The sequence below is a fragment of the Pelecanus crispus genome, chromosome 3 (genome assembly GCF_030463565.1).
Source record: "Pelecanus crispus isolate bPelCri1 chromosome 3, bPelCri1.pri, whole genome shotgun sequence".
In the NCBI taxonomy this organism is placed as follows: Eukaryota; Metazoa; Chordata; class Aves; order Pelecaniformes; family Pelecanidae; genus Pelecanus; species Pelecanus crispus.
Window position 1 is genome coordinate 76,663,559 of NC_134645.1, and position 60,948 is coordinate 76,724,506.

Consider the following 60,948-nt stretch of genomic DNA (forward strand, 5'->3'; position numbering starts at 1 on the left):
AAAATCCAGAATAAGGGTGACAATGACAACCTTGAATCGATTCTCAAAAAAACCTACAAAATAAGTGGAGAGCTCGAGTCCTAGGGTTGAAAAGGTTTTAGAGTCAATGTTAAATGTATTTAAGCATCAAACCTGAACTAACAAAGGCATAAAACCTATCTACCTTCAGGAATCCTGGCCCTTTCCTGTAGAACTCCTTACAGCTGAGTAAAGAGCTCCTAACAGCTTACCTTCTCTACGAACTGAAGGAGATTTAAGTTCCCAAAAAACAAGGTCCCCCCAAGACTGGCTGGCTGACCTCAGGACTGCCTACAGTAGCCAGTACTGAGAGGACCCTCAAATGCTACTCAGATCTTCTACACTTTGGCACCTATGGACACCAGCCCTTCCCACAAAACACCACTGGAAGGAGTGTTATCACAGAATCACGCAATAACTGAGGTTAGAAGGGACCTCTGGAGAACATCTAGACCAACCCCAAATTATCTTTATCTGTGTGCAATAACTAAGTGTTCAGGGAGAAGGTGAACACATATGTAGTTGTTCAGATATGTGGTTTTAAGACAGTAACAAGACAGGGACTCATATGAAATCAGGGCAAGTGCAAACCAGCCTTTTCCCTGGTGTCCCATTCTAGATCCTGTCAGCCAGCACATTTGGGACACATGGACTCGACCTTCTCTTCTATCTGAAGAGGTTTAAACCCATGTTTTCCAAAAGTGTTCTTGACCAAGTATACTGAGAAAGGGAAGCAAATGAGTTCTCATTCTTTCTTATGCTATTTGCAGAGAGTAATTGAAGACTTGGGTCAGAGAGAAACCAAGCATTTCTATGATATCTTTTAGTGATGAAGGCATTCCCTTAAAAGTAGGGTCTACCTGACTTTCAGTCCCTGCTCCCAAAACTGAACCTTTTTTCATTTCTTTTATTCTAATTATTTTTTAATATTATCACTTCTGTTTCACCTCCAAAATGACTGAAGCAAAGTGCTCATATTTTTAAAGGAGTTTATGTGGGACAAGTACTGTAAGAGTTAAAAAATCACTAAGTACTATTTGCAAAAGCGATTCAATGAGAATAAGCACAAGGTCACCAAGATGACTATTTGGATTTAGGTAGCTAGCTGTCCCTTTAACAGTCCATATCGAAAACTAAGACCCTTAGATCTCCCCACAGTCAATTGGAGATTTCTAAAAACTGTAACCACTTATATTTTTAAACTCAAAATCCCTGTAAGACTAATTCTATTTTAAGGTGTGTTCAGTATTAATAATGCTGAGAGGTTTGGCACCAACTTCATACCTGCTTGCCATCAATATTTTCTTGTAAGATGATCTCCAGCCTGACTTTCTTGCACATAGGCATTTCCAGAATGTGCCAAATATACAAGGCAATATACCCCTGGCAGTTTCTGAATATACTGACTCTCTGAGGAGGTTTCCGAATGCTCAGGCTAGAAGGACTTTCTCAAACAAATTGTCAATGACATTCCAATGAGTAGAGAGCACTTGGAGCAGAGAGACTTAAGTCCCCTCCTTTATGTAGCAATGATCTCACTATAGGATTGCAAGCCGTCACTGGCAGAAGGGCTGGACCCCCAGCATCCAGCCTGTCAGGAGAAAGCCAAAATATCTAGGCTAGAGGTTTTCTTTCCCTCTGGGTGGCCCTTTTACTACAGGTTGGGCCCAAATATTTGCATAGTCAATAGATTAATGACATTTTTGCTCACTTGTTTTCCAATTAAGAGAACAGGAGATAGAACAAAGGAGAGAAATAAAACCTGATGAAGAATTCTGAAATAGCATCTCGATCTACTGGGTCAAGCCTGCCATGCTGGCTTTTATGAAAAATTGTCCTTCATCCATCCTGACTTCACCCTGATAGCTGACTATCTTCTTGGCTGCATGGGATAGAAGCAGCCTTGCTAAATTATTTGGAAAAAAACCCAAACCCCAAACTGTTCATTTTTAGAGAAATTCAATTTTGGAATGGCTAAAAATACTTGTCCTCAACATCAGAAAGGTCAAATCCATTTAATCTTTCATTTCAAAATTATATTTGACTTGAAGTTTAATCTAGGTTTATTAAAATATTAGAGAAGATAAATTAAACAAAAATCTCTGTTGTGAACTCAAAAAAAAAAGTAGAAATTAACTGTATTCCCCCCTTCACCACTCTGCTTTAATTTCTTATACCTCTATTGTAGCATAAACAGCAGAGGTGCACTGACCATGCACAACACTGACTGCTGACTAAAACACTTTCTGAGAAAGAAATTACTATGGGGCTGCCCAGGACTGCCCTGACAGACCAAGCAGGAGGCTGAAGACACTGTCACAGCCCTCCTCTAGGCTGATGTTCCAGAATCTCAGTTTTCTACCAGAAGTACTCCAACAAGGCCATTTGCATCGGGGAAAATTCAGCTTTCAGAGAACATCAAGAGATTGTGACCTGAGAGAGAAAAACAGGACTCGTCCTCCCCATCATGTAGCTCAGCTGACATGCTCTAGAGGGCAAACCCAATGAACTTGAAAATTGAGTTAGTTTGTTTCTCAGAAATTAATGTGACCGCTTGGCTCCCATTCAAATTACATTTCACTGTTGATGTGTTTTGAATTTTTAAGGTTTTCTTTTTATAACAGACCACAAATCAGAATAATGGGTATTCTCCTTCCCATTCTTTAATTTTAATATTTAATATTAAGCTATGTAGGGTCCCAGTAAATAGAAGAATTTTTTAAAAGATAATTAAATTTAAGTAATGCAATATCTGCTTCTTTTTTTTTTTTTTCTCCATTGTTTAAACTTTCTTAAAGGAAACTGAGTAATCCAAAATCACTGGGTTAAAAACAATGGTTCTATTGGTCTAGAAAGCTGGCAATACTAACCAATATTTACTCTTCTTAATATTTTTACCTCAGCACTATTTACTGTCTTTATTAGTGTAGATGCAGTCTATCTTACTGAGAGGAAATGGCTCCATAAACTGATTGCATGGAAAATAAAATGATTTCACAAGGGACAATCCCTTCTTACTGGCCTGGAAGACATTAGCCTACTCATTCCCTGCTGGAAACAAAGGCTGCTTCCAATTGCACAGGGTTTTTTAGTGGTGATTTTAGAGAGCAGTTCTGCACGTTTCCTCGGTATTTCTGGTTTTTGAAACATTCCCAAACACTGCTCATAGCCAATATATACTGAGCTTCACACTTTGACTCTCTGGTTTTCTTTTCAGTATATTATCCTTCAGCTGGCCTTTCAGCCTTGGTTGTGAGGCACAGCAGCTCCCATGGACTTCAGCAAGACCATGAGGGAGCAGCTGGGCTACCTGGCAGCCTTTCAAGCATGCTGGTTACTGCCCCAAAACAAAGACAAACTGAGAGGTGGCTTGCTGGCCAAAGCAATGGGATACTCTGTCTGCTCCTGAGCAGAAAGAAGATAGCAGCAGACACAGGCATTTCTACTGAACAGCTTCCTGGTGGGTTAGGGCTTCTGCAACCACAGCATTTTACAGTACCGCTAAGCTGTCATGTGAAAAGTAATACTTTTTAAAATAGACACCTCATACAAGGCAAAACATGAAGGCTGATGGGAAAACGCACAGCTTCTTTACAGTAAAACATGAATAAGGCATGTTCCTCTCTTGCAGCACTGATTTATACTTGGACTTGGCTTAGTTTAGCTTGTTTTCTTCTACCTTGTTGCTGTTACGTTATTTATTATTTGTATCAAAATACCCTATGCAATCTGGGGACTCACCATGAATGGACAGTAGCTATTCTAAAGAGTTTATGATCTGGATGGAAAAGCAATATTATTCTCTATTTTGCAGATATTGTATGAATCAGAAGAAGGTCACACCTGGAGTTTGAAAGTGTTTTGGCACTACTTCTTTTTGACAGAGAGAAGGAGCCTTTCAGAAACCTGCCTATGAACAGCTGACTAGGGTTGGGAATTCATGGCAGAATTCTGTGCAGATCAGGCACAAGAAGTCAGTGCTAGAACTAGGAACAAACCACTCAGTCCAGGGCTTTAAAATTATGGCTCCTCTTCCTTTCTTTGTGGTTCATGTCTTCCCCAGGAACAATCTGAGAAAGGGTGGTCACTCTTAACTTACACAAGCATCAGCTTCCCTACAAATGACAGAATTTTATTTGAATGTTGCTGCGCTCTCCAAGCAGGGCAGTCCCCCTTGTGTCAGGTTAGGTCCTGTCCTGAGTGAGGAGGGGTCATCCCACTCTTTTGAATAACAGTGAGAATATCCAGAGTCCCCTTGGCTTCTTTCACACATTTTGGATTGTGGAGCCTTTCCATAGGTGTGGCACTGTTGCCAAGAATTTATTAACTGTAAATTTACAAGAAGTCACCTGCAGGATTAGTGCTGAGCTTGACAGGGCTGTCTTCCAAAACCCACCTATTCTGGTCCTTCTCAAAGTGAAGCTGAAGCCCAGGTGGAAGAAGTAGCCATTTTGGCACGGCAGCAGGAAACTTTGGGGCATGCAGAGATACTACCAGAGTATCTCTGTCTCCCACTAGATTCTCCAAAGGCTCTTAGAATTCATCTGTGGCTCTCTGAGTAGCTCTGGGTTTGGTAGGTCCTGTTTTCTGCCTTTGTCCATTAAAGCAGTCCATTAAAGGCTGCTTTCTAGACGTGATGGTACTTCAAGACTTCCCCTGAATCTTATGCTTGATTCTACCTGCCAGGAAATACTCCTATGCAGACAACTGTGAAAGTCCAGCAATGCTACAATAATACGTCACTAAACTTTAAGCAAAGAACATTTTGTACTATACACTTATTTCTATTGGTACTTAAGTGTCAGTGAAAAAAGGTGTTTGCAAACACTTCCAGTTAATTCTCCAGTACTAGATTAGGCTGAGCTATCTGAGTAACGCTTCTAAGTACTTCTAATCACTAGCAGTAATTATGAGACATAGGTCTTTGAAACACACAATAACAACAAAAACCTTTCCCTGTGAAAATACTCTATGCTGTGATATAAACTCAACGTAGTTGAATTTGAAGCACACCTTATTTCATGGTGTTTTTATAAATAACATGAAATTATGTACCAATTATACGTGATGTTTATTCTGTCAACTTCCACTTTCCAAAGTGACCAAGTAAGGATTTTTGTTTGCAGGTAAAATCCTCTTCTATAGAAATTAATAGTTTTTTAGAGACTGGCCAAAGTAGAGTTTCTTTTCTGTTTCTAATCATAATTTATAACAAATTTACAATTTCAAATTATCAGTACTGTATTTCCATTGAATCTCTAATGCAATACTTAGTGTTAGGTCCTTAAAAGTTACATTTAGTACTAGAAGTATATGGCTGAATATTCTTGGGGCTTGCTTAAGGAAATGACTAGCTCCAACCTCTTGCTTTAACGACATAAAGTGTCATTTGGCCAGAAGTTTATATGCAAAGTTACATGCAAAGTCAGGGAAAATGAAACACCAGAGTCCATGGAGCCAGGCTTTAAGGTGCGTTACTTGGATGGAAAGGAATGGATACATGAATATTTGCAAGTAAATGTCTCATAACTCAGGGACAGAGTCTGACTACCCTTACATTGCTATAAGTCAAGAGGATAACCTTTGGAATAACTGGAAATTTTGCAAGTCAGTACAGAAGCAGAATAAACTGGTGTCATCATTTGCCCATAAATGTATGTGATCAGATGTGTTAAAGAAAATGCAGGCAGCTATTTACTATATGCCCTGACCCAGCAGTGAGAAAACCACATGGAAAGAAAGGCAGCAGGTGAAAGAAACACAAGCTGTTATATTATAACAAAGAAAAGGCTGAATGGTGACTTAACTGGGGATTAACATTTACATTTGCAAGTAATATGTCTGTCGCATTTGCATTTGTAAGAAATATCTCTGTTGTAAATGGATACTCTAACTATGAAGAGACTAATGAGAAAAAAAAGCAAAGTATAATCATTCAAATAATTTATATCACATCCATTATGCTTATCAGAAACAATATGTAACAGACATCTCATTTCTCTCTTTTGCTTGCCAGAAAACAATCCTTGATTCAAAATTTCAGTTTAAAACCCAGCTTTTTTTATAGTACAATCATAGACAATAAACACTGTGACTGACCCCATTCTTCTGAGAGTGCTTTGGCATACTACCAAAAGAAGAAAAATGTGAAGAGGCCATTATAAGAAAATAGAGAAATAAGCCAAGAACAGAAAGGGATTATTGTAAAATCTGTGTCTCTTATGTGAATTGGTATTGTTTAGTATCATCTGTCACGTTTCTGTCCTGAAGAGGTTCACTTTGGTGTTTATGGTTGGGGTTTATGAAAGCTGAGAGTCCAGCCTCTGCTCCTCTTTTCCCCCAGTTCCCTTCTGGCACACACATCTGAGGGGGATGGTGGCACCAAGAACAGCTACTTCCCGGTCCTCCCAGAGCACAGGAGCTGCTGGTTGTGTGCTGGTGTCCTCTGTCGGAGGGGGAAGAGAGCGGGCTTCCCTCCCGTCAAAAACCTGGGACTAGTATTATGTTTTCCCACTGTTCTCTGTTTATCAGATTAACCAGCAGCAGACATGGCCGGGCTTGTAAATACAGAACCTGATCCAAAGCCCACTGAAGTCACTAGGAGCTGTGTGTGCATCAGAACCATGAATATTAGCTTATCCAAACCATTTTTATACAAAGATTTTAAAAATTATAAGAAAAGGGTTGAGAGAAAAGCAGTCTTTTGAATAGTTTTGGGGTGGGGTTTTTTGGACCAGAGTCTGATCTAAGGCACACTGTGGCAAGGGGGTCTTTTCAGTACTCTTTGGACCAGATCCTTAAAATATGGTTGCAGCAATATCACTGCCATATTACATGATTTCTTCTTCTCAACCTGCACTCAGTTGGAAGGTATTCAAGACAAGCCCAAATTTATACCAAAATATTTGCCATGTGTTTCAGATAAGGTACAATAAACTTTGAACACAGCAGAACAGATTTCATGTCCAACATTTCCTTTTAAACTTATCTTTTGCCCTCCCTCTTCACTCTCACACCCTTTCACCCTCACATTTTATGTGTCAGCATTGCTTTAGTACCTTCAATATAATAGCCTCAGCCAGTGAAGCAAACACAAGCACCTTATGAGGTGTGACTAACTTCTGAGCGCAGCCCTTTTCCTTTGCTGCTGTTTATAGATGACATAGGAGCCCTTCTTGGCCCTGCAGCTCGCTTAATTGACTTAAAGCTGGTAGTGAGCAAGTGAAACAGAAACATGGCATTCGTTAGCTTTTTGATCCCCTACTTTGTGATCGGCACTGGTATGGCTTTCTCTTGCCAGAATACTGATGACTTCGTGGGCGCCAGTTCTCCGGGGGACATTGTTATTGGAGGCTTGTTTGCAGTTCATAGTGAAATGCTGCATCCAGAAGAATATCCCATCAAGCCAGTAATTCAGAATTGCGCTGGGTGAGTAATACTGGAAATTACATGTATAGCAAAGGGGACATCACTGACACTGGGCATGGACTTCTTATATTAAGATCAACAAAACCTGGTTCTCTTACATTTCTTAGTCTTTAAAAAGACCTTGGACGTCACATAAATTGTGCATAAATTAATACAGGGTGACAAAGTATGGCAAAGTCACAGTAAAAAATACTGTGGCTGCCTGAAGAAGGGAATGAGCATTTGATCCTATTTCATTCCTCACATATAATCAAATAGCCCTGGAGGTTTGTGCTGAACAGTCATTTAATTTCCATGTAAATGCTGATTTGTTGCTATATGTCTGAAGTACTCTGCTGTGCAGTTGTTCGTTATTTGTTACGAAGCTGCACCTACGTGATTTGAACACTGGCAGACTATTCCATTTTACCTAAGCACATATTAAAACATGTCCCCTACCTCACAGGGCAGCTCAGTTGTAATCTATGTTAGTACCTTGCTGACTAGATTGCAATTATTGTTATCATTACTGTAATTATTACACTTTGTATTATGATTGTGGCATTATGTTACAGGATAGACTATATATAAACACCATGTCATGTATGCGTGCAGGTTCAGACTGAGCATCAGAATATTTATTTTGTTGGCTCCTGCTGTGCTTGAAACACCCATTTTTCTGGAAAGAATGCAAAGGAAACCTGGTGAAGAACTTCATTTTAAGTATATAATAAAGCTTTCCTAAGCCCAGGAATTAAAAATATTCTTTACTTTTAATACAGGTGCAAATCCTCAAATTTTATTTGAATTTTACATGCAACTTAATCCCACATCTGAATCCAATAATTAGCTGGACATGCAGATATCCATCTGGATTTATTTCAAAATGATGACGAAGTTGACAATTTTGTCAGTCTTCCACTATTTTTCTACAGAGTCATAAATTGTCTCAGGTCCATTTGAAATTTAATTTATTTTGCAAGATTTGTAAACTATAGAGAAGCTTGCCTGAGAGGAGGGTTGATTGTACTACAGACATTTTGTGCTAATACAGTTCTGATTGATCATCTGTTATAATGTCCACTGGAGATAAGGGGAATAACTGTATTAACTTCATCAGGTTTAGAGAGGATTTTAGCAACATCGATGCAACCACTAGAAGACCTCAACCTCTGAGATATTTTCTTTTTTTCTGAAATATTTAGTCCTTTCTTTTCTTTGTTTCATGCTTTTGGTGAAAGTAAATACACTTTTAAAAATGCTTACTGGGCAGATGAAGTAAATTGGAACAGCTTCACTAACTTTGACAGATGCTTCCTGAAGATATCACTTGCAAATTTTCATGTAACATGAAAGTTAATTTTTTTAAAAAAACCCCTTTATTCAGGTATATCTTAAGTTTTGTGTTTATTTTGCTTTATCTCCCATTTAGGTGAGACAAAAATATAGAGTTTCTAATCTTTTGCACATTTAAACCCAAGCAAATCACACAAAACATACTATCCATCACTTCTTTTCAGTAGTCATCAAATTCTAATGGATATGCTCAAAATGGACTTTGCTTCAGCCTTGTTCCCAGCAATGTTTTTCTAAAGTGAAACTCCTGTGTTTCCTGACAGCTTCGAAATTCAAATTTTTCTTCAGACACTTGCAATGATACATGCTATTGAAATGATCAACAATTCAACACTGTTATCTGGAGTTACTCTGGGCTATGAAATCTATGACACATGTGCAGAAGTTACAAAAGCCATGGCGTCTGCTCTGAGGTTCCTGGCTAAATTCAATTCTTCGAAGGATGTTGTAGAGTTCAAGTGTAACTACTCAGACTACATCCCGAGAATTAAGGCAGTCACTGGAGCCAGCTACTCAGAGGTGTCAATGGCAGTTTCAAGGCTGTTGGCTTTGCAACTAATCCCACAGGTAGGTTTGAGGGATCTATGTCATTTTGGACAGAGGGTCAAATTTTCCATGCTTATAATAAAGGTGCGGCTCTAATCACAGGGACTGCAAAAGCCACATGTTTGCTACAGGGCAGGATTTGACTCTACCTAAGGAAATCAGGAGGGGTGGGATTCAACTCCAAACGGCGAGCTTGATTCACTTGCCTAAACAAAGGCAGTAAGGGCTATTTTAAATGCCCGAGGCACATGCCTCGGAGTGCTATTTCAGGATGATGCTGGGCTCTTGTCAGCCTGGCGGCACCATTAGTCAGTCCTGCATGGCTGTGCCAGTTACGCTAGTGTAACTCGGATGCCAGTCAAGGACTTTGTTCAGGCAACCAAGGTACACCTTGCCGTGTCTAGTCTGGCTGGTGGTAAATATGACAATACCCAATCTCAAGCTGAAAAAAAACCCAGTTACTGCTTTTCTGGGAGGTTCTTCTAACAGACTTAATGATCCTTTTAAAATATAGTAATTAAATCTTGGAGAGAAAATATATATGTGGGTGAACCATATTAACATACTCAGTGATAGAAAAATACTGCAAAAGGTAAGGGTGCTGGCAATTTGAATAATAATGCAAACAATACTTAATGCTTCCAATGTTTTAAATATTGATTAATAGCATGTTGATGGTATCTGAACAGAGTAAAACAAAATCCTTATACCAGCATAAATGTCATATCCATTTTGAAAGCTTTTATTCTCTGCCTTTACAGAAGTATGTAATTCTGTGCATGAGGATGAAAATAGTGGAAGCGGTACAGGGCATGAGTTTGCATCCGAATAGCAGGGTGAGGGAACCTGCCCCATTTGGCTGCACCTTGTTGATGTTCAGTCACAGGAGGAGGGAGCCCTGGGTCAGGCTGGATGAAAAAGCAGTTGTGGCAGTTTTGGATCTCTTTGCACCCTTGGCAGGAGACCTCTTCTGTAACTGAATTGTTCGCTCTTCCTAGGTCAGTCCTGCATCATCAGCTGAAATCCTCAGTGACAAAATCCGGTTTCCTTCTTTCTTCAGGACTATCCCCAGTGATTTCCATCAGACAAGAGCAATGGCCCACTTGATCTGTGAGTCTGGGTGGAACTGGATTGGAGTAATAGCCACTGATGATGACAATGGGCGCTTTGCTCTGGAGAGCTTTGGGGTCCAGGCCATGGCAAACAATGTTTGCATAGCTTTTAAAGAAATGCTGCCTGCCTATCTCTCTGACAACACCTTTCACACCAAAGTTGATCACGCAATCGAGAAGATTGTCAAAGAAACCAGAGTAAATGTCATTGTTGTCTTTATGAGACAGTTCCATGTGCTCAAACTGTTTAAGAAGGCAATTGAGAGGAATGTAAATAAAATCTGGATTGCAAGTGATAATTGGTCGGCGGCAGTCAAAATCAGTACAATTCCCAATATCAGACAGCTGGGGACCATTGTGGGATTTGGATTTAAAAGTGGAGACATCTCCACATTCCAAGACTTTCTGAGAAACCTTCATGAAAAGCCCACCGACAACAACAAGTTTTTACATGAATATATTATGCTTTTGTCAGTCTGTGCACACCTGGAATACCACGATTTTCAAACGTGCATTTCAAACCAGTCTCAGGATGATCTATTGCAAAATGTTGAAAATAAACATCAGATCTGGAGAGATGATTTTTTGAATGCTAACATTGAACCAGGATTTATCCATAGTACTATACTTGCAGTCTATGCCATTGCTCATGCCATTAAAGGACAATGCAAAGACAGAAACTGCAAGGATCCCTCTGCCTTCACTCCCTGGGAGGTATGATGTTAATTCTTTCAGGCTCATTCTCTCTGCAAAACTTTCATCACATTTTTGCTGCCACATTCCTGGATTTACTAGCTTGGTCCTTTTACTAAATGACTTTTTATTCCTGTTCCTGCCTTTTTTCACCAACTGAAATCACAGACTATGTGCTAGAGCAGCAGTATCTAACTGCTGCAGAGCTGAGAACTAGAATCCAGTTTTGTCTTCCTTTTTTTGGCCCATGTAGACACAGAAGATCCTGACACTAAGCCACAGATGTGTTCTGCACTAGACAGAGAATGATTATTGCATTTCACATACAGATAACTGATCACAAGTAACGGCATACCAACCATCTCCTCCTTCATGAATACAATAACAATGGCTGTTAACACGTGACTCCACAGGTGCAGAAGGGATCTTTAGCCACTGGGGTTCATTAGCTACCCTAACACTTCTCCCATCATCTTCAAAGAGCACATGCAGTAGGCACCAGCTTGGATGAAAACTCCAGTCTTTAGGCTCCTTGCTGGAATGTCTTGCTAGCTACCCATATGGGATAGAATGAAATGTATAGTCAATCTACAGTTGATTTATCAGCTCTTCAGCTACTAGTGGTTGGTCCTGTTGCTGCAAACCACTGTAATACACAGCAATGAGTGCTCTTGAGAGATGGGGATATTGCAGGATAGGAGCATTCACCAAAGAGTTTCAATTTTCCTCTCTCTCTCTCTCACTATTGTCTCTGTTTTGTCTGAATTCAGGTATTTTCCTCTATAATGGATCTTTACTTGAAAGTGAAAATGCAGCAGACTATTCCTCTGTCTGATCTTGATTTATACTGAAGTGACTGGTAGGAAAATTAGACACAATCTTTAACATGGGTGAGGTACTTGTTATCAAACTCTACTGGGTAAAAGAAGAGGAAAAATCAGACAAGTAAACCTGACCTGACCTTTTACCCAAGAACCTGCTCAGGAGTATTCACTTTTACACACTTTTACTCAGAGGATTAAACAAAAGTTCATTTAAAAGTCAAACAACCACCTAAGCACTCTGACTTGCTCTGACCTCTTATCCTAGGTCAGGGCAGGTCAAACCAAGATAGGGGATTTGGGAAAAAAAAACAAACCAGTAACAATCAGACTTTTGCATGAATTTGTAAATGCAAATGGGACAAATTCAGGACTGCTCTACAGGGGATGCAACTTTATGGAGCTGCATTTACATCATTGCTGAATTAAATCCCAAACCACCCAAAATCAAAGTTAAAAGGCTAAGAACTCATGAAGAAAACTGAAAGAGATAGTATTCCCCCTGTACTGTTTTCATAATACATTTCCTCTACACTAAAATTAAACCCCCTAGAAAAGGAGATATATATATGTAAAGCTTAGGATGCAACTAATCCATATCACATATCTCCACATGCAGAGAAACAACAGTCATTGGTGTTACAGACTTTGCAACAATAATCTTCAGTTACATCAAAATGTTGTTAATTATTAGGCCCTTCTGTCTGAAGCTCAGGATGAACCACAGTAGCTAATGAAAGTCTTTCTATGGTGTCACCATTAATTGGGAGTGGGTTATATGTGCCTTAGCCTGTCCTTTTCTAGATTCACACAGAACTTTTTGATCTGGCTGTTTGTGATGAGGGAGACAGACATTTCCCCCTGTTGAACAGAATGGGTTGCTATAGGAAGCTGGATAGTTGCCTTATCAAAGCATGCTTGTTCTGATATTTCCTACAATCTATCAAATATGGCGTAGCTGTTTATTGCCATTGTGCCATTGATCACTTCATCTGAGCAAACTGGTATGTATTGCTCATTTAACAGTTCTGAGTCTCACCTTGCAATACACAATATCAGTCAGAGTCACCGCTGAAAACCATGTTAGATATTTCCAGATACGGTGGGGGAAGTTACTCTGGAAGCAAACCTTGCCTGGATCGACTCTGGTGACAGTAAAGTAAAAACAAGAGCATCATTCACGGTCATTCTTTACAAGAAGGGCAGTTCCAAAAGGCCATTAGTTCTTGCAAGCAAAAATATTTTCTTTCCCATCATCATACCAAAATGTCCAAGGCTAGAAAAAAATACTAACATGGGTATTTGTACACATTGCATAGAGTTAAGAAATGATGATTCTTTTATTAATAGATTTTTAAGGTCAACAGGATTGTCTGAATAATGTAATTCTGTGTAGGATGTCAAATTAAACAGTTATAAAGATGCCTTTTAATTTTAAGATTTCTTTTACTTGTAAGAAGCAACATTTCTTTTTAACTTGATATTATCATACAGGTATTAAACTATTGAGTTCATCACACTGACATGATAGTGTGGCCAGCAGGAGCAGGGAGGTGATTGTTCCCCTGTACTCGGCGCTGGCAAGGCCGCACCTGGAATACTGTGTCCAGTTTTGGGCCCCTCAATACAAGAAAGGCATTGAGGTGCTGGAGCGTGTTCAGAAAAGGGCAACAAGGCTGGTGAAGGGTCTGGAGCACAGGCCTTATGAGGAGTGGCTGAGGGAACTGGGGTTGTTTAGTCTGGAGAAGAGGAGGCTGAGGGGAGACCTTATCGCTCTTGACAACTACCTGAAAGGAGGTTGTAGTGAGGTGGGTGTTGGTCTCTTCTCCCATGTAGTTAGGACGAGAGGAAATGGGCTTAAGCTGCACCAGGGGAGGTTTAGGTTGGAAATTAGGAAAAATTTCTTTATGGAAAGGGTGGTCAAGAATTGGAACAGGCTGCCCAGAGAGGTGGTGGAGTCCCCATCCCTGGAAGTGTTCAAAAAATGGGTAGATGTGGCACTTGGGGACATGGTTTAGTCTAGTCTACCCTTGATTGGTTTAGTGTGGACTTGGTAGTGTAGGTTAATGGTTGGACTGGATGATCTTAAAGGTCTTTTCCAACCTAAACGATTCTATGATTCTATGATTCTATGATTCTATGATACTGATATATGTTATCATTCCTTATACTTATGTTCAGCTCCTTGAAGAACTTAAAAAAGTTACAGTCATTGATGATGATAAAGAAATCAAGTTTGACTCCAAAGGAGATATGAGCACCAGTTATGATGTACTTCTTTGGAAAGAAATTGATGGCCATGTGAAAATCACCACTATGGCAGAGTATGACCCAGAGAAAGGTGACTTCATCTTTGAGGATGAAGAGAAAAAAAAAGAATTTCTGGATTTAAAGGTAACTTTTAATTTGTTGACATAACATGAAATTTGCTTCATATGTTTTCTTCTCCCTCCAGTTTTTGCAACTGAAGTATGTGTCAGCTAGAAATCTCTCTTGGGGTTTCATGTTCTCCTTTTAGAGCAAAGAATCCTCCCTGGGTTTATTCGACCAACTTCACGAACCCTAAGAACCATGTTAGTCTGTGAGCAGGCTCAGTGATTTTAAATTGAGTTATTTCTCCAGAATGCTTCTAAGAGGTCTACTAAGATAAACAATAGAATTTATGTCTGTCCTAAGGATGCTATTCCAGAGTCTTGAAAAGGGGTTTTAAATTAAAAAATGATTGTGTACGAAAGCCTTCTCTCTTACGTAACACCACCATTTACTTTGTACATGAAGACTCATATCTGTTGACTTTACTGTTTAAAAAAAAAAAAAAGAACAAGAAGGTTTTGTTTATTATTTGCTCCTATTAGAGCTAGGGTCAGCACAAGTACAGGAGTCTGAGGTAGGCACCACCTGGAGCCCTGGCACTGGTGTAGACAGGACTAGTGTGTGGCCCCAGCCAGTTCTAGCTGGATAATCTGTCATCTGTGCATGGGTGGAGGTCTTGGTTCATTGTGCAGCTCTGTGCTGCAAAGTATTCACCACTAATGGGATGGGGAGAGGCTGCTTACTAGGTGGGCTGAATTCGAGTCTCAGCTGATAGAAAAGGCTGAGAAAAGAAGAAAACCTCAGATGTTGTCCCTCTGTGGCACTGCCCAGGATGGCAAGGAAATGTCTCCACCTCCTTCCTTGTGAGCACCACCCTGGAGGGAGAAGAAATAGTAGTGTCCCTCAAGACTGCTTCTCCATTTTGGAAGGAGGACCTGAACTCAGACCTCGAGAGAAGGCCCTGATCACCTCCCTCCGTTCCCCAGAGTGGTGCTTCACGACTCAGGGATGAGCTGCTGATGGTCAGGAACACCGGCACTGCAGTGCAGAGCATCCACCAAGGTGTCTCCTCCAAGCCAAGGGGTCTCCACCAGGTTCAGAGCAGCCAAGCAGGGTGTCAGGATCTCACTGGTGAAGCAGTCCACTCGAATCCCCCATCAGATACTTCCGGGCTTTCTTTGGAGCTGATCCTCAGCAGCCTAAATCCCAGGTTCAAAGCTGGATGATACACTTTGATCTGGATTTTAAAGGTACAGACAGTTCCACTGATTGTCGTTCAGGGCCAAAAAATAAAATTATCAGGTAGATAATGCCGCATCTTGTCACTTGTTGACTGCTGGAAAAAATGCAAGTATGGAGCCTACAATGCCTTTTTTCAGCATCATTTTCAGATTCCCTTTAAATATGTCAGATACAAAGAAAGTGCAAATTGCAGAATTACTGGAGGTTTATTTTAATGGTTCTTGGTAATTAGTTGGGCCTGAGCTGATTTTTTTTGTTCTCTGCACACTGCAGAAGGTTCAGTCAACATGCTCCCAGCACTGCAGGCCAGGCCAGATGAAAAAGGTTACAGAAAGTCCACACACATGCTGCTATGAGTGTGTTTACTGCCCAGAAAACCATTACAGCAATCAAACAGGTAAGGAATTGTGAGCCAAATAAAGTTTTATTTAGACGTCAATACAATTGTTTTGTTTGGGTATAATGTGCCTTGGCAACCTTGGGTATAACTTTGGAATGGGATAAAAATATTTGTTAATGCTCAGTTTCCCAAATATGAGTGTTCAGCCTATAAAACTTGGTTTAAATGCTTTTTAGAAGACCAAAGGTAAAGCAATCAGATTTTCCAGTTGACTAGGATTATCTTTTGTTGGGAAGGAAAGTCTGGCTGATTTATCAGTGAGACTGACTCTCACTAAAGTAGAGCCTTCCTTCCCTGTCTTCCTGCAGTACACCCAGTGCAATAAGGAAGAAATTTTTTTACGATGAGGGTGGTGAGGCACTGGAACAGGTTGCCCAGAGAAGTTGTGGATGCCCCATCCCTGGAAGTGTTCGAAGTCAGGTTGGATGGGGCTTTGAGCAACCTGCTCTAGTGCAAGGTGTCCCTGTCCATGGCAGGGGGTTGGACTAGACGGTCTTTGAAGATCCCTTCCAGCCCAAACCATTCTATGAGTCTAAAAAGTTCAAGGGTTATGTGTTTTACTTACCAGCTTATTTTTTGTCTTACCAGGGAGTACGACAGAGTTTGATATAACTATACAGTAATATTCTCTAGTATCAAATCTGATGTGTGCTTTACCTCTGGTTCATTTATCGGTTTGAGCAAAATTTTTTAAAGGGGAAAATTAAATATGGAGGAGAGAGATGGAATTAAGAAAACCGCAATACAACGTACGTTTAATATCCTGAGAGCAGAAGGAAATTAAGTTTTATAATTGTGAAATTTCTCCATATCAGAGGATAGGAATTTTACAGCAAAAGTAACTTTTTAAAGCATAATCTGAAGCAATGTTTATTCTTGCTGTTGTATTTCAAAAGCTGTCTGTAAAGAGAAAGTTTGGCTTATTTCTCATCAAAATAGGTAAATGAAAGAAACTTAGTTCCAATATCTGCAAGAGAACTGATTTACTCTCAAGTCATTGTTCAGTTTTCAGTTAAAGTCTGCCTGTCCAGAGCTCTGGCCAGGTTATGTATCACCAGTCAGCGATGACCAAGGAAGTTTTAGGACCCTGCTCATTCTCCCTGTCCCCTCCCTGCCCCTGGCTGCAGGCAGCTCCTGCTCCCAGATGGCAGGCATTCCTCCTTTCCTCCTGCTGCCGCTGCCACCGCTGCCACCACTGCCAGCAATGCCACCACTGCTGCCGCTGCCACCGCTGCCCTGCAGCTCCTGCGCCTGGACAGCGACAGCATTAGTCGGATGCAATCAGCCCTGCCTGTTCCCCTTAGCATCCCTTCCCACATTCCTTCTGTATCTCAAGCCTCGATAATCCACTTCGCAGTTTATTTACTTCGGGTTTCTAAGTTATCTTCCTTTTTCTGCTTTCAGATATGGATGACTGCTACCGATGTAACAACAAAACCTACTGGGCTCCCATCAACAGTACCACATGCTACAGAAAGACAATCCATTTCCTTGCCTGGACTGACTGGTTTGCTGTTTTCCTCCTCCTCCTCTCCGCTTTTGGGGTTGTGTTGGTTTTGTCAATTAGTGTAATATTTACTAAAAACTTGAACACGCCGGTTGTAAAGGCATCTGGGGGTCTAACTGTCTGCTATATTATTCTCTTCAGCCACCTCTTAATTTTTTTAAGCACCGTCTTCTTCATAGATGAACCCACAGAATTCAAGTGTAAAACTAGGCAAGCCCTCTTTGGCGTAAGTTTTGCACTCTGCATTTCATGTATTTTAATAAAGTCACTAAAAATTTTACTGGCCTTCAGCTTTGATCCCAAGCTGCAGAATTTCCTGAAATGCATGTATAAACCTATTCCCACTGTGGTCACCTGCACTGGAATTCAAGTTATCATTTGCACCTTCTGGCTAATATTTAGGACACCTTTTGTAAAGCAAAATTTCTCAATGCCAAGAGCAATAATTCTGGAGTGCAATGAGGGCTCTATTGTGGCTTTTGGAATTATGTTGGGCTACATTGCTGCCCTAGCCTTCATTTGCTTCATATTTGCCTTTAAAGGTAGGAAGTTGCCAGAGAACTACAATGAAGCTAAATTCATCACCTTTGGCATGTTAATTTACTTCATAGCATGGATTGTATTTATCCCTGTCTATGCAACTACATTTGGCAAATACCTGCCAGCAGTGGAAATCATCGTTGTTTTAATATCCAATTATGGAATCCTCTGCTGCACTTTTCTTCCAAAGTGCTATATCATCATTTACAAGCAAGAAACAAACACAAAGTCCGCCTTTCTCAAAATGATTTACACCTATTCCTCCAAGAGCGCAGGCAGCATTGCTGTTAGTCAGATTTCTTTGGATTCAAAGTCCTCCAGCTCCCGAGCTACTATGTCAGACTTGTGTAAATCTGAGAAAAACTCTGTGAATGGAAACTGCCATTTCCAAGTGGCTGGGCAGACACCAACAAAAGGGAAAGTTCTTCCTAAAAATACTGCAAGGACTATGGCCAGGAAAAGACTCTCCAGCATATGACTGGGCAGCGTTTAAGTACTAGAAGATGAAAAGCCACCTTTGGGAGCCATTTTTCTTTCAAGTCTCTTCCCTTTTGCCATCCCCAAAGTGAGCAGGCCACTCAAAATGCCTTCTCCTCCGGTACTTAAGCAGTTATCCATTACCAGATTTGCAAGGCTTTCCTTGCTCACAGAGTCCAGTCCCCGCTCCTGCGGGCACCATGGGCTGCAGTCCCCTTCAGCAGCTCCGTTCCTTCCCCCTTCTGCTCGCGTAGACCTGTGGGAACCAAGTCTACAATCTCGCTTCCCCAAGTGAGGCACAAGCATAAGGAAGTTATTATTTCTCACAGACATGTAGGCGGGAACATACGGGTTTACTCCACTTTTTTTGTGTCTTTGATGCCCAATTGTTTAAGGAGTTCTTCTTCTTACCTGGTTCTGTTTCACAGATCAAACAGAACCCTCTCCCAGCCTTTGTTTGCTAGGATAAACAAGCCCAGTCCTTTAGTCTCCACTTTTAAGATAGGCTTTCCATTCTCCTGAACATCCAAAAGTAACCCTTTTCACCTGGTATCATTGAACCCCTTTTTTTTTTTTCCTCCCCAAAATTGCACACCTTATTCCAGATGAGTGCTGCAGTAACTTTTAAAGTTCCTTGTATTTACCAGGATGATGATGAACTAGAGACAGGGCTATCTAAAAATTAAAGAATTTCTCTGGAGCTCTGTAGTTATATGTATGTTCGTCTACTTTTTTTCCCCATATGCAGGGGAAATACACTGATTTACCTCATGCACCTCCTCTGATGCATGAGGAGAGAGGACCCACTATGTTTGTCCCCAGGTGTCCTCTTCATTGAGGATGTAATGTCAATGTGTAATGTCAAAACTTATAAACACTAATTGATTACGCTCATTATCATAAATAAAGTACTGACCAGCATGAGCATGAGCACACCCTGGGAATTCTAGCTTTTCTTGATACATATTTAAAAAATCTGATTTTCAACAAGAAAATGACAATGCACCATTCCAATACATAGAAATAGCACAAGAATGAACTGATAGGAGCTGCACTGGGTGGGTCTCTGCTCTGTGGCTCCATCAGTACAGCTACGCTGTGCCTTCTGTACAACAGGCAAAAGGCACATTCAGAGAAGGAGGAATTTTTCTGTTGGGACAACAGTACCACAGAGGTTTTTCAAACCCTGAACAGCAGAGCTATATTGCCAATCCAGGACCGTAAAAAATACTTTTCTGTGTTCATAAAGCCTGGACCATCGAAACTTTGCTATTTTAACTTCTGTGCCATGTTACTACTGTGAAATAATACTGAATTCCTTGAGTTTTGTCCATGCTTCTGCTTAGATCTGGAATAACTTGACACTGTGGGAGGCCAAAATAAAGTTCAGTACATTTGCTGTTACAAAGGCATATTGTATTATTGTTATGTACTATATATCTGTTTTTATATCATTTCTATTTATAAGTTGTAACCGTTATCCGTATGATTTTTCTACTCACATTTTGTTAAAAATAGCTATAAATCACATTTCAGCAATGGACACAGGCAATGAAATTACTGTGACATATAGACTATATATGTACTATCTATCTGTGAAGACATTTTTAAAGTCATTTGAATGGCAAGGGTCCAATTTACATACATATTTGAGTAATTATGTAAGTTCTGTAGCTGATTGGAATAATGAAGGTTTGTGCATATATATTTACATGACAAATGCTGTTCATACATCAGTTGTTGCGAATACTGTTCAGAATATGAAATTATGTATGATAAGGTTAAAATTCCTTCAATTTGGCTGCCAATGTAGCAAGAAGCCTCTCCCTAAAAGAGAGAAGCAAAGCTTGCATTGCACAACGACTGTCAGCACTAATCTGGTTAGAAAAGTTAATTTGGCTCGAATGTTGTACCTATATTTATTGTTTTCAAAAGTGTTGAGCACGTCATGTCCTGAAGGTATAAGGAAAGGGGATGATTAAAGCCATATTGTTATTTAAAATTGAGTTTGCTTACCTAATTTCCTTACCTTTCCCCATGAACTTCAGTTTAGCCTTGAACAGCAGCCACACAGGCACCTGCGCAGTGTTTCCACCCGGTAGATCTCAGTCTGCCTCTTACAAATGTCCTTTAAGTTGAAAGCTAAGTATGGTAGGGCATTCCCCCCTACAGGACAATGAGGAAAGTGTCTTGAGAAATAGGGAGTGGGAACAGAAGAAGGTCTCTTACAGACGTGTCTTTAAGGAAAGGCATCACATATGGCAGAATTTCAAAGGAGTCCTGCATGCTGTGTCTGCCTCTCCAGCTGCTCAGGTTGTCTGTGTAAAGCGTGGTCAACGGTGGAGCTGAGAGATTTGCTAGCTAGACTTGGCAGAAAAAAGATATGCTGTGCCAAACTGTGCTATATATGCCTTGAAATGCCTTGTCTGCAAGGAGCAAATGGTCATATGTAGGTAGAACATAGGGGGATTGTGCTATCCTATACAGAGGATAAAAAAGGCTGAAAATACAGGTTTGCAACACTAAGGGGAGCATTTGCATGCATCCCCCTGCCCAGAACAGTAAGCATTCCAGCAATCTAACCATTCCTGTTACCAGGCACAGACATTAAATAAACCTGAAACAGGTTTTCACCCCCAGAGCACAGAACAGGAACCACCTTCCCGAGTGACAGCGAAGTCTCGGCAAGGCCCCTCTGGAGCCACGGCCCCATAGGTCAGACCATGTGGGGCTGAAGGGGTCAGCTCTTCTTTCCGGCTCAGAGCACGCTCTGCTTGCTTACCTTGAAAAGGTCCCAACACCACTTCTCAAAATGTTAACACCTGTGTGTGTCCACCTGCAAGCTTTCCAACTCCAAGAGCAATAGGGAAGACACAGGGTCCCCGAATACAGTGCTGTTCATAGGGAAATCAAGTGTGAAAATGCCATTTGTTGAGGTCAGCGGGGGGCTGCTCAGGATGTAACCACAATTTAACCTTTTGGGGTTTTATGTCATTCATTGTGAAAAATGCTAAATGATGCATTCTGAAGCCACTATCACACAGTATACAATATCTTTACGGAAAACAAAGACTGTGAAGGCCACCAAGTTTTTCAAGTCCTCTCCTCCAGGGTGTAATTCCCGCAGGATTTCAGTAGCTCTAGCTGTGTGGATGCCTTTCAGCTGCCCATAATCTGTAGGGCAGTTCTTTGGCGAGTGCTGGGAACTTTTAATGTGAGCTCCAAGCTTCCTCCTAGCAGCTCTGCCAATGGCTGTTGGAACTGCAATGACTCTAAATGTGTGGGTTACCAGCACAACTAGCGACTAATGTTTGGGATGCTGCTCCCAAGGCACGATGCTGAGCAGCCCAGCCCAGCTGTGCTGAGTCTTCCGACCCTTCCCAGCTGTGTCTCCAGAGGCAAGGAGCACTGCTTGACACTGCGCCGCTCTCTTTGAGCAGGAAGGAGGCAAAGGCAAAGGGGCTGTGGGCAGACTATAACCCCGGTATCACCCTCTAGGTCATTTCTGTTGATGTGTCTTCGTCACCCCACTGATGTTCTGCAATAGGGCAGAGCTGCTCGGGGCATGTGCCTGTGTGCAAAGAGGTGCATATGCTTCCTTTTTGTTATTTTTTGGAGGACGTGAAAAAGCCAGTGCAGAGCTTTTGGATTCAGGGGACTGGTTCTTCTGTTTAGAGAATGGCTCATTTGCAAACAGAAATTTTATTCTGAAATAGAATGTGGGAAGATTGATTTTTTTTTTAATTTTTTTTAAGTTGGTATGAGTTAACTGGATTGGAATGGCTTTGATGTTTTTACCAATAATAAGGACATTTTGTTACTTTAATGATTTTGGAATGGAAACCGTACATATGTGAATAAGAAAACGTCAACATGGGACTACTTACTGAAGAGGAAGTGCTTTTTTGAATATCTTTCCAGAATGAGACGTTGTCCAAACCGCATTTAAAAAAAAAAACTTTTAATATCGAGGATGCTAGAACTCTCTTATGGTAACAAATTTCTGATTTCCTCTACTCAACAATTCACTTTCAGAAAGAGCTGCTTGCCTCTGGCTCTGCTCCTGAAAACAGGTAACTGGAGGTTTTGGCTACAAAGGGATCAAGACTCCTCACTCATGCGGCCACGCTGAGCGCAGGGCTTTAGCTGCTGCCGGGCAGCGATCCATCCCTGGGGAGCGGGGCTTCCTCCGTTCAGCCGCAGGCGTTCTGGTGCTGGTTGACGGCTGTCAAATCTTCCACTGTTTGGTGCAGCAGACATCCTTCAGTTGAGACCTGCCACTGTGTTACACCGGCACCGGCACCGTGCTGGCACGGGCTGTTGCTTACTAAATATGTGTTCTGTGCTGACTTTTCGGAATTATTTTTTTCAAGGATATGTTTGTACTGAATTTTTTTTTTTTTTTTTTTAAATAAAGGTTTACTCTGTTCAGGGCGTGAAAGGAGGAAAAAAAAAAAAAAAGAAGTTTTCTACCGAAATAAAGAGGAAGGCGTGTGATGAGCATGGGCACGTTTGGAGCTGCCGGGAGCAGCCGGGATGCGCGCAGCGCTGCGCTGCGGGGCTTGAGCCCCCCCGGCGCTGAGCCGTGAAGCGGCACCGCCTCGGGTGTTTCTTTAACCGAGTTTTGCCCTTAGCGTCCAAGTTTGGAGGGTAGAGATGTAGCGCATGGGTGCCCGAGGGCTCCTCAGGAGGAGCGGCCCCCCCTTGCCGGCGGCCGCCCCGCCCCGCCCCGCCCCGCCTCGCCTCCGGGCGCGGCTGGAGGGGGTCGGCGGGGCGGGCCGGGGCCGGGGCCGGGGCCGGGGCCGGCGAGGCGGTGTGTCCCGCTGCTCCTGGCCGCCCTCGCCATGCTGCCGGCGCGCCTCCGCCCGGGCCGGCTGCTGCCCGCCGCGCCGCTCCGCCTGCCCGCCCCGCGGGGAGCCGCCGCCGGCGGGGAGCCCGCCCGGGGCCCGGCCGCCAGCCGCGGTAAGGAGCGGGGCTGCGGGGGGGGCTCCGCGGCGCCGGCTGCGCCTCGGGGCTGGCGGGGAGGCTGGGGGCGGGCGGGCGGCTGGGGGCCGCGGCGGAGCCGGGCTGGGGCTCCCCGGCGGCTGGGTCGGCTCGGGTGGCCCCAGGCGTTCTCCTGCCGGCGTGGGTACCCCCACCCGCGGGCTGCGGGGAGCTGGAACCGGGCCCGCAGGGACCCGCACCGCCTGCGGGGGTATTCGGGAGACCCGCCTGGAGGGAGCGCACTCTGCGTGGCGGGGACGTGGAAGGTTAATCCTCGAGTTACTCTTCCAACGACCAGGACGGGCAGGGGTTTTCCCCTTCCACCGTTATTCCCATATCCAACATATCCACCCATCATTCCTTCTGAGCGCATGCTTTGACCATTCCCGTGTCCACCCATCATTCGCTCTGAGCGCACAGTTTGACCATTCCCATATCCACCCATCATTCGCTCTGAGCGAATGCTTTGGCCATTCCCGTGTCCACCCATCATTCGCTCTGAGCGCATGGTTTGACCATTCATCATTCACTCTGAGCACATGGTTTGACAAAGTCTTTTTTTTCCTAATCTTTAAGCTGAGCAGGCTCACAAGGTGGTCGCAAGTTACAAACCTTCGAAGTTTGACAAAAAAATCCTCCTTTGGACCGGACGTTTCAAGACAGAAGAAGAGATTCCTCTGAGGATCCCGTAAGTGTGCTGCTCTTGTCCAAGGGGACCATGGAGCTGAAGGGAAAGCGGTGGCGTGATCCTGTGCTAAAGCTTTTCCACAGAGTTTGAACCAGTCAGTCTTTCAACATTGAAAACTTGGAAACAAGTTAGAGGGCAAAAGAATTTCCTGTCCTAGTTAGAGGTTAAGATGAAAAAATGTTCCTTACTGGGGTCCCCAGAGCCTGGGATCAAGAACCGGATCCATCTGAGTAGATAGCCTTGGTTACATTTGTGTACTGGCTTGTTTATTTTGCTTATTCCTAATGTGCAGTCAGAGAAGGATGTTATTGGTGAACAATATTTTCTGTTTATACCTCCCTTAAACAGTTCTAAGGGAGCTGACTGTCACTGAATGATTACGTCCAACAAATTATGATTTATTATAGAATTTGAGGAAAAATAGAGAAGGAGGTTAGGAGAGAAACATCCCCCCACCAAGGAAAACCGAGTACTTGAGATAGCCTTAGCCTCCCATTCTTGTTGGTCCACTAGACATGATCTTTGAAGGTGCCTTCCCACCCAAACCACGCTGATTCTGTGGTTCTCTGACTCTCTGAAAGTTAGCGTCCCCCAAGGGAGTCAGTCACCGAACACATGAAACCCCTCTAATGCCAGCTGCTGCCTTTTTCTTAGGATGTTTGATAGATGCATCAGATGTCTCTCTCCAGGACGCTACTTTTTATCATCACAGTGTGTCCCTGTCTTGGGTGGTACATGGAGCGTAAGCAGTGTGCAGAGCTGTGTCAAGCAACAGGTGCATCCTCTGCAGTTTTACATCCTCCTGACAGTTTTACGGATGTTTCCTGAGCTGGACAGTGGCTTTCCACTGTCCCACCTCTCTTGCGCTGTGTTAGTCCCACCATCTTCCCCTGGAGAAAGGTTCAGACAGGTCTCAGAAGCTCTAAAAGCTCTTCAAGTCACTTTGTGCTTTCTGGGCAAGCAAAGTCTTTTTAGAACTGTAAGGTCATAAATAGTAGTATACTAAAAGAAGTTAATTGTGTGACATTGAAGCTGAATTGCGTCACTGCTTTAACTATTAAAAAATACAAGATTGCAAGATACTGTTACCTGTGAACACAATCCAGCTGCTGAAGGTAGTTTGTACTAAGGGTCAAATCTGCAGTCCTTATTCAAGGTTGTTGGGTTGTTGTGGTTTGGTTTTTTTGAAACAGCTGTTATTGACTTCAGCAGAGGTTTACCCAGAGTCTTGATTAAGGATTGAGTAGCAAAGGCCCTAATGTGCAATTAGGGAAGAACATAATAAGGTCTGTTTTCCTTAAAGCAGAGGCAGAAAGCAGGGAGAAAGTGAAAATCTGCTTCAGAAGAGTTTCAATTAGTGCATTGTGAAATATGATTAGGCTAACAAGCCAGACTAATAACATTTAGGGGTTTGCTTTTGTTGCTACAAATGGATTAGTGGATTAATGATTTTATGTGCTAGTCTGATGTGCAGTTTGTTTTAAAGATGACGTGTGTTTACCATTGTACAAAAGAAAAGCAGGCAGGCAGAACTGCAGGCATTGTCGGTCATCTACAAGAAACGTGGCATATGTAACGTGCGTGTGTGCGCATGTGTGCACGTTGGCATGGCATCGCCGCTGGTCACACTTGCCCTCTTCCATTGCATTAAAGCCTTCAAGAGAAGCGCTCCTGCCCTCAGCCTTGGTACACGCTTCCATGGGCAGAACTTCTGCTATAAAGACTCCAGCTCTGCCTCATCCCACCACTCATCCCCTTTAAAGTAAAGCTCAAGGTGCTGGGGGGGAAAAGAGACCATTACAAGATCGTTACTCACAACGTAAAATCAATTCTTTATTTAACTATCCTTTTTACGTCTATATATATGTATAAAACCATAACTATGTATTATGTATATTTGTATTCTATATCTTATGATATGTATCTTTATAAAGCATTCCCATGTGATTTATGAAAGCAAAATAGCACACAGCCAGCATTATAATCATAGAATCATTTAGGTTGGAAAAGACCTTTAAGATCATCCAGTCCAACCACTAACCTTACACTACAAAGTCCACCACTAAACGAATTAAGGGTAGAGTAGTAATTTCATGTTTCCTGGCTTGGGGGCTGGATCATTTTTTAATGAAAGTAAAAACTAGGAATCATTAAGGTTGGAAAGGATGTCTAAGATCATCACCACCGTGCCAACTAAACCATGTCCCAAAGTGCCACATCTACCTGTTTTTTGAACGCCTCCAGGGGTGGTGACTCCACCACCTCTCTGGGCAGCCTGTTCCAATGCTTGACCACTCCTTCCGTGAAGGCATTTTTCCTAATATCCAATCTAAACCTCCCCTGACGCAGCTTGAGCCCATTTCCTCTCGTCCTATCGCTGACTACTTGGGAGAATGAACATGTTAAAATTTGTACTCCCGAGTATAACGTGACTCAGAAAAAGACAGCTGAAAGTTTTGAGACAATTTTAGTGACACGGAGATTTCCTGTCCTGCTGATTCTCAGGGGTATGCAGCCTGCTCATGATGGAGGAGGGTGGAAACGGAAGCTGCTCCGACGCAGCTCGCTGGGCCGTATGCCTCTCTTGCAGCAACTACTGCCAAACGCGGGGCTGAAGTTTTCATTATTTTTGCCTTTGACGACCCACAAAAATAATCATATATTGTTCTTGTTCAGGTGTATGTTCCTGCCACAGTGAGAAGGCTGACATCAGCCGCCCGCTTCAAATAAAACTGCTGCTTTTCTAAAGAACTAAAAACCTCTAACTTGTAGAAGTACAAACTCTGTTTTAATCACCTGTCCAAGTATGTAAAGTCCCTAGCTTACAGTATACAGGATGCCATCTAAACAGGTTAGATCTGACAGTAATTAATTTCTAAAGTTAATTTTGAGTAAAAGGAACTTGCTTTCGCCACATCTGGTTGGCGCCACGTACACTTCTCCATCTGTTTAAAATAGGTAAAACCCTTTAATTTTCACTATGTTTAAACAGAGCTTAAGGTAGGATTTCTGGTGTATTTACCCCAAGTATTTAAATGCAAGTATTTATTGCATGAGGAATTTTTTGTCCCCAGCTTAAAAAAAAAAAAAAAAAAAAAAAATCAGCTTAAATCCATTAAATGTTGCTTTTTCACGAGAAATGGATTAGGGTCAGAAAATGCAAAGTTCTTGGGTGGTACATAACCAGTTATAGCAAGCTGAAGATGCTTGTTTTAAAAGCTAGTTCTATTTTTACTTTCCAATGGTGATGTTATGTCTACGATGCTTTGAAGAAAAGGTACTTCACAGTTTTGTAATGATTCAATTCAATAACTTTAATTACAGGCCAGAGATGCTAGACAGGGCAAGAAACAAAGCTCGAGTTAAAGCTTGTTACATCATGATTGGACTCTCAATTGTTGCCTGTTTTGCAGTGATTGCCTCAGCTAAAAAGGTGAGTACAGCGCTAGCTAGTTATCACGTAGCATATTTTAAAATGATGGAATTCTGTGAAAAGTAGACAAACCTGAACAAACAGCAGCACTTAAAACTAGGGTAGGTGTAGGTAACCTGTGTTCCTGTCACCCCTGACACGTAAGTAGCTGCTGGCTGTTCCCGAGATTGGGCAGCTTTCCCCGAGGTGCATCGTTACTCCCACTACACTACTCTTAAGTAGGTGGTTTACTTCCGCAGGCTGCTGCGCGTCACGAGTCCTTAACAAGCTGGAACCTGGCAAAGAAGGCCAAGTGGCGGAAAGAGGCCCAGCTAGCAGCGGAGTCGAAGACAAAGTAACTTCATATGAAACGCCAGATGTCCTTGTAGGAGCAAAATTAACCGTTGCTGAGTGATTAGTGAATTGCACCAATAAATGGGAAACTGTAGTACTGCGCACGCTGGAGCCAACAAGGGTAGTTACGCAACAAGGATCGCAAAAAGAAACGGAGGGTCTCTTTCGTTAGAGAGATACTCCATGTACTTGTTGCAAATTATTAAAATCAGAATGTTTTGCACATGATTAAAAGCAGTAATTAATTTCAAAGAAGATGAGGTCGTTTCCAAGAACGTCAGGTATGGGGGGAGCTAAGGTTCCACTATCTGTCTTAAAAGCTTTCTTTCAGGCTTATCTTGACCTCTTACACAGATAAGAGCCCCTTACAGAAAAACTAGCCGTATTTTTCAATGAAAGGTTAAATGCAGCAAAGACCAAGCAGTAGTGAAGGTACAAAAAACGCAAAAATAAGGAGACACATACAATTCACTTTTGCAATTCTAAATAAAGAACAAACCGTCACCGGCCACATTACAGATCTTATATACCGAGAAGATTTTGAGAAGCGAGGGGAGAGGAAATGGCCTGGTAATTTCACAAATTCTCACGTCCTTATACACTTCATGGGAATTCCCAAAGAAGTGGTCAGTTCTGCAGGCAGAGGCAGGACTGTGGTTATCCTACAAGTATATGTTTGGTTAGATATTTACAAAACATGTTTCAAACAAGAAAGTTTTCTGTCTGGTGACAGTGCATAGTTTTACAGTGCACAAATTAGCCAGTTTGAATTCATTTACCGCAATGCTGTATTCAAAATGGTGTTTGTGTTTTCTAGTTGAAGAAGCCACACTTATTGAAACACTAAATAAATACAATAAACATCTGTAAAATAGGTTTTATTGGTTTCTGTATGATATTTGGAGATTTAACATTCCATAATATTGCATACTACTCATATGTGTTCTGTTACAGTAATGGGCCTTTGGCCTGGATTTAAAGATGCACTATTACTATCTGAAGTTAGTATAGGTATTTTAGTTTCCACACAGTATATGAGGATATTTTGCCATAAGTAACTAATTCTCATTCCAGATTTCAGTGGACTCTTGAGGTCACAGTTAAACTTCACGTATCAATTGGCAGACCTATTACAAAAATCCTCAGTTGCACAATTTAATAAATTTAAACCAACTGAGAACTAACCTTGGAGGAAAGACAATAGTGCATCTTTTTTTTTTTTTTTTTTTTAAAGACAGACCCAACAATAAATATTTTCCAGTTGCAAACTTGTTCTACAGCTAACTTATTTCCGTGCCAACATTATTACTATTTTCTGATTGCTGCTAGCAACAGTGTTTAAAGCAAATACTAGAAAATTAAAAAGCTGTATGAACCAGTCCTCAAACAAAAGTGCAATGATGAAAAAATTAGATACGATTCAGTGTATCAAGAGTAGGGAACTTAAAAAAAAAAAAAATCTTATGCTTTGCATAGTTGCATAGATTAGCTAGTTAGTATTCACATTTAAGCAGAACAAATGGTACCCTTTTAATTAAAACCAAAACCACAAACCCCAAACCCCTGTATTTTGAAACAAACTTTTTAACTGATGGGGCACTTCAGATTCCATACAAAATACCAAACTTAAAAGATATTTTCTTCTCTTCGTTATTTTTTTTTTCCTCCACAGTGGTTTCATCTGTTTAGGCAACATCCTCATAGTCACACCCTACCGGCAAATGACTACACCAGAGCTGACCTTAAGTCATCATCTCTGGTTTTATATTGTTCATTTATGTGCTTTTAACAAAGTGTGATGTAAACCCAGGGATAAAATAGGAGAGGCCATCCTGTACGTTTATCCTTTAAAGAAGAATTTTCATTAGCCAAAGTTCATCAACTTTAGTTCCCTTTTAAACCGTTACATCTAAATGTATCAGAGGCATGAAGTATAGTTAATCTAAATGCGTAAAGTGCAGTTACTAACCGTTCACACATATAGAATAATATATCCACAAAACTGAAGACATTCTTCCATTCTTTCAAAACAAATACAATATTTTTAAATGTCCCCTCTTTTCTTCATTTTCAAGTCTTTTAATCAAGATTTTTATAGTTCAGATTTGGTTTAAATTAGGCTTATATGCAGTTTTTACAGGGTTCTCCAAATAAAAAGCAGGCACGGCTGGTTATGTTATCAAAACAAGGTTGTTAGAAACAATGGAATACCCTGTTACCTGAATAATTTTCTTACACTTGAAGAACATTAAAATTCAGCATTTACTAGTAATCCTGGTAGATTTCCATGATTGTTACCCTGTACTTTGAACAGATGGGGGGGGGGGGGGGAAGAAGGAAGGTCAGTATATGAAAACCTAAAACTATGAGAGTAAAAAGGGCACAAATACAATCATCTAACATTATATGAAAATTTGGCAGCTGTACTCAAGGTTATTACGCTATTCAAAACTGTTGTATGCTGTACAAATCTAGGTTTAAAGTGTCATTTGCTAAAATAGCTCATTATTCAGAGTTCATAAAGTAACAGCACTCCTATATACACTTCTTACACTATCTTCCACTAAAAAGACTTCAAAAAGAGGTTTCTTCCCTCCCAGTTACATCTTAGTCAAAACTGACCATTAATCTTAGAAAATCCACTTCAAGTCCCATATTCAATTACAATATAGTATGTATTGCTGTAACATCAAAGTGAAACATCTTAGAATCTTAACTTGCATGTAAAAAAATTCTAAATTTAAAATGGTGCTGTAAATGATACCACCTTTAACCTGTATTTTTCAGTGCATTAAAATATTGTTTAGTGACAAGCACAGTGCCATGGGGTAAGTAATCTGAAGTTTAAACTGCAGCTTTTTATGAAGCATGAAATGCTCTCATATGTCAAGGATCTCACTTAACCCAGGAGTTTGATGTTAATATATTAGTTACAGGTAATAAGAAATAATCATACTTCAAAGTTAACCTGAAGTATTAATTTCTCCAAATGAGATATAGTACTAATAGACCAGAAACACTACTTATATGCAAGTCGAAGCAGAGCATACCTTTTTCTGTATTCAAAATTGTTAATGTCAATATTAGAATTCTATTTCTTTTAGTGTTTAACAGCAAATACTGTATATTGTAGAGCCTAAATATTTAGATGACAATAACTTCTAGTTAGTTTTGGTGTCCACACACTTAATGCTATTTACAGTACAACAAACTTTTCCTTCAACTGGAGTGATTCACTATTCATTCTTCACTGCAGTATTTCTATTGTGTTACCAAAAGAAAACAGAGTTAGTTAACTTAAAGAACAATTCAAGTGGCGGTAGCATATTTGGTCAAAAAAATAACACCTACTGTCTATAAACTTTTAAGAAGCAACTGTACTAGAAAGGCAAACATTGCAATGTTTCTCAAACTAAAGTGGTGTTACCACATTTTGACAGGAGACAGCTGTAAACCATCTGCTTGGTGCTCTGTGCAAATCACCATCTCTGTCATTCATAATCGCAGCATTCTTGTGGTAACTACAGCAACTGCTTCCGCTGCAAAGTACTGTATTTGTGGCTGACTTTTAATGCCATTTAGCAGCTTTAATTACAGAGCCAACATCAAATGACCAGCAAGCTCTCTGCTGATTCCAATTTGAAAACCTCTGAAATAGTCCTCTTCCCACATACTCAGAAAAAGCTTTTTCATATATTCAATATTATATTAGGTAATTAGCATTATATATGTATATCTATTATGTCTTTAAATACATTTTATAAATAAATTCCAACAGTGTGTTGTAAAGTAATGCATAAAAGTTTCACAATTTAAATAAATATTTTTCACATTCCAATTCAGCTTCTTACAAGCTCATCTTTATTTCATGCCTTAGTTCTGAAGCAATGTTTTTGCTTCAATACAAGAGGTAGATTTGATAGAGACTGGGCAAGTCAAGCCTACTGCCAAAAATGCAACTGTCAGTAACTGTATTGCTGATATGCAGTTTGAGACTACATGAAAAGTTCAGAACCACTACCTAAAATCCTACCAAGTCTTAGCTTAACAGTTCTTGTTAAATCACATTTAATGCTTTACTTTAGACATGATTACTCACAGTTGTTTTCTGTACATAAGATATAATGAAAAACACAAATACAAAACAAAGAACAGTTGTATCTAACACAATATATAAAAGTGCATGAGCTGCTTCATCTATTTCTGCAAAACATATCCAACTTTTCCTCTAACTTTGGCCATAAAGAAAAGACCTCTGGGGGAAAAAAAAAAACCCCAAACCCTACAAGTGTTTCCATTTTATGCTTGTCTTCACTTCAGTAGTTTACAGCTGGAACCCCTCCATTGGAGCCTCCTGCTGTTGAAACACAAACTGCTGCTGACTCTCATCCACCTGAGGTGCAATACTGGAGTCCTCTTCTTCGACACCAAAGTAATGTTCTATGAGTTCAAAAGCCTTTTGGTAGATCTCTTGGTTTTCATGCCTCTGAAGAAATTCAATTTTATCAAGTCCTAAATTCAAAACAAAACATTTTCAAAATCTAGTTGCTTAAATGAATGACGAATTCAAAGGGAAACAGCCTATAGTATAGCGGTACTTCTTAAGATAAAAAAATGCAATCCCAAATCATCTCAATTGATATCATTGATTTTTGATTTCCTAACCCATGTATTTCTAGTCTTCATTTTCTGCAGCATTTTCTGCTGTCCAAACTAATTTTAAAACAATGCTAAAAGAGTATCAATTAAACTAAGGAGGCGGCTGCAGTATCTACAAAGAAATACACCATGCCTACAAAGAAACTGAATCTGTGTAGAATTAGGATAACATAAAACTGTTTGCTACAGCAATTTCCAATATCCCCATTTCTTTTCTTTTACTCTTTCAGTCTTCCCCAAAAAGCAGCTAGTCATGAAATTCCACAAATGTTATTTTAGTTTTGATACTCTGCCTTTAAAATATGGTTTAATTCAGCAACTCTTAAAAGAAGAAACAGAACAAAATACTTTCACAAATTAAGTACAAGCTTATTTAATTTTATGATCTGAAGTTGATTTTGCTATTACTAATATTTACTATGCTAAAAAGTGATCTGACTCTGGGAATAAATAAAACAAACTCTGATCTCGCATCCCTGTTGGTAACGGAACTGTACTAGACAGGACTATGTATTTAATAAAACTGTATTTAGGATTGGCTGATAATCGCATGCAAACCAGGGCTCCAAGGACACCTGAGTGTTAAATATTTCTGAGAATGTTCCTCTAGAGGCACATTTCATAAACTGACCACAGACAAACATCCACAGGTTTTCTGCATTTAACTGCTTTTCCCATCATGTTACATTACCTAATTTATGATGCTTTCATGTCCACTTAAGGTTGAAGTAAAAATTCTAATGCTGAACTTACCTACAAGTGGTTCACAATGGTTTTGTTTTTACAGCCTGAAATAAGGAAGTTCAGGTATGTAGTTTTACAAGAAGTAATTTCTTACCATATGCTTCCTCTATAAGGGCACAGTAAGGATTAATGCCCATTCCGTTTTGCTTAGACTCTTGTTCTCCAAGACGCAAAATATTTTCAAGTCCATTTAAAGCCACCTGTACTATTTTTGAATCCATCACAGTCAGGAGGTCACAAAGAGGCTTGGTACAACCTAGTGCTACCAAATACCTTTAGAACAGCAGAAAAACAGAGGGGGGTGGGGGGAAAAAAGGAGGACTGATAATCCAGCAACTTTATTCTGACATGCCTGTCTATCACTATTGGTCCTTAATTTTGCTAAAAGAAGTGGCTGAAACACAGAATTTCTAAAACACAACACAAAGATAATCTTAGTCTGAAATTGCATAAATACTCTAATTTATCCTAATGAGAAAATTTAATGTGCATATTCCTAACTGGAGTTTGGAATCTGTAGTCTTTTCAACTCCTTTTTGCTTATGATCTTCAGATGAATTTAACTGAATAGAAGAGAAAAAGTTAGTTTTAGCAGTAACATGTTTTCCCGGGCATCTGAAATTTTGTAGTGGCAAAAACATCAAGTAAACTCGTTAGAGACAGGTAAGAACACTGAACACTGCTCTATACTAACGTCGTTCACACTAGCAGCCCATTAAGATATTGTCCTTCCTTTTACAGTAGGTAATGCTATAATTGTAAATCCAAAAAGGTATTGGGATTCTGAGTATCCTATTCCTTTTTCCAATTTTGCACATAATTGTGTAGCAACTTTGGAAGTCAGAACCCGTGTCCTTGTTTGTAGTGTGCAAGTAAAATGACATTGCCAGCATCAAAAGGTTGCTTAAATATAGTTTATTTAGCGGTTTTAAATTATCCTGCAGTTCAACAGTACTACCTTGAGGATGTTAAAAGGGCTGAAATTTCATGACATAGATAATACACCTGCATTTTGTGACAGGAAGCTACATTTATGGTATTACAGGCACATTTTACTGTTTGAAGATCCTGAATTAAAATTTATTTAAAATATGCTAAATTTTAAGATGTTACATTATGCAAGCAATCAAAATAATAGCAAAAAAAAATCAACAAGCTTTCCTTACCTCTGATAACACTTAGTGGTTATAAGAAAGCCAGGACTGTTTACATTTTAAATAAATCAGCATGCACTTACTGCAACAGATCTCCCAAATGTGCTGGAAGAGTTATCACATCACTTTCAGTTCTGGCTTCCAAATAACACAGTGTCATTTTTAAATCCATTTATCAACTACTGATTCAAACTGATGGCTATGCTGATGGTTCTCAGAGAAACCAGAGAATATTTTATTCTAGTCACTCAAGAAGTCCAGTCTTTGCAGCACATAAATAGCTGCTGACAGTAAAATTTTGAACAAACTCAATTCTGAAAAAGGAGTTTAGATATCTGTTTTAAAATAATACTGATAGAGAGTTTAAAATACATGAAGAAATCACTAAAATGCCCAACAATCCCACTGCACAAGTTTTCTAAACTACTCTCCCAAATTCTTCCATTTTCAAACACTGAAACTGTTTGTTAACTGTTCCAATTTTGTTTGACAATATAGTATCAACCCTGGAAGATAACCCTGTGAAAGCTTTAGGTGTAGTATCACTGAAACAAAGCAGTACTGGTCAATTTGTTAAGTCCACTGCATATATTTCACTCATTTTTCTGAGCTTCTACATGCTTAGTCCCCATGTTGACAGTTACAAGGAATTACAGCTGTGTTTAGGATTTTGCTGCTATGTTTGTCAGGATTCAATCGCAGAAATAAAAATGCCTTAGAAAAGATACTTGGGCAAAGAAAATAGTAACATACACAAACTTACCTAATCTGTTCAGGGGTTCCTCCTGATGTTGCATTAGTTATGGCCCATGCTGCTTCTTTTCTGGTGCGAAATTCAGCTTTTTGGAGAATTTCAATCAATATTGGAAAAATATTTGCATCTATAACAGCCTAAAAGATGAAATTACAGTATTTGGTAATAATTAATAAAGATTTAGCACGCACAGAGAAAGAACATTAATACCCTTCACTACAAGAGTCAGTGATGCCTGCTGATATCAAAGCAAACAATATTTTGTTAGAAGGCACCACACTAACTAGAAACGCTAAACTGAAATTCAGAACTATTCCAACATTGCACTACAGCAGCCATCGGAGTATCTTCTTTGTTGATTTCTCCTTCTCTGGTGGACAGAATACTGCTTACTGGATAGGCCCATTAAAAATTGTATGACAAGCACTAAACGTGAGTTTTTGAACTGGAGATCAAGCCTCAGAACAAAACTTCACTTTCTCCATTTTATTCAGGTTTGTGGTCTCCACAGTAAGACTATGTCTATAATTGGAGACCATATTATATATTTTAAATGACATTAAGTAGTAACATTTTCATTCCTGATGGAAATTGAGGCCGGGGCGGGGGGGGAGCAGGGCGGGAATCATGTTGAAACACATACTATTCAGAACTCTCATTTTTGTCAAAAAGAACCTTCTTTCAGGTAACTCCAGACACCTGGAGCAAGTCAGGATTTAGTAGCTTCCACAAGAATACAACTCAGTATTGATGAGATCATGCAGGTTTTTTATCCAAGCAAAATGTTCAACATTTCCAAATAGGTATAACTGGTAAATTGTCCACTCTTCTCTGGACTAGTTTGTGTAAGATGTTTTGTTTCAACTTTTAAAAAAAAGAGAAATAGCTTATTACTTTAACATGTATATTACAATGCATAACAAAATTAAAGAGAATATACCAGTAGATGATGCTCCCACAGAGAAAAATAACTGTTGATACCAGATCTAAAAGAATATTTTAAGTATCCTTTCATTTGTTTTACAAGCATCAACCAAATCCCTTTGAAAGAAATGAATTTGTTTCTCTAGCACAAATCATGACAGCTATTTTTAAAGTATTATTTTATGAAGTTATTTATAATAACTTTCAAAATTTAGAAGAAAACATTTCAATTAGGTAAAATTACAGACAGTCAGGACTAAAACAAATAATGCAGAGTCAGTGTAGTAGCTACTTATTTCTCCTTGTGAAGGAAAATCAAGTGAACTAGTAAAATGAAAACAAAACCAAGTAACAAATACACAGGCTTTACCTGAATCTGAGCTCTGTTTCCTGCAGTAATATTAGAAACAGTCCAGCACGCTTCTTTTCGAATAGATTCCTTGGGACTACTAAGCAAGTGCAAGAGACAGGGTAATGCAGAGCAGTTCAGAATCACCTAAAATAATTTGAGAATTGAAAATTGTGTTTTACAATATACATATATATATACACATACATATAGGCTTTTGCAATATACATATATATAAAAAAGCACTTTACAGATGACTTCAAAAGAAGATTTTGCAACACATTTGTATTATACAAAGTATCATAGATAATATCCTGCAAAATTAAAGTGTTCAGTGCTGTAGTGTGTGAATAGACAATCCAGCAATTCGAAAGAATGTGTCCTCAATTAAGTTCAGACCAGAAGACTGACAACAGTAAGATCAAACAAGGCTGCTTAAGGCTAGAATATGAATAACTGAGAAGTGTAAATCTAATTTGTATAGTTATTTGTTCATTTGTTTTTAAGAGGCAGATGTTTTCTATTTAATTCCTTAGCAAAATCCTCTCCTATAGAGCTCACAACAAATTAGGTGATTAACTTATTTCCTTATTTTCCCTTTACACTAGTTCTGTCAGCCTTTTAGACACAATTTTCTTTAAAGCAGAACCTGGTTTATTATTTCCTACATTGCTTCAAACTCAATTCCATTGCCTAAAATTAAAAATTCTTTAGAACAAATTGCATCAGTAAGACTATCACATACAAATTCATGGACAAATCAAGTATGACTATTGCTTACAAGTGAAAACTTTGACTGCATTTGAAGACTTAAAAAAAAGGGAACAATAATAAATAATTGAACACCCACTAAGTGGGGAGAGGGAAGAAGTTACTTTCATCATGAATGGGAAGCAACAAAGTACCATACAGGAATGAAGCAATCCACTACATACAGTGCCATAAGAAAATGTTCATTCTTGCAGTAATTTAGTGTTTAAAATAGCAGCCTAAACTGTCAAATTAACAATATAGATTTGTACAGAGCCTCTTTCACTGATGTATGCAGATACCTATACTGGACATGTGTTTTGTCACAATATTTACAAAATTCTGCCCTGCCATTTCATTTTTCTTAAATCAACTAGTCTTACCTGCGTTTGGATATCATCCCCAGTAACAATATTTCCAACTGCTCTTAATGCAGGGGATACCACCTTGTAATCATTATGCCTGGAGACAAATATTAAATTGCTTGTTATTACCAAGTGTTAAAGTATAATTTTGCATTTTCAGTGAACAACGGTTTACTTCAGTTGCTGAATTTTTAGTTATAGAAAGCACTGCATTACTATCTACATTTCCCCCTATTTAGCCAAATTTGACAACTGCAAGCCCAGAACTGAATTGCTGATTCAAGGAAACAGCATCTCTACAGAACAACATGACTTAGAGCAGTCTATCTGTCCAGCAGATTCACTTCACCCAGCTCAAGTATTACTGAATACAATACTGGAACCTGCATCATTCAATAGCCAGAGAAACAAAAGGGGTGTCATCAGCTGTATACTAAAAACTTAGCAGCCTCCCTTTGTAAATGAACTTCCCCCTTTTGTAAGTCAATAACCCTAGAAGCCAGTACATGAAGCCCACATTCCCATATTCAACTGTCTGAGGTGTGGGGGAAGGAAATCTACTCCGTTGTCCTAAAGCTTCTACAGAAGAGAAAGCAACCTCACCCTCAGGACAGCTGTACAAATGAGCTTTTCACAGGGAACTGTGCTGAGCTGTCAGTGCTGGCAACTACTATCCCTGACCTACTCTGCAGTCCCTATGTGAACTCAGGGATTTAAGTCTCCCTTTCTAGGAAAATAATGGACCATAAAACAAATATACTGTAGTAGTTCAAAAGTGGCACAAGCCTGCCTCTGGACTTTGCGAGTCCAAGAACTGTCTGTACTGCAACTACGTCTTCTAGAAAGGTAAGAAAACAAAAAACAAAAGTGAAATTAAAAAAAAATAAGCTAAGAAATTAATTTACAATTCAAGCTTGGTCTTCAGTCTTCACTGTTCTACTCCTCCATGTAAATGAAATCCTACATTAAACTTCAAAGAATATAAAGGAATATTTTGGAAAGAACTTTTTTTCACTGCAAATCTCAGGAAAAATCCAAGGAGCCAAACAACCTAGCAAGCAACTTAAAAGGTTTCAGACTGAATTCACGTTCATCACTTCTCACAAAATAAATTCAGACTTGAGGTGAGAAAACACAACTCAATTTGAATTCATTAGCAGTACTGTAAGACATTTATTTGGTGAAGACTTACATAAGCAGCTCTACCAATCTCCGACACACTCCAGAATCAATAACAGCTTGAATTTTATCATTGGGACCATCTGAAAGGTAAGAGAGGGCCCAGCAAGCATCTGCCAGTACATCCGGGTCACTACTAAACAACAGTCTTGATAAAACATTTAAGCAAGGAGCAACCTAGGTTAAAGAAAGATATTGCATAAAATTAGGTGTTTCGTATTTTTCAAGTTTCAGAGAACATTCTGCAAAGGCACAAAGGTGCAAAACTATTTACCGCCAAAACACATGAGCTCATTAATGAATAAGGACCCAGGTAAAACACTTCTTGATTAAACTAGACATCCAATTCAAACTGGCAAATTGGATAAATTCTGATTCACAGCCTATTTATTTAGAGATACTGTATTAGGTATGCAATTGTTCGGCTCAAACAAAAAGCATCTGCTTTTACAGGTAACCACATGATCAGGAATTACTGATGCTTTTTTGAATCACTCAGGGAACAGAATTTCAAAGTAGTAACATTTTTGGTGTTGCTGTCTTTGTAGGAATACTGGAAGTTATTTGAAATAACCAATTTACAATTGCTTTACCACAAGGAAACTCAGAGTAATTCACAGAGGACTCAGCATTCACTGAACCAAATCAAACAAGCAACAGCTGACTTCAGTTCTCACTGCAACAGTAGTCTCTGGCCTTAATCCCCTAAAGTTCCACACAGAGAGAGACAAATTAACTAGACCATCTTAGAATCATGGAATCATAGAATCATTTAGGTTGGAAAAGACCTTTAAGATCTTAACACCACTTGGAACCTGACAGGTTTCATCAGCTGTACAGCTTGGGAATTTCACATTCCTTGTAGAACTTAATTCTTTATCTTACATCAGTTATGCAATTCAGCCTCTTTTACGTGTCCAGCTGATGCTACTGCAAAGAGCAAAAAGAGCTATTCTTATTAGCAGCTGCCTACAGGGCATCCTTTTCCACTGAAGTTGCAACTGTTTAAGCAGCAAGAAATCTTGTTGTTTTTTTACTAACAGGATGAAACACTACTGAAGGATATAACTTGGGGCAGAGCAACTGGGAGGTGGTCGATTAACTGACATCAGAAATCCCCGCTTTTTGTTAGTATCTCTCCAGGAATTATTAAGTAGCAATGACAGTAATTACTACCTCATGAGGTAAGCTTCAAGACATGTAAATTCTCTCCAAATTATCTTTAATGATCATTTAACCTCAGTCTCTTCTACCAGAATATCCAGTGTCCACTTCTTTTAATCTTTTAATGTCATTAAACTTACCAGAAACTAGTTTCTTACTGAAAATAAAGAGCTAATACTCCTACTAACCTCGACAGTCTTACTGTCTTTATAACCACATACTGGAGAGAGGAGGAAGTGAAGGGGTCAGCATACAGGCAACCACCTCCGTCATCACCGTCTGATTTAACTACATCTGATAGAACACTCAATTTTATTCCGGCAGCATGCACTCACAATCATAAAATAAAAACAAACAAAAGAAGTTTTAAAAAGCTTCAATCATAACTCACATCCTCTAAAACAGATCTGGAGAAAAACACAGCCCCAAGGGTTTTAGTGCTGGATGTATGATTTGTCTATCATTTCATACCAGTGAATGACTATCTGCATCTGACTGACTACTATCTCAAGTTTGTAAGTAATTTAATTTTATTGCCGATAGGCATAAAAGTAGACGATTTTTTGCAGATAAAACAGATGGACAAGACTCTGTGATTACATTAAAAAGAAAAAATTGAGTCTATCTCCAGATTCAAAGGTTCTGTGCGTTATATTACAAATGTAAGTCTTCTTCAGCTTTCTAATTTCTCAAAATGAGTACTTTATTATACCTTACTGAAGTCTGGAGGAGGGTTCTTTCCTCTACAGAGATTTGAGAGTGCCCAGACGGCATTTCTAGTTGTTGTAAGACGATTTGAATTTGTTAACAGTCTGTCAAAGAAAGAGAACAATAATAAAAATAGTAATTTCTTATTGAAAAGGTTAAGTCTTTTTACGGCTATTATTACCTACAGTACTTCAAATCAAGAAAAGAAAACCCACTATTGGGCACTAGTTTCTATTTATTTCTCTTCATAGCTTACATACTGCAAATATTTTCTTAGAATCAACTGAACCCAAATAGATTGTTTTGCATGAACATCTCATTCCCACATCAAGTATATGCATATAAAGTAAACCATTGCTCATATGAAAAATCATTCAACTAATCTTTTCTGAGGGTCTTCAGAAGGGGCTAGGAGATGCAACCCTCCCTTGAATTAACTTTGATGTTTTCATTGTGAGAATGCAGTTAATAATAATAAAAATAGTTCCATAAAAAGTTAGAACTTAAAAGACCTTCTACAAAAATTAACAATTTACTGGTTTTTGCTGAATAGAATGCAAAAGATTCAACACCCGAAAAATCAGGTTTACTTTCAGATACATACCAAAATGTCTAAAACTGTTAATCCTTTAAATCCTCAAGGAAGGTAATGACATTCTCCTCTATTATTTTAAGCTATTTTACAAATGTTTTAAAGCATTTTATTATTTTCAGCAACAATAAATTGAACAAAAATTGTGTTGTGTACATTTTTTCCCTGTGGTAAAACTACTTTACATCCTATTGTAAGCGTACAGTAAATGCTGGAATGATATTCGTAGTGAAGAGAAATCTCCTGGTGGAACACAGCCCATGTAACAACTATTCTGCCAGCTCATCTCAACAAGCAAATGGATAGACAGCAAGACCAGAGTTTGGAGCTACTGGACAAAGGTGGTGAAACCAGCCTACTGCCCAGCCACTTGGAATCACACAAACACAAGTGTGAATTAAATCATCTCTCTCACCCTATATATCCAGAACTCTGGCAACACAGAGTTCTGCACAATACAGAAATTTCATACCTGTGAAATAACACTTCTCTCCTTTAGCAAACACTGGAAAGCTTCCAGTCATGGACCAATTAATTAAAGATATGCATGAAGCTCAGGTAATCCAAAACATTAGAGTCATAGCAATATAATAAAAAAAGAAACATTCTCAATTTAGCAAAATGCTTATGTTCTTTTCAAATAAATTTTAAGTTGATGTTTACAGTTATCTATACCTGTATACTATAGTTATAGTATTAATTTACAGTACTTACTCCAAGAGGGGTGGTAATATTCCACAGTTTAAAACAAAGTCTCTGCATTCTGCATTATCACCAGCAATGTTACCAAGAGCCCACACTGCCTTAAAAAGCAAAGCATCCAAGTGAATTTATACATGCTTGCAAATCAATTTTTACAGATAATCTATATCTTTTTACAGCAACTATTATAGAAGCAAAAAAGCAGTATCACTCCAAATACAAAATTTCAGAAGACTACTGATTTCTACATTGCATTTTTTGTGAACTCACACCAAGTCAATTACCTACACTTGAAGTCATCCTTTCAAGGAAAGAAAGTCTTCTGTTATGAAAATATGATGATTCATGTGCTTTTCAATAAAAAGGATAAATGCACTCTTTTCAGTAGTTACATTTGCTCACTATGTGTAATAGATTCAACAAAAGTCGCTCAAAGTTACAAACAATGTGTGAGGAATAAAAAAGTCAAATCATGAACGTTCACTATACAGACTTTCAAACATGCTAAATAAAAGCCAGTAAGTTACAGCCTCTCTTTAAAAGAACAAAAACAAACCCCAAAGTTCAGGAAAATGCTAATGAAGACTGTAACACAATAAGATGGAAGAGCAGAATTATGTAGAAAATAAAGCTGCAAGATAACTTAGGGAAAAAAATCCACATTGTTTTCTACTATATTCTTTCCATTATGGTGTTCTAGATCTTGTCCACCTGTAAATGTCACAATAGTAATGAGGTGCTTTCTTCAAATTACGCATTGGGGGGACGGGGGACGGGGGACGACACCACCAACAAAAAAAACTCCAAAAACAGGTTCAAAGAAACCTGAAAGAATCAGAGGAAAAAAACAAGAGGGGAAAAATACACTGAAGGTAAATTTTTATCTTCCTGGAGCCACATCAATGGGCTAGTAGGCAAACAGGGCTCAAAACCTCTCTAATCACACACACTGCAAAAAAGACATTCATAAATGAATTTTAAGTAGTTATAGAACACCCCAAGAAAACAGTTACCTGCTCCTGTACATCTTCATGTTCTGAACTAAGCAACTTAATAAAAATTGGAACAGCTCCAGTTTCAATCACAACTTTGGTGTGTAGAAAAGTTCCAGATGCTATGTTTGTCAAAGCCCAAGCTGCTTCAAACTGTTGAGAAGCACAAATACGACCATATTAAACCACTCAGCAGTAAAGTTTAAATTCATGAAGAACAGTCTGACATAACAGTTGCAGAGGTTAATTTTCAAACTTTTTTCCCTTTCCAACTGAAATGCAATTATTACTATTATTGGACTTTCTATACAATAAAATAATTGGCATTGACAAAATCTCTATTTAATAAGCACCTTCCGTATCTAAATTATTTTTAGGTTTTGGCTTGCAGCACTAACTGTAAGGAAGATTTCAAATCTCTTAACTAGTACAAATCCCTTCTGTTTACTCTATATTAAGTTAGTTGTTCTAGTATGAATACACACAATGCCTAAGTGCCATTCCATGGGCTACCACAAGTAGACAGAACTAGTAACCCCTAGTGTTAGTTATGTATTTTTCAAAGGTTTTTCCAAAAGGGTTTCATATAAGCCTTTCAGTTTCCTGTACTGTATTTTTTTTTTCTAATATTTTAACTGAAAAGTACTACAATATACTCGACACAAAAAAGCCAGATTCTGCTCACATCAATGCTGATGAACTTAATATACCACTCTGGAAACTCTCTTGAGAGAATGAGAACCCATTCTGCTTTCAACACCCATGTATTTGACCAGCTGAACACACAACCCTAAAGACTACTATGAAATTCACACAAGTCAAGTCACAATTTCAGTGGCAATAACTGACATTTTAGACAACTAAAACTTACAGCTTCTGTGGTTAAAAATAATTAAATTTGGTTATTAAAAAAAAAAAAAAAAATCACATGCTTTCCAAAGCTGTTTTGGGAGGTTTCTAATCCCATTCCAAACCCTTGATCAGTACCAACCAAACTCACTTGCAGAGTGTAATTCTCACTCCTCTCTAGAAATTTCACAAATCTCTGTACTACTCCTGGTTTTTGTATGACTTCATCGATAGGTGGATTAGGCTCTAGGGGATAAAAACAAACACATTTTTGTAAGTCTAAAAAAAAAAGACCAAATAAATTACTTTTTCAGTATGACACAAAACATGAATATGATTCTCAGTTCTTACAATAATTTTTAGCATTTAATCATTTTAATCTCAAATGAAGGAGCTACACTTTTGACTTTAGAAGACTGCAGGATCATCTCCATAAAGTGCTACAATTTAGTAAGCACCCTATTATGTATAATAATAGTAACACATACTATTATCCATTGGCATGTTAGTAACTCATTATAAAACACTGTTCCCTCAATCAGTAGCTCAGGTCAGTGGAAGTGCAATTATGGCTAGATACTATTTTAAATGACCAAGCATACCTTTACCTAGCATGCTATACAAATACCAGCATTAATTTAAGACTGCATGTCTTTCATTCTCAACAAAAACAAGTTATAACTATTCTCTGGCAGCCATGTAATTTTTCTCCCCTCAAATACAGAACAAGAATCAGAAACTGAGTCACTGCAACAAGTACTGTAAGCAACGTAGTGTGCAATTAGTTACTGCCCAGGACACTTCAATCAAAATATCCTTGCTTTTGTTACTTTGTCTGAAAGACTTAACATTAGAATAATGAAGCTTTCTGTATTTAGCCATTAGGTCGGAATAGATCTGGCATAGTTTCTCTATAAACAGAACTAGAAGTTTCAGCAAGCTCTATTTTAAAGTAAAACAAAACTAAAGGTTAACGGACTCTCTATGACAAAAATTCGTAACAACAACACAGAAAGAACAAAAAAAGAAATCAGGCAACGTTTATGTACCTTTAGATAGCAATTTTCTGAACTTCTGAGTTGCTGTGAGTTGCTGATCAGGATCATCCGAGAAAATCATCTGCACCATATCTACTGTAATAACTTCTTCCTAAAAATGAAAGAAGTACTTCTTATGTCTATTACTATGCACATTAACAGATAACATTCTAAACACAGTCTAAAGTAATTACCTCTGGAATAGGTACAGTAGAGCTGACATCAGGATCCTGAATTGGACTTTCTACCATAGATTCTTCATTTCCCGGGAGAGAAACGTTTCGGCGTTTAAACAGCTAAACAAAGAGGAAATTTTTGAGAGACATTAGACTTCCCATAGAGTGGTACTGATGACATACACTTGAAGAAATGCTTTCACCAGTACTAGTCAAAGTATTTCAACTACTCACCTTCCTACTCATCCATGTAAATGGAATTCTACATTAAAGTTTAAAGAACATAAAGAAGAAAAACAGTACTTATCTGTATCTTGACAAACTGCACTACACTTCAGAGACATATTTAAAAACTGAAGTTCTCTTTAAATAGCAAAGATCCATACATTTTTCCACATGTGAGAAAAAGAAGATACAGCTCTTTTTACTTTTACTCTTTTATCCCTCATAATTAGCATTTATTTTTAAGCAGGAAACAGCATTCTGCAAACTACTTTCTCCTTTTTTAGTTTATAGGCTAAAGTCATCAACACAGAGCCAATGTTTGTGTTTCAGCACACCCCATTCCTCCCTTCAACAGAAGGTCTAAGATCTATGTACTTCCTTTGCACGCCAATTAAACAGCACCTATATTTAATATACAGTTGCAGAAAGATTAAAACAGAAACATTGATTTAATATAATTTGAGGAAAAAATGGTGTAGCTTCAAGGTGAACTTTCAAATTATGTAGCATTAAACATTCTCAATGTCCAAAAATTGCTTTAACTTTGGCTGCATGCACTGCCTATGCTCAAAATACATATCTGCGCTGTAGTGCTTAACGAGTGCCTCTTCATTTTCTGGCATACAAGCAAAACATTTGCATTAGCCTGTTTTCTTCTAGAAAAAAGAAACCTAAATTTTTATCTTTAATCCTGTGCTACACTTACAACTACTGTAGTTAACAATTCTAAGATTATTATGTTGGTATCTTTAAAAATAAATGTTAGAATCTCAGTCCGTTGACTAAAATTTCACCTGTAAGCACGATAATGAAACCTCCTACTAAATCCTGAAGGTTTTGTCCTCTAGGTGTCTATAGCAGAAGTCTAGGTGACTATTGTACATGCCCAAAACAGCAGAAGCAACTCCATGTTCACATCTACTAATATTTCAAACAGGAACCTAAACCAAAGCACTCTCTCCCTTGTTCAACACTCTTATGTATTGGGCACAATCCTGGACACAAAACAACTGCAGAATCCTGGACATAAACAAAGTTTAACTCCATTTAAACCCACAAAGGAAGAAAAAACAACATTCCTCTTTTGGAAGACCAGCAATTCTTTCTAGCACTTAACAAGGACACAGAAGCTCTCGGTTGAAATGTAGAAACTGGTTTTGTTTACGATCACGGTCTATCTACCAGTTATAATTCCTTTTGGAGCAAAAGCACTCTCATCTCCCTGCAAAAACTTGCTCCCCCTGGTTCAAGAAGAGCTGAAAAACACCAGTCCAACAAATTAAGATCAAGGAGAACATAACAGGATTCTTATTATTACAACAGTCAGCATGGGAGAGGAAACACCCATTATTTTCATAATTTCTCTAGGGAGTATTTACTAAAAAAATACACAAACAAAACTTTAAGCAGGAACTGCAATGCAGTTACCCATTCACAGGTAAATGCTCCAGTATCATACTACTTCTTCCTCTTACCTTTCTGGCCCAACTAATTTAAATTCTTTTTCCATGCAGTAATACCACTTTCCCAGGAGAAGGGTAAGCGTTCCCACCTCAGAGAAGACCGCAGATCAGTGCCTGGGACACTCTCTAGGTTCTGGGAGACAAGTTCAGCCACTTTAGACCAGGCAGAAAAAAAACCTACATTCCTTACTTTCCTGGCAAGAAACTACTAAACATTTTGGGAAAAGGAGCTACCACAAACCGTTAAATTACACAATGCTCCATGTACTCTGATCACTAAAAAGTCAATGAGGACAACTGCAAATGTTACATATAATAGTTCAGGGATCACTAGTGTGTAGCCACTACTAAGTTACTGTAGAAAAACTCTTGGGCAATTTGAAGTATGGCTCCAAAGATGAAAATCATCCTCTCCCTTCTAACAGTACAACTTTGGCCCAAACTCCAGAAGGGAATGCAAGGTTTCTAATCCTTATTGGAAATAAGGGTATCCTTTCAGCCCAGTCTTGCATGTTTAAACCTAGACTAAGGGTTAAACTTAAGACACAGGTCTCTCCTCTGTGTGCCCTAGTGACTTAACAGGGATTCTATTCACTTTTTTGTTTTACGAACCTGTCGAGAAGTGCCCGGTGCTCCCCAAGATTCCACAGAAACCAGACATTCCACCCGGCGCTCTGGATTCTGCTCCACAGGAGGAGTCTGCTCAAATCCTTTCACATATCTGAATTTAGCTTCACAAGCACTTAACAGTTAATAGCTCACCAAGATGCTTACCTGTTCCTCCCTTTTCTGTTTCCGAAGCTGGATTCCTTCCTCCTCTCTTCGTCTGCGCATTTCTTGGGGATTAAGTGCATTATTCTTGTAGCTTTTCATTCTGAAGTTGTCTTTACCGGGGCTTGCCATGTTGTCTATTAAAAAAAAAAAGAAAAATTACTCCAAAAGGCCAAACCTTGCAAGGCAAACATGCCATCTCCTGTACTACAGAAGTATCTACAGGAATAGCTATATACTCCTATATAGCCATACCCAGTTCATCAACAAAAATCTCTAAGGTAGAAATCAGAGAAAAATTTTTGCCTAGAGAGGCATTTCTGAACTGCAGATTAAATCTACAGATCATCTCAGGGATCAGATACTTCATTAAAGGGCATAAGCTACTGCAAAAAGAAGCTACAGGTCCTATGAGCAAACTGAGAAACAAAAAGCAAAAACATTAGGTTCTAAATATTGATTCTGTCAGCAAGTAAAGGAATTTGCTTCCTCCTCTTATAAAAGAGACATTATACATATTAAAAAATAAGGACAAATCCAAGAATAAAACCTGCAGTAATTACTGCTTCATTTAATATCTTACTGCATTGTTTGTTTAATTTTTTAAGATGCTCATCTCGCAAACATAACACAGAATCTAAAGGTTATGCTGTGTTTCCTTCTAACCTATATGCAGAAAAAACTCTGCAGAAAAACAAATTAAGGGTCAGTAGCACCCAGTTACGCATACTCTTTTCCATTTTAAACTAACAAAATGATTTACCCATTCTAATTAACAGCTCTTTTGATGGATTAGAGGATTAGAATCTGCCTGTTATTTCAGGCATATCAGTTGTGAGAAGATGAAAGTGATAAAACATGATTCCATCACTGAAATGATCACACTGACTGAAAAAGGTTGTTAATAGCATGGTGCTAGTTTTTAAAGCTAGAACTGTAGCCCTCATCTGAGAAATAACTGTCAAAAATATGATTTAAGACTCTACACAAATTCTCACTTGTCTGAAATTCTTCCACAATGAGAAAACACAGATAAGAATATCTAAACTACAGCTCTTGAGCTACGCACAATTCTCTATCAACTTCCATGCTGGGACTAGTTCTTGTTTTATATCAGCACTACCAAGGACTCCTGAGCAAAAACCACAAACTATGAGAGAAAAAACAGTCCACAGACTTAGGCTGACATCAACAAGACACTCTGAGGACTCAGTAGCCTGTTTCACACAAACACATTTGCCTCACATGAGCCTTAGTAAACTACTGCCATCTCTGGACCATGATGCCGAGTGCTACCATCTAAAGCAATTTTCTAGTAATTGTCATGTAACTTTTGAGATACAATTTAAGAACATCATTTTTCCAACAACACTACTGGCCTAACTAGTCCTAGAACATCGTCACTTCCTTAATCACTTGCGCCTTGCTAATTTAGTTGCGCCAATAAAACTGTCAGGCCAAGCAACGAACAAAACAATAGAAGCGTGCAGTCAAAGTAACGCAGTTTAGGTCACCAGCTCAATAAAGAGTTAACAGAAGCACAACTGGGAGGAAGCTCTCCTCAAACATACTGTCGAAAAGAAAAGCTTATGAATTCATAGCTTCATTCCCCCCACAAGGGTTTTGGTGTAGACATCGTAAGGGCAAAAAGACTGGCAGTTCCCGATCTCTTCAGGCTTCACGACTTCTCCGCCTAGATCCAAGGAAGTCTGCATTTCTGCTCTGCAAAACTACGCTCGTTTTAACACTAAATCCCTCTACCCACCACATCCTGCATCTCGCCCACGTGTTGTGCCTAAACTAAGACCTACCCTAATAATAGTGGTTTTTTTTCCTCCCTGCCTACATAAGGCTCCCGAAGTACGGCGCCTAGCTGCACCACCGCCCCCTCCCCGACTGGCAGCGCCGGGGGAGGCCGCACAGGCTGCCCGACGGCTTCGCACCGGCCAAGACCCTGGCGCAGGGCCGGGGCAGACCGCAAAGCCCCCCCCCTTGCCGGCTGCCCGGCCGAGGGGACCCCCACCCCCGCCACAGAGCGCGGCCACAGCGAAGCTCTTCACCGCCGTCCCTTGAAGACGGGGTGGAAAAGCACCCTCCGCCAGCAACAGGGCAGGGGAGCGGGGGGAAGGCAGCCCTCTGAGGAAGCGGCGGAGAACGGCGAGGGGAAAACCCCGTCCCAGCACCGACCGCCCCGCCCGGCGGGGACCGAGCCGCCGTGCGCGGCAACGCCCCGCTGCTGCCAGCCGCCCCCGAGCTGGCAGGAGACCGGCCTGCGCCGGGGAGCCCTACAGCAAGGGGCACCGCACCCCGCCCCGGGGAGGGGGAGTGCAGCCCCTCCTGCTCCTGCCCCTGCCCGCCGGCTCTCCGCGCTCGTCCGCTCTTACCCATCGAAGCGGAGACGCACGGCGCCCGCCGCCCTCCCAGCGAGAAACCCCCGCTCCGCTCCAGAGCGCGGCGCCAGCAGCCGATGGTAATTCAAGATGGCGGCCGCCGCGCGCCGCACTGGCCGGGGGGCGGGGCCGGCGCCCGCCGCTCCCAGCGGGCTCTGCGCGCGCGCAGGCCCCCGCCCCGCGCGAGGAAGCGACGGTTCCCGGCAGGCAGCGGGCGCCGGCGCGGCCGTTGGGCAGGAGCGGGAGGGTTTCGGTTCCCGGGGGAGGCAGCGGCAGCGGCGCGATGCTGGTGTGCGATGCCTGCGGGCGGGCGCTGCCCTCGGAGGTGGCGGCGGCAGCGGCAGTGGCGGCGGGGCGGCGGCACCTGCGCCCGCCCCGCTGCCCGCTCTGCGCCGCCGCCCCGGGCTACGACGAGCTTGGCCGGCACATCGAGGCGGCCCACCCGGAGCCGGTGCCGCCGGGCGCCCGCCGCCCTGAGCCCTTCGCGGCGCTGCCCGAGTGCCCCTTCTGTGGGGAGGCGGCGGGGCCGGAGCTGGAGGCGCACGTCAGGGCGCGGCACGGGCACCTCCTGGGCGCGCCGGGCACAGGTGAGCGGCGGCGGCGGCGGCGGGGGGCGTCGCGCCTGGACCCCGCGGAGGTTGGGGCCGGCCGGGGCCGTTTTGCCGCCTGTGCCCGGGGGCGGCTGCGCCGTGTCGGGTCACGGGCGGAGCGCCTCTTCCGCTGTGCTCTCACCCCGGCGGGTGCAGCCGGAGAGCTCGGAGGCCGCAAACAAGGGGCGGTGACGGCGGGCGGCGGAGGGAAGCCGGCTGGAAGGGGACAGCGAGTGAAGGCGACGGGGGCGTCGCTTGAAACATCTGCTCCAGAGCAGAACGGAAAACACTAATGCAGGCGAAACTGCGGTGTTTTGCATGCCCAAAATACACCATCCGTATCGGTGAAAGCGAATCGTAAAGCTTTTGTGTGATAGTGTTGTCCCAAATAGGGCTCGCTTACCCGGTGTGCAATAAGCCAATCTTCACACACTGAGGCGAGGTACTGTTTTATTTCATTTCTGCACAGAGATGGGTGCTAGGTGGCAATTCCGCAAAGCTAGCATGCCGAATCATCAAGTTAGCATCTATTTATAGACATTCATTACCATATTTAATTCCCTAATACATATGCAGTACTATGTTTGGTTGAAATCTCTTCGTCTAGTATTTAAATTAGGGAGCATGCTCAGTTGTCCTTCAATTGGAGTCTGGGGTGTAGTTGTGGTAGGGGGCTCATGATTTGGTGGTTGTCATCTCCCCCTGCCGGAATTACCTTTCCCCTGATTTCCTTCTTGGCAGATCTTAAGCAACTTCTCATGGTTTACCGATCAAGTCAGTAATACATTACCTAGACTTCTGCTCTTAGACAATCTGTTCACTAAACAGAAGCGTAGTCAGGGTGGGGCCTTACAATGGACATCTATAGCAGCACCAGTTTCGGACAACAATAAGGAGGTGATTTTTACGTATTTGGCGTATGTTTGGTCGCAAAGGCTTGACTTTGCCTCTTGAAGTCTCATCTTTGACAGGATGCTGTAGAGCAGTTGCAATACTCGTTAGAGAAAGGTAGTCAGTTTGAAGTGGAGACTTAGGAAAGATCCAGCACTGAAGTATTCTGAAGTACCGAATGTTGATTTGGAGACCACAAGGATATTTGGGGGCATAAAGTTGGAGTAAGGAAAATACTTATTTATTTGAATACTGTATTTTATGTTCAGCATGGTCAGAATGTTATTCTGACTAACTGTCCAAAGTTGCTGGTAGCTATGTCAATAACTTAGTAATGGCATCTCTGCTAGTGGGTAATTCTCTTAGAAGACTGGCATTCTTGATATAACAAGTTACGTATACTGACAAGAAAAACAAATGATGATGAGGATGCAGAATGTGGCAGTATAATAAACCATGCAGCATATTCTGTGATTAAAAATATGTTTTTCTGAAAAAAAAAAATCCGGATCTTAGCATTGAATAATATTTTACTTCTATGGGTGCAAATAATGTAGAGATCAAAACTTGCCTGCATGCTAATTTCTATTTTAAAAATAGTTGCATTAAGGATGTTTTGGTTTATGTACACAGTGTGTTTCAGGAAACTATGTGTTTGCAGTGTTATGCAAAATGTTGCTGGTGAATTTAGATTATTACACTATCAAGTTTCCCTCCTGCCAGTCATGAACTTTTAGCTTGGGCAAATGCTTTCCAGGAACAGCTAACATAACATATTAATTCCTGTGTTTTGTGAACCTAGGAAGGTGCAAGTAAAATCCAGGGACTCAAAAGGAAGGCAGTAAAGATGGAATCGGGCTCTTCTCTGTGATGTCCAGTGACAGGACAACAGGCAATGGGCACAAGTTGAAATATGGGAAATGCCATTTAAACACAAGAGCACTTTTTTTTTTTTTAAAAAAAAACTGTGAGAGTGGTCAAACACTGGAATAAGTTGTCTGGGGAGCTTGTGGAATGTCTATCCTTGGAGTTATTTGAAAACTGACTGGGAAAGGCCCTATGTAACTTAACCTGTTTAATTTGACCCTGCTCTGAGGGACTAGGTGATCTCCAGAAGTCCTTTTGAACCTCACCTATTCTATATGGTACTCTTCAATAATAATACTAAAACTGCAGAAAGAATTTTTATCTGAGGAGATGCAGGAAGACCAACAAAGTTAGAATGACGGCATGTTTTACTTTATTCTTTCTGCTGTGCTTTCACACGAATATTAAAGTTCTGCAAGCAAGTTGTCTTCTGTTAGCAGGACAGATCTTTTCATTAACAGTTTGATATTTCAGACTAAGCATTTCTTAATACAAATATTAGCATAGCAAATTGTGATCTATGAGTTAAATTGGGCAAAACTTGATTAATGGAAAAAAATATGTTTTAAAATTGTCAGGTATTTAGATACAAATTCTTAATTGGTTAAGAGAGTAACAGCTGTTTAGAATTTGCTGCCTTTTACTGGGGAATTTCAATGGCAACACAAAATTCATTACTGTGTATTTATCTTAGACTTTGTATCGATTAGGGGGGTGATTCTCACAAAAATCAGGAATTACATTAATCTATTAGCTGCATTTCTTTTTCAGACACAGGAAATGGTGAACAGCTTTATGAATGTCCAATGTGCAGTCTCACCTGTACAAACATTCAGATTCTTGAAGAACATGTGGATTTACACTTAGAGGAACAAAGCTTTTTGGAAGGTACATGAAAGGATACAGGCTTGATAATACTTTAAAGCATTTACAAGTATTTGCATGTTGCAGTATAGAATCTCAGACAAAATTTAAATATTTCCTTATTTAAAAAGAGAACTGGACGCATACATAATGAAGTTAACATAGTTAATAGCAAGTCCTATCATTTGCCCAAGTGCTCTACTTAATTACATATGCTAAAAGAAATATTGTCTACACGTGCTTGTTAAGTAAATGCAATGTGTGTTAGCCAAAACTAAAACTTAGAGCGAAAAATGTTTACAAGACAGCCATATTATATTTTTTTTTTGTCCTAGCTCTATAGGAGGTTTACATACATGGAATTTAGAGTGGCACGTTCCAGTGTGATGAGCTGAAAATCTACAGCTTACAAAAACTTCAATTTTTTTTCTCAGTTCTTTTCTCTAAATGCTTGTGCTGATTCATTAGTCATAGTGATAAAGTAAAGGAATCAAAATTAATTTTATTTATTAGCATGACTAATAAAATCCTAGAGATTCCCTATCCAGTTCTCTGATCCTAAATTTGTTTTTGTCACACTGTTACGAGACCACTGGCAGTGATCCTAGAAGCTAATAAGTGTGTGGTATTCAAGAAACGGGGACTTCTTGCTAACAGTGAAGTGAAACATAGTAAACAAAAGCTGTTTTCTTAGTAGTAGAGGTACGTGCATTATTTGTCAAGTAATTGCCTCTGTCACTCTGCATAAACTTTGTCCAAGTCAAGAGTCTGAGTCTCAGTAGACTGAATGCAGTCAGTCCTGTTTCATGTTTACTGCTAATAGCTCAAAATAGTGTGAGGTGCATCTCCTAAAATTAATGCCCAGATCCATCACAGCATTGTTAACCCCTTGATCAAATCCTCTCTCTTTGAAATGTTATTCCTCGGTAGGTGGAAACATAAGAGATCTAGAACTGGCTCAGCAACTCCAAACTGAAGAAGACAAGTGGCAGAGATCAGAAGAAGAGAAGCGAGAGAGGGAAGAATTTAAAAAGCTGCAAGTACGGTAATATTTCTATATGGTAAAAATTGTGAACAGTTGTGCCATTAAAAGCTGAGTATCTTGAAACTGTAATGACTTGGGACAGACATACCAGGTCAGACCTGTACAGTCAGACAGGCTGTGTTGAGGTGGTGGTGCAGGAGTGGGTTGCAGGCAAACATGGGCTCTGAGCAACCCTGATCCTGGCACAGGTTCTGGGCATGCCTGCCTTGAGCTACTTGGCTTTACTGCTTTGAGTGGTGCTGGCTCAGGATGGGGCTGGGTGCTCCCTGTGGATGCCATATCACTCTCACCAGGGGCCCTGGCATGCCTGTCGCCTCGCAGTGTGCTCCACCCAGCTCTAGTGCTCTGTCTTGCAGCGTAGCCTGGAGTGTATTCCCTGGCAGAGCGCCTGAGGCCCTGAGCAGCCTGGCTATCCTCTTCCTGGGTACCATCACCTGCTCTGGTGACCACTCCTCTGCTAGGTCCTGCTTCCCTCTACTTCCCACCTGATAGCCCTGATAGCTCATTTCCCGCTCGCTCTTGCTACCTCCTGGCCATTGACTGCCTCTGTGCCAATGGCTGTCTGCCCAAGAGGGAGCAGAGGGATGTGCCTGCTCTTCCAGGTGTGGCTTTCCTAGTCCCACATTCCTATTTAGGAGTGAAGCTTGGCCTTCAGCTCTAAAATATCATAAATCTGAAGTGTATGTGTCACTGTTCACTATTTTTCAAAGTTACTGATTGTGCATGCAGCTTCTTGAAATCACTAAAAGTTAATTTAAAAAATGTGATTTAAATCATGCACGTTCCATCCCTAACAGAGACAGTATGGCTTGGAAAATTCTGGAGGCTACAAGCAGCAATTCCTAAAGAATATGGAAAGGGAAGTTGATAGAGGAAGGATGCAGCCTTTTGAATATCACAAGAGAAAAGCTGACATGATGGAATGTCTGGCTTTTGGTATAGATGATGGGAAAACAAAGACCTCAGGTAAAAATGCTGAAATTATACAGCTAAGACTGTACTTTTTAGACCTAGGTTGTAATGACCAAACCTGTCTTTAATGAAGCATGTAATTGGATGTTTAATATTGGTTATGTCCCAATTCTAATCCTTATTTTTGAGATCAGTCTATACCATTTTAGTCCTAAACTAATAGGTAAATTAAAGCTTGGTATATTTCTAATCTCTATTCTAACCTGAAGACTTTTTTTCTTCTTTTTTTTTGTTTTTTCTCTTTTCCTATGGAACCTTGGAACCAAGTTTTCTGGTTAAGGGCCCAGATACAATATGTAACAAAAGATGCAAATGTCTTATTACAAGTTGTTTGTCCTTGAGTGTATGCTTGTTTAATACTTAGTACTCACTGGTTCCTAACCTAGTGTAGCTGTTAAAATTTACAGTAGCTTTTTATCTTGTGTTTCAGTGAGTTGTAGTATCATGTAAGCTGGTCCCAGGTAAGCACAGCATTCATCTGATTACGAAGTCCAAGAGAGTACTGGGAGGAGTAGATGTCTAGTTGATACATCTTCTTTGAAATGTTTTATAATTGGTACAAAAATACAGTACTGATGGATTTCTGTGTCCCTTTCACAAGGCTTCCTTGTCTTTACTTGCCAAGACCACAGTTCAAAGGTCTTTTAGGTTATTGCTAGTGGTTCTATCTTACAAAATATCCATTTGGTTCTTGACAGGTAAAATAAGTCTTCTTCTATAAAATGCAGAGTGGAAATAATATATTTGAAGTTTTCATTCTTAGTAATGATGTAGACTTCAGAGAGGAATTCAGAAAATAATCTGTGATGGCTATGGAATGATTGTCTTCACAATAGCATGGCAATAAAGGGCCTTTGAGAATTTACATATACAAATTGGAGAGAGCATTCCTAAGCATGTTTTTTCATGTAACAAAGGAGGATTTGGAATATCCTGCAAGTGGATTTTTTAAAAATATTTACAGTAGTTCTTGAATCCTGCACCATTCCTTTTCTTGTCAGTTTCTCCAGGAAAGATAATTTGGGGGAATAAAAAGATTACATACTAATTACATAGTAATAGCATAAGTATTTCCATGTTTTTAAATGGGTGTTTTACTGGAGGTGGCAGTGGCATAGAAATGCTTTATCAGTGACATTACTTTTCCTGTTTCATTGTAATAGTTCCTGTGCATATCGCATATCATCATAGCGTAGTCTGAGCTGTTTAATAGAAAATATTCACTGGGCAGCAGCAGTGAAAAAACAGTTTGAATTCCAGAAGCTTTGTAGTACATAAGTTTATCAAGACCATCAAAATGAAATAGGTGTAATGTCCACTGGTTTTGTAATTTGGGTTCTAGATGTAACGTATGATCACTTAGAAGTTTTAAAATAAATAGTCTTAACCTGTATCTGTTCTAAGCTGGGGAAAGAATCTTTTTCTGTCCACTTTTGTAGTTCATTTTACAGATAAACTTTATATTTGGTCTTCTTTTAGGGGTCATTGAAGCATTGTGCAAGTACTATCAGAACGAAAACAAAGATGTGAGGCGTGTATGGCTTTCAACAGGAGTAGATCACTTCCACTCATCTTTGGGCGACAGAGGCTGGGGTTGCGGTTACAGGAACTTCCAAATGCTCCTTTCCTCACTGTTGCAAAACAGCTTGTATAATGACTCCTTGAGAGGTATTAAACAAAACACTGCCTATTTATTTCACCTACCTCAGATGACAACCTACTGACTGATGTTTTACCTTTTCATTTACACAGCAAGGCTTACTAGGTCAATGATACCTATTAAATGTTTGTTATACCACTGCAACTTACTGTGGAAAGAATCAGAGTGGTGAATACTGGCAAGGCATGATGTGGTTGAAGTTTTAGCTTTAGGGTTTTTTTGGTGCATCTTTGTAACATTAACTGCCTCTTATAAAAGAAGCTGAATATTTGTAATTAATAGACTATTTCAGTAACTGTAACCGCAATTCAAAAGCTTTTCTGTTCCAGATACTACACGAATTCCTAGTATACCAAAGATTCAGTCCATGATTGAAGATGCCTGGAAAGAAGGCTTTGATCCTCAGGGGGCATCTCACTTCAACAACAGATTATATGGTTCCAAAGCATGGATAGGAGCATGTGAAATTTATTCACTGTTAACCAGTCTCAGGATAAAGTAAATATTGCTTTTTTTGTTGTTGTTACTTCTAAGCGCTGATTTAAGTGCTGTACCTTTGAAGGTCAGAATTGCCAATGGTGCAGTGACAAAGCCACCTTAGTGGCTTTAAATTTAACCAACCTATAAACAGATCTGGTTTAGCACAGTATAAAGCTGTGTAACTACTTATGCAGGGACATAAATTGAATAAATATTTAGATCATTGAGACTTGGTGCCGAATGATGCCACATGTGCATAAAATCAAACATTGATTAAAACCTTAATTTCTCAAGAAGTTTCTTCTTAGGAAAAAATCTGAATTTCAGCAATTCACTTCCATAATTATGAAAGCTGTTTATTGGATTCTCTAGTGTACGTGTTTCACACAAAAAATCAAACATTTTAATTTTTGTAAGCTTCCCAAGTTCTTGTTAGACTGAATGGAGTAGAGTGTTTGTTACAGAATAAACCTTCCAATTTTGAACAGTATATATTGCATTGCTTTGTAATTATGTGTCCCCTACTCCTGTATTTAAAAAAAAAAAAAAAAAGTGGTAATGACCACTTGACTCCTGGAATTGCTGTATTTACAAAACATTCTTGGTGCCTGAGGAAGGGACTGAGAGATGAAAAAATTGTTTTTAACAGACAACCTGCTTGAAATTTCATTGTTTTTTTCATTCTAAATGTTCTGTAGGTGTCAAATCATTGACTTTCACAAACCAACTGGCCCTATGGGTACACACCCTCGTTTATTTGAGTGGGTTTTGCGTTACTATTCTACAGATAACGAAGGTGGTGCAAAGGTAGTGTGTACTTCCAAACCATCTATCTACTTGCAACATCAAGGTCAGTATCACAATATGCCCGTTTCTTTCTATTGTCTATCTTTCATTATATGTGCCGCAATTCAGAGCAGCATTTTGCACTCCTCCTTCATTTAATTGAAGGCATGGCTTTACTTCCTATTATTTTTTTATTTAGGAAGAGCAGCATTAAAGTTTGTATTTTTATTGGATGGAAGAGATGGGTGTGACTAGGATCTCAACTTTTTGACATCTGCTCTTCACTTATAACTACCTTATTAGATTTCAAGTAAATTCTTCCTTGATCTGAAAAATAAGTGGTATGCTATGAGGAAGTAAGTGGGATTTATGTGTTTTTAAAATACTGAAAATCTATTTTGCAATTAGGTCATAGTCGTACTGTTGTTGGAATAGAAGAGAGGAAGAATAGAACCTTATGTTTGCTACTGTTTGACCCGGGATGTCCTTCCCAAGAAATGCAGAAACTGCTAAAACAGAACAGTGATGGTACTAGTCTCAAACTACTTCGGAAATTTGTGGGTAGCTTAAAAGAAAAGCAGTACCAGATAGTGGCTGTAGATGGTGTACTCTCATTGGAAGAGAAAGCTGTAAGTATTTTGGAAAACAGTTTCTGTCTAAGAAAATTTAAGAGAATCTACATTTCTTCTTTAATACTCAAATGCATATGCATATGTGGTTGCATGGTGAATTTTTTTCATCTCTTCACTTTCTTCGTTGTTATTCTCTGCTACTTTCTGCTTAATCTCTGAATTGAGTAATCACAGGGTACCAATACTAGAAAGGTTTTGCATGTAAATACGTGCCACCTTCATGTAACTGACTTCTAAGTCTTATGAAGCTCACAGCTGTTTGCATATGTAAATTAGGGTTCTTTTTTTTCTTTTCATTTTCTTACAGTATTTTCTCCTAAGTAACTTATTGTGGGCATATAAGGTACTTAAGAAGCATTCACAGTCCAAAATTGTGTTCAGGGAGTTTTATTGCAACTTTGTAAAGCTATGTGGTGTCTACCAGCCTTTGATAGTTGAAGAACAAGGTGCACAGATACTGAGTCCTAACCGTCCAATGTCTCCTCAGCTTGGACACTAGAACTAGTGCTTCTGCTTTCTGAAAGTACTTAGAACTTCATATATTCAAAACACACCTCTGAGCAACTTATATGTTTGAGCTGTCAGCGTTTTTATAAATCCTATCCACATGTTTGAGCATTGTAACTTTTTAAGACCTTAGAAGTTTTCAGCTGAATGTCAGATGTGGCTTTTGTTTCTTAAGCTTTCTCTTTCCTACATTAACAAATTGATTCTGAGGAACCATGTTCTGATTCTGTGGTGTCTTATCAACACTGCTCAACATGTTCAAGCATTAAGGCAGACTTTTATTTAAACTATGAAATAGCTGGTGACTGAGTCACCTGCTCAACTATATTTAACATCTATATATTGAAATGAGGTATTGTCTTAAGTGTTTTCTGGCCCTGAACATGTCAGAAGTAGCAATGAAACACAGCCAACCTCTTTTCCTCCTACTGGCAAAAATCTTTACAATTCGGGACACAGTAAAAGGAAGAGTGTGCTTTGGTTTTATTTTTTTTCCTCTTTTCAAAGATTTTATTTGTATTTAAAAATACCAGTTATTTAGAATTTTGTCTTGAAAGCTCCCATTTAGTTAAGATGAAATATAACCCCTTATATTTGTTAAGCTTACTAGACTACTAATTTGGAAAATGCTCTTTAACGTAGTATTTTCATTCATGAAGCTATTCTCCCCACTTTTTTTTTAGGCTCGCTGCCATGCTTCTCAGGTATTAACATCAGAGAAGATTCCTTAAAGGATGCCTTTACTACCTCTTTTGGAATCTGCTGGATGCAAAACATTTAACTTCTGGACTGTGACCCTAACTCAGCAATTTCTAGACTTAAACTATGTCTCCATAAACGTTTGGGGGCTCTGGAGAAGCACCACACTGGAGTAAAACCTGTAGTTTTGATCTTCAGTTAAAACTCTGCCCTCCTGATGAATCTGTAACTCTGAAGTATTACAGTCCTTGTCTTTCTAGAAAATTTGCTGTTTTCTTAGTTGTTTAAATTGCAAAGCAACACCTGCCATCCCGTAGCAAATTATGCACCATAGTTAACTGTCGATAAGCAGTGGATAGAGATACTATGGAAGCTACTTTATTGGAGTGCCGCTGTAAATACATTTAGGCTGACTCTGGCCAATGCTCTATTTCTTACCAAATTTGATCAACAAGCACCTATTATGCCTCAGCAAATTCTTCTGCAACTATTCACAAAGTACAGAGACAGTTCAATGATTCAATGTGATACAGTCTGTTGCACAAGGGATTAGTTTACTACTGAACTTCTTTCAGTTAGCTGGCTTATCTAGATATATCACTTGTAAACATGAACGTGTGTGCTTATGAGGTGGATCAGTGTTAGCGCTGGCGGCGAGGGCTAAGATAGCGGTGTCCAGAGTGGGGTGTGTGTGCTCTAGGGGCTACGCGAGACAATGCATTGGGGAACAGGAAGAAAATATTTCTTTTGTACCATGAATAAATAGAATTAAAAAAATATTTTTAAAAGTGTTTATTTCACCTTTATTTCACCCTTTTTTTAAATTTCTGGTTTTTGTGTGTGTTTTATAATGTATAGCTCCTAGGCTTCGGAGGCATCTCAAAAGGACATTTGAGCTGCCTGTTGACTAGGGGCTCCATTGTGCAGGGTTAGTGCCCTTTAAGACACTGGAGCTGTCTGCTGAGACAAGTATCTTGGGTGCTTGAGGTGCCCTGCTGCTCTGGCTGGATGTGAGAGTCGTGCCTCTCCCGCAGGGCAGCTGGAGGCTGGGAAGGATGGTCGAGTGTGTTGCAAATAGCACTGGATGCCTTTGTTTAAGCGACTGAATGATGCCATGGCATCCATTTGCTGTAACTAGA

General features: G+C 39.9%; 4 protein-coding genes across 5 annotated transcripts; 3 read left to right on the top strand and 1 right to left on the bottom strand.

The window, feature by feature from the left end:
- Positions 1 to 7,252: 7,252 nt before the first annotated feature.
- Positions 7,253 to 18,433, top strand: GPRC6A (G protein-coupled receptor class C group 6 member A). The gene is made up of 6 exons (XM_009491515.2): positions 7,253 to 7,446; positions 9,045 to 9,348; positions 10,326 to 11,153; positions 14,135 to 14,347; positions 15,782 to 15,905; positions 17,313 to 18,433. Exons 1-6 carry the CDS (start codon positions 7,253 to 7,255, stop codon positions 18,431 to 18,433), a joined length of 2,784 nt encoding a protein of 927 aa, XP_009489790.2.
- Positions 18,434 to 23,276: 4,843 nt separating this feature from the next.
- Positions 23,277 to 27,880, top strand: FAM162B (family with sequence similarity 162 member B). The gene is made up of 4 exons (XM_075708471.1): positions 23,277 to 23,394; positions 23,992 to 24,103; positions 27,428 to 27,536; positions 27,776 to 27,880. Exons 1-4 carry the CDS (start codon positions 23,277 to 23,279, stop codon positions 27,872 to 27,874), a joined length of 438 nt encoding a protein of 145 aa, XP_075564586.1. The 3' UTR covers positions 27,875 to 27,880.
- Positions 27,881 to 30,191: 2,311 nt separating this feature from the next.
- Positions 30,192 to 49,836, bottom strand: KPNA5 (karyopherin subunit alpha 5). 2 transcript variants are annotated; one of them, XM_075708472.1, is made up of 14 exons: positions 49,811 to 49,836; positions 47,430 to 47,563; positions 44,986 to 45,087; positions 44,804 to 44,903; positions 43,906 to 44,000; positions 42,927 to 43,058; positions 41,926 to 42,014; positions 40,624 to 40,723; positions 38,761 to 38,924; positions 37,587 to 37,665; positions 36,475 to 36,600; positions 35,190 to 35,317; positions 33,367 to 33,545; positions 30,192 to 32,381 (listed from the first exon to the last, which is right to left on the bottom strand). In XM_075708472.1, exons 1-14 carry the CDS (start codon positions 49,812 to 49,814, stop codon positions 32,194 to 32,196), a joined length of 1,620 nt encoding a protein of 539 aa, XP_075564587.1. In that variant the 5' UTR covers positions 49,815 to 49,836; the 3' UTR covers positions 30,192 to 32,193. The 2 variants fall into 2 exon arrangements, with proteins under 2 accessions (XP_075564587.1, XP_075564588.1); XM_075708473.1 differs by lacking the exon at positions 49,811 to 49,836 and adding an exon at positions 48,998 to 49,001.
- A 263-nt stretch (positions 49,837 to 50,099) lies between these two features.
- Positions 50,100 to 60,528, top strand: ZUP1 (zinc finger containing ubiquitin peptidase 1). The gene is made up of 9 exons (XM_075707122.1): positions 50,100 to 50,403; positions 52,936 to 53,052; positions 53,959 to 54,068; positions 54,871 to 55,039; positions 56,525 to 56,713; positions 57,035 to 57,203; positions 57,884 to 58,035; positions 58,380 to 58,600; positions 59,794 to 60,528. The coding sequence occupies exons 1-9, from the start codon at positions 50,100 to 50,102 to the stop codon at positions 59,839 to 59,841; spliced, it is 1,479 nt and encodes a 492-aa protein (XP_075563237.1). The 3' UTR covers positions 59,842 to 60,528.
- The last annotated feature ends 420 nt before the right edge of the window (positions 60,529 to 60,948 follow it).

Coding starts and splice junctions, on each gene's coding strand:
- GPRC6A (XM_009491515.2), top strand. CDS start 7,253: ATGGCATTCGTTAGCTTTTTGATCCCCTACTTTGTGATCGGCACTGGT. Junction 11,154..14,134: donor CTGCCTTCACTCCCTGGGAG/GTATGATGTTAA, acceptor ACTTATGTTCAG/CTCCTTGAAGAACTTAAAAA. Junction 15,906..17,312: donor CCATTACAGCAATCAAACAG/GTAAGGAATTGT, acceptor TTCTGCTTTCAG/ATATGGATGACTGCTACCGA.
- FAM162B (XM_075708471.1), top strand. CDS start 23,277: ATGCTGCCGGCGCGCCTCCGCCCGGGCCGGCTGCTGCCCGCCGCGCCG. Junction 23,395..23,991: donor GGGCCCGGCCGCCAGCCGCG/GTAAGGAGCGGG, acceptor CTAATCTTTAAG/CTGAGCAGGCTCACAAGGTG. Junction 27,537..27,775: donor TGATTGCCTCAGCTAAAAAG/GTGAGTACAGCG, acceptor TTACTTCCGCAG/GCTGCTGCGCGTCACGAGTC.
- KPNA5 (XM_075708472.1), bottom strand. Junction 38,925..40,623: donor CTCCTCCAGACTTCAGTAAG/GTATAATAAAGT, acceptor TCTTTAACCTAG/GTTGCTCCTTGCTTAAATGT. Junction 32,382..33,366: donor CCTTATAGAGGAAGCATATG/GTAAGAAATTAC, acceptor TTTTGAATTTAG/GACTTGATAAAATTGAATTT.
- ZUP1 (XM_075707122.1), top strand. CDS start 50,100: ATGCTGGTGTGCGATGCCTGCGGGCGGGCGCTGCCCTCGGAGGTGGCG. Junction 56,714..57,034: donor GTATAATGACTCCTTGAGAG/GTATTAAACAAA, acceptor TTTCTGTTCCAG/ATACTACACGAATTCCTAGT. Junction 57,204..57,883: donor TTAACCAGTCTCAGGATAAA/GTAAATATTGCT, acceptor AATGTTCTGTAG/GTGTCAAATCATTGACTTTC.